General features: G+C 36.9%; 5 protein-coding genes across 8 annotated transcripts; 2 read left to right on the forward strand and 3 right to left on the reverse strand.

Annotated features, from left to right (window-relative positions):
- The first annotated feature begins 4517 nt into the window (after positions 1–4517).
- LOC104099840 (DNA-directed RNA polymerases II and IV subunit 5A-like) lies at positions 4518–10269 on the forward strand. 2 transcript variants are annotated; one of them, XM_009606964.4, is made up of 5 exons: positions 4518–4658; positions 5512–5722; positions 7240–7419; positions 9139–9252; positions 9951–10269. In XM_009606964.4, exons 2-5 carry the CDS (start codon positions 5522–5524, stop codon positions 10074–10076), a joined length of 621 nt encoding a protein of 206 aa, XP_009605259.1. In that variant the 5' UTR covers positions 4518–4658; positions 5512–5521; the 3' UTR covers positions 10077–10269. The 2 variants fall into 2 exon arrangements, with proteins under 2 accessions (XP_009605259.1, XP_009605258.1); XM_009606963.4 differs by having other exon boundaries at positions 4521–4658; positions 5515–5722.
- A 3186-nt stretch (positions 10270–13455) lies between these two features.
- On the reverse strand, positions 13456–32133 carry LOC104099839 (uncharacterized). Of its 2 annotated transcripts, XM_033657024.2 has the most exons (11): positions 32005–32133; positions 31772–31875; positions 28884–29206; positions 28699–28752; positions 27961–28044; positions 16865–16990; positions 15240–15307; positions 14627–14696; positions 14455–14520; positions 14304–14381; positions 13456–14164 (listed from the first exon to the last, which is right to left on the reverse strand). In XM_033657024.2, exons 3-11 carry the CDS (start codon positions 29157–29159, stop codon positions 14123–14125), a joined length of 864 nt encoding a protein of 287 aa, XP_033512915.1. In that variant the 5' UTR covers positions 29160–29206; positions 31772–31875; positions 32005–32133; the 3' UTR covers positions 13456–14122. The 2 variants fall into 2 exon arrangements, with proteins under 2 accessions (XP_033512915.1, XP_009605256.1); XM_009606961.4 differs by lacking the exons at positions 31772–31875; positions 32005–32133 and adding an exon at positions 29483–30082.
- On the forward strand, positions 32076–48244 carry LOC104099837 (uncharacterized). Of its 2 annotated transcripts, XR_011412554.1 has the most exons (6): positions 32076–32937; positions 34042–34124; positions 35386–35497; positions 40674–40726; positions 41033–41250; positions 48052–48244. XR_011412554.1 is itself a non-coding variant. In XM_009606958.4 (5 exons), exons 1-5 carry the CDS (start codon positions 32076–32078, stop codon positions 41174–41176), a joined length of 1254 nt encoding a protein of 417 aa, XP_009605253.1. In that variant the 3' UTR covers positions 41177–41444. The 2 variants fall into 2 exon arrangements, 1 of the variants encoding a protein (XP_009605253.1); XM_009606958.4 differs by lacking the exon at positions 48052–48244 and having other exon boundaries at positions 41033–41444.
- On the reverse strand, positions 41370–45721 carry LOC104099838 (patatin-2-Kuras 1-like). The gene is made up of 7 exons (XM_009606959.4): positions 45405–45721; positions 44867–45048; positions 44532–44694; positions 44243–44404; positions 42772–43074; positions 41661–41803; positions 41370–41552 (listed from the first exon to the last, which is right to left on the reverse strand). Exons 1-7 carry the CDS (start codon positions 45570–45572, stop codon positions 41495–41497), a joined length of 1179 nt encoding a protein of 392 aa, XP_009605254.1. The 5' UTR covers positions 45573–45721; the 3' UTR covers positions 41370–41494.
- A 21645-nt stretch (positions 48245–69889) lies between the features above and the next one.
- Positions 69890–70306, reverse strand: LOC138902363 (zinc finger BED domain-containing protein RICESLEEPER 3-like). The gene has a single exon (XM_070190220.1). The coding sequence runs from the start codon at positions 70304–70306 to the stop codon at positions 69890–69892; it is 417 nt and encodes a 138-aa protein (XP_070046321.1).
- Positions 70307–72089: the final 1783 nt, after the last annotated feature.

A 72089-nucleotide genomic window follows, 5' to 3' on the forward strand; every position in this document is an offset into this window, starting at 1 on the left:
TCCACATGCTCAGCCAGCAAGAGGTAGAGGTCGGGCGGGTAGAGGTCGCCCTAGAGGGGGAGGCCATGCCTGATGTTATGCTCTTCCGACTAAGACGAAGACGGTTGCATCCAACTCAGTTATCACAGGTATTGTTCCGGGTTGTCATAGAGATGCATCAGTCTTATTTGATCCAGGCTCCACTTATTCCTATGTATCATCTTACTTTGCTCTGTATTTGGGTATATCCCATAATTCTTTGAGTTCTCCTATCTATGTGTCTATGCCTGTAGGAGATTTTATTGTTGTTGATCGTATGTATCGTTCGTGTTTAGTTGTTCTTGGTGGTTTTGAGACCAGAGCTGATCTATTATTGCTCAATATGGTAGATTTTGACGTTATTTTGAGCATGGACTGGTTATCGCCCTATCATGCTATTCTTGATTGTCACGCCAAGACTATGATGTTGGCTATACCAGGTTTGCCACAGTTGGAGTGGTAGGGTACTTTAAATTATGTTCCTACCAGGGTGGTGTCTTTCCCTAAGGCACAACAGATGGTTGGGAAGGGGTGGACTAAAACGCGGGAAGCTATTTCGGGAAAAATAATTTTTAAAACTAAATGCAAGGCTCCCACGGTGATATAAGGAAAGATTGTGAATTATTTTGTGATTTGAGACTACGAGGCGATACCTCGGTAGTGACTCTTGTTGATACTTCTCTATTACTTCACTTGTGTTTGGTTGTTTCGTTTCCTGGGCATAACATTCCTTGTTTTCTTCCATGATGCATTATTTGCCTTAGTTCAGTGTAATTAATCTTGGTATATTTCTTACTGGTTTCATTTCCATTGTTATTATTATTACACTGTTAATTACTCATTTTGTTTCTTGTTTGTTCCAGTAGGGCCTTGACCTGACCTCGTCTCTACTCTACCGAGGTTAGGCTTGACACTTACTGGGTACCGTTGTGGTATACTCATGCTACGCTTCTGCACATCTTTTTGTGCAGATCTAGGTACCTCCTACCAGTCTAGGCACTAGTGAGACGAGTTCAACTTTGGAGACTTCAAGGTATACCTGTCGGCGTCCGCAGGCCTCGGAGTCCCCCTCTATCTAGTTTATTTCATTTCTTTCCTTTTGTAGACACATCATTGTATAGGGATGATCAGTACTTATTCGTAGAGCTTGTGACTTGTTATCACTGGGTTTTGAGAAGTTGTATATGCTGAGTTGCGGAGTTTATTTTATACTAGTTGTTGAGTTATTGAGACATTAATTATTATTTCCGTTATATTCTGAATGGATGTTAGACTTACCTAATCTTAGAAACTAGGACCCATCACGACATTCTACGGAGGAAAATTGGGATCGTGACAAGATGAAGTAAATAATTCATTTGAGCATTCTTTGTTCTAGCTCTCATAGGAATGTGAGTGGGAGATGTTTGGTGATAAAAGTATTCTACCTTGTCACAAGAAATTATAAACAAAAAATATGGCATTTTTCTAATCTATAACTTTGGTGATAAACAAACATTTTCTCCCTTTAATCAAATTTAAAAAATGCTTATTTTATCCTAAATGATAACCCTCGACTTTCTATTTTTTTTTTTTTAATATAATGATACTTTTTTCTTTTCTTATATAGGTTGTCACTCACTGTATAATAAATCATAGTACTTAATTTATTTCTTAGAGTGAAAAAATAAATAACTAAAACAATCAAATATATGTAGTTAATACTTTAAATAATAAAAAACTTCGAGTACAAAACATAATTTTAATATATAAATAAAGTTGCTCATATTAGTAATCTATATATTATTAAAAAGAGTGAGAAAATACATATACGTTATATTAAAAGGAGAGTGGTGAAGCTGATAAAATATCATATTAGCAATGAAGTAATACTGAATAGTGGATCATGTAATAATGAAAAACAAGAAACAAAATAGTTAATCGATAACTATACTATTCGTTTTCTTTAGTTTCAATTTTGTTATTGAGTTCATTGCACCGGGACACAAGATGGAACTTTGTTAAAGCAATATGTATGATCTAATATGTTTAAAAAACCAGATCATAATTTGACGTGACTTATATTGTTTTACTCTGTTGCCGCAGTTGCTAGCACCAGACTTGCCCTCAAATGGATCCTCGTTAAGGAATTTAGACTGTACTCATTCCAATTATCGGGCCCTATATTTATATTCTTTTAAAGAAATAATATTTTTTATATATTGAAAATTACTTATTCTAAAACGTATTCTATTTTAGATTGGGAAGTTACCAACACATAATATAACTCCACGCGAGTATTTGCCGCAAAAACTATCAAACCTAATATATAGTTATTTTCTCATTTATATTTGGTCATTGGTTACAAAGTTATAATGTATATCTATATTATATTAAAAAGAGAGTATTTAAATATTATTAAAAATAAAATTTATTTGTTGGATTCTATTTGCTTAAATTTTAAAATATACTATTAATTGATATTTTTGTATCTAATTTATGGTCAAGAATACTATTTTAAAAGGTAAGATATAATAATATATTATAGAATTCTCAGAAAAAACTTTAGAACCGTGTTGAGAAAAAGTCACTTGGAACATTTAGGATAAAATCTAAAAATATTTTTAATAAATTCAATTTATATATCTATAACTATGTCTATAGATAGATCCATTCATAAATTTTCTTTTATATTCACTAGAAAAATGGATGCGTCATATAAAATAAAAGTTAAATATAAAAAAATAAAAATTGAATAAAGAAGAATGAGATAACTTATAACTATTTATACTTTATACTTGAGGTAAGTTAAAATAAAAAATAAAGTAAATTAATGTAGCTAATATATTAAAGATTTGATAACTTTGAAAATTTTAAAAAATACAAGCAGCAAAATAAGATCTTAAATAAAATATCTAGATTATAGATGTAACGTGAGAGTATTTTACTAATACTCAAAAATATTATTGACAAATTAAAATAACCCCTGAATATTTTTAGCAATAATTTAAAGTGAATAAATTAAATTTTCAGGAGTAGAAAAAATTTATATTATACTTTTTTATTTTAAGCAAGGATATTTTGTCAAATGGTAAACTACTAAAACGTTACATGAAAATGCAAAAATACTAAATAGTGAATAATGCAATAATGATAAGTAACAGTATTAAACAAAAAGAGAAAAAGAAATTAGTAGGATGAGACTTATTTAAATTTGAGATGAGAAATTATCTTTCTAATTATGACGAGAAAAGTCATACAACACTAAATATCACATAAGTGAAATCTTAACAAAATCAAAACTAAAAGATATTGAAAACTGAAAGAATTTCTAGTAACAAGTAAATAAGCTTACTCACACGAAAAAAAGAATTTATTATAAAACTATAGAGCTAAGATTTCTTTGAATTTAAGATGAGAAGGTTTCTTTTGAATTATGATGAGTAAATTCATGCAATGAGTTATATAACATAATTAAAATTATAATAGATAAAGTCAAATTCTTCTTCTCCAACAATAATTTTATAGAGACATCTCTATCAAATTTATTTATTTTTTAATTTAATTCTTTTGAACGCGGTTGCTAAATTTAGTATGCAATATACATTTATTTTTATCAATTATTTCCGCTCTTTTTTATATTAAAACGATCCCCGCACCGCGCGTGAGTATGTGTACTAGTTATGTGAATAATGGGGTGTGGGGTTCGAGAATTGGTCTAACTGGGTAGATATGACACTAGATAGCCACTCTAAAAGGCTACTATTTAAAAATTAGCCAATGCGTCTTGGATTTCAGTTTTTCAGTTCAAATTTTCTGAAAAAATGTCCTGAATTATCTTAAAGTTAAAATATTTAGTTAAAAATTTCAGGACAAAATAAGTATTGACTAATCTCTGAATCATCTTGAGAATCGCTATCTGTGCACTTGCTCCATTAAGCTCTAACTAATTTATATTTTTACCCTTGACTATATAAAGCTAGCATTTTGCCATAGATTCCCAAATTTGTTCTGAAAAATCTGATTTGGGTGAAGTTTGGTTTGAAGATGAAAATGTGTTTGGACATCAGTTTTCAAAACATATTTTTTAAATTTATTTTGGAAAAATATGAATTATACCCACAAATTCTAAAAACTATCACAAATACCCAACAGTACAATTATCAATAACATTCATTATATTATCGCAAACTATAGTCCTGAACATAAATAAGTTTGATACAAAATTATCATTTTTATAATGAACTACATCATACATTATCAGGTGACCGAGAAGACGAAGCAACGTTGTTACAAAATAATAAATGGTGAGTTCTTTTATAAAATATAAAAGTTTGGAGTAATTTTTAAAAAATATAATAATAATCTTTTGGCCCAAAACAAGATATATTGAGCTGATTTTGAGATTTGGGATTTTGCCAAAATGAAAGCAAAATCTATGGCAAAACATGTGTTTGCAAAATAAAATCCACATATATTTTGGCAAAATCCAAATATAAAACCCAAATATATAAATCATCTTTAGGGCTTTAAAAACCCTGCTAGAATTCGCTAGTTTGCTCCATTCAATAGCTAGTGGAGCTCCAAAACTACTCCATTTTCGAGCTTCTTCCCTTCTTTCTTGGAATTTTAGAACATCTCCTGGTTTTTCATATCTTGAGGCAAGTACTCTGTCACAGCTTCCACTTTCTTTATTCTATTCAAATTTTTGGAATTACGTTGTCTTTTATAATCTTAGGTGTTGACCTTTGAATGACGACTGGTATTAATTAGTGCCCATTGCATCACTAGTCTGTTGTGCAATTTAAAATTGGAAAAAAATCTGATTTTGATCTTATATATCCTGTAATACTGGGTATGTTGTTGTTGTTGTTGTTGTTGTTGTTGTTGTTGTTGTTGTTGTTGTTGTTGTTGTTGTTGTTGTATATCCTGTAATTTCAATCTTGATTTGGTGAAAACTGGAACCTTCTATCTGAATGTATTCTGGAAAATTTGACTAGATACACAGCTTATGAAATTTTGGACAGATAATACATTAAAATATATAATTTTTTCTGTTAAGTTGATTGCTTAAAGAACAGCTTTTGTAAGATCTAATAATGTAAATGATCATCATTCACTGGACTTCATGCGATACTAGGCTGCCAAAAAAGTGAGAATTTGTTAAACTGTCTAATACATTTGATCTTTGTTTTGCGATGATCTTTGCCCAAACCGATAACTGACCGATAATCGCTAAAATCGATAACCAATCCGCCGCTATCTTATCGGCTTAGGGTTTAGGGTTATTTAGTGTCTTGGTATATTAAAAAACCGATTAACCGAACCAATAATTACTAAAACCGACCGACTGATAAGCAGCCCAATTGCTGGAGGATAGGACCTTTAGCTAAGGAAGTCGAAGAAAGGGGAGGATGGGATCTTGTCTGATGTGTTCTCAATGTATTAGCTCTAACTAGGAGTTTTACCCTATTCTTTACTTATAAATGCATTCTTTCTAATTTTTGAATTTAGTAGGGAAAAGATGACTCTATCAGAAGAGGAGCTCTCAAGACTTTTCAGAGTTCGTAAGACACTGATGGAAATGTTGGCCGATAGGGGCTACCTTGTCGGAGAGTTTGAGATAAATATGTCAAAACACCAGTTCCTTCAGAAGTATGGTGACAACATGAAGAGAGAAGACCTTGTAATTCAGAAAGCCAAGCGCAACAACAGCTCCGAGCAGGTGTGTGCTTTTCAATTTCCCTTCTTGTCCAATTTTAACTAAGGCATTTGCATAATAGTGGCATGAGATTATTTTAATGGAGTAACGTGGTCAGTGAGGATTCTTACAATGCTAACTAGTTTGGGATTGAAGCTTAGTTGTTGCCTAATTTAACTAAGGTTACTTTCAGTTTATTTCAGTCCTTGTCTAAGGATTTTAGTCTTTCCTTAAGTTGATGAACTTTCTGGGACTTTATTTTTCAGGTTAAGTCACTCCTTTTCTACTAGTATGTCAGTATACTCTGTCACTTCCTTGTATTACTGAGGCTAAGAGTATCTTGTCATTGTTGTAATAGATGTTCTCAACATTGTCGCGTCAACATAACTTAGTTATATTTAGCACAAACATTATGCATTAAGGCTGTCTATATCATCGTAGATTTCTTTTAAAAAAATAAAATATACAGATTCTGTAAATGAAAAACTGTTGCAGCAAACAGATGGCAATATTTAATGTAGTAGCATGTTTTCTATGCATAAGTAATTGCGTATCTTAATTTCTCTTTTGATGCACTAGTCAAAATCAAAGTGATCAGTAAGAGGTCCCATCAAAATTTTATTTTCTTATTGTTTTAGTAATCGGCGAAGTGTATTTTTTGAAGGATACAACAACAACAACTATGCCCCAATCTCAAGCTAGATGGGGTTGGTAGTATGAATCCTCACTATCCATGTCACTCTATTTGGATGTATTTTTTTTATGGATATAACAACGAATTCAATGTTGGACTTGTTCACAACAAAAAGGAAAAATATCGTTGGATTTAATTTTGTTCTGTTGACATCTGAATAATACAGGCTGGATGATATTTTTGCTCTCTGATTCCAAGTGACTCGACAATAAAGTGATTTGGAGAAAATGTATGATGAAATGGGCAAAGGTTAATTAGTAAAAAAATCCAAATATCTGTACGAACACCCTCCACCCCCACCCCTTAATATCAAGAAAAAAGGAACTAGAAAGGGGGAAAGAATGTCTATATTTTTTGAAATGGAAAGGAATATCTTATCAGTTTGTAGTTCAATAATGGAAAATGATATGCATGTAGTTCAGAAAGCAGGAACACTAAAGTAGGGAATTGGAGTTGTAGTTGTGTTTGCAACTCTACCGTGCATCATTAAGTGTAAGGTTACAATCTCGTTGGAGGCTCTTTCCGCATCTTCCTTTACCTCCACCCCACTTTTCACTGGCATCCCACACCAAAAGTTTCTAAATTGTTCAACATGAAAGCAACAAATTTTTACTTGTAAAAATGTTTTGTAATAAATATAGTAACTAAGGAAACAGTTGTTGGGTAATGTGATATGACCATTTGTCCTTTGAATCTGTTTTGGTGTGTTTAGTTTAACAATTATCAGATATTTCTAGCTACTTCAGTATTTGAGTTTCTTGTGTTTCACTAAGGAATTATTTGCTCATAATGTGTAAAAAGTTAATGCAAAATTCTCACAGAAATTATTTGCTACCATGTGACTCAGATATATGTGTTCTTTCCAGAGGAGGCAAAGGTTGGTGTTAAGACAATGAAAACTTATACAGAACGCATGAAAAAAGAAGATGTCTTCCAATCAATCCTGGTTGTACAACAAAATTTGACTCCCTTTGCTCGTACTTGCATAAGTGAAATATCTACAAAATTTCACTTGGAGGTTTTCCAGGTGATTACTCTACTATTTCTGCTTAAAGTTTCTCCTTACTACTTGAATGGGGGATTGAAATTGTTATGAAATAGCTGAGGAGCTTAGTTCACTCCTAGTGTTTAATCATTTTATTTTTTGTACCTTCGATATTTGGTTTCTTCGATTTTTGACCAACTATTATTTACTTGAGCACCTGACACTACTCAAGTAGTAGGACCACCAAAACCAGAGGTACAATATGTTACTATGATTTGCAACCATTTACGTTTTGATAAGGGGATTATCTAGTATGAAATTTATCAGTTCGTCCTCTTTCTTTTGCTTGTCGGTTGTTTTCAACATTGTAAATACTTCTTGTTTTAATTAAGAGGGAGAGAGAGAGGGAGGGAGCCTTTAAAAATACTTGTTTGTGTTCTAATAAAGATGGTCAATATTGCATCAAAATGACATTGATCATGATTAGAATGATGCTGCCACTTCACGTTGCCCTAGATATGTCTTGTGAACGAGAAGTTTGTTCTCTGGCATTTCTCACAATTAGTGTCGCTCTTATTCTCCCCACTTGTGGGATTACACTGGGTTGTTGTTGTTAGTACCAATTTTTTTCTTTGGGGTGAGGGGGACACTACAGTTATTCGTTTCACTGCGGAAGTTTTTGAAATTCATTAGGCTTCCAATTTGTTGTTATCTTGCATGACTATTGCAATTGGATTGCATGACTAGAGCAATCCAATTGGTCTGCTATACTAAGAGTGGTGGCAGCTCATTGTGAAAAAGTTATCATTGAGACTGAATTGAAATTGCACTAGGTTGAATTTTTTTGAGATTTAGGAATCTGATTATGTTATGTAAGTTGCAAATGGTTGATGCACCCTGGAAAGGATGTTTTCGATGTGTGTCCTAGCTTTTGAAAAATTTATGTCTAAAATATCCTCATCCAAACATCAGATTGATATCCAGAATCATCAAATCAAATTCTATGTTAAACAAGAGTCGTTTGACTACTTCTTAATAGAATTCGTCTAATCACTTTCAAGATATTGCTTAGAACCAATGGATCAAACAAGGGTAACTTTTACAAAGTTTGGAGGGAGGTATTGGTGTCTATACCACCGAGCGTTGAAGCTAAAAGAAGCATATTTCTATAAAAAGATTACATGATCTTAGTCTCCAAATTTCACCAGACCTTGAATCTGATTAGGACAAGACCTTTCCATTTGATGACATTTTCAAACTTCAGAAGGATAGATGTTCAATTTCTCTCTAGAATTTGAATAAAAGTGCAAAAATTAAATGTCAAGTTTAAGAAATCTAATTTCTATGAACAGTACAGGAATGTGCGAGAAATTTGGGACTGACCTTCAACAGTTTTGAAGCCACCTACTGCGTGCAAGTATATCCAATATGCCTAGTAGTCATAATGTTCAGAATGACTTTGCATATATTTTTTCAAAAAAATCTGTTCAGACTGATGTGCCTCTTCATGTCATTCAAGGCTGGTTGGGTTTGACAGAGAGTGATTCTATTGGCATTTTCATTCATATAAAGGGTTATTTGATATTCCTCTTTTTCATTTTTGTGTGGGAGGGGTGACATTTCTGTTATTTGTTTGACTTGGTAATCGGGGAGCTTGCATTCTAATATGCTCATTTAGTTGCTTTATCTGATTGATAACTATCTATTTAGATAGTAAAGATTGGTGCTTAAAATCATCGTGATGTGTGTTTAATGTTTCAGGAAGCAGAGTTGTTGGTAAACATAAAAAATCATGTTCTAGTTCCTGAGCACCAGCCACTTACTCCTGAAGAAAAGAAAACCTTGTTGGAACGATACACTGTGAAAGAAACACAGGTTAGCATTGATAACATTATTTGCACTGCTAAACTTTTGACCTCATATAATACAATAAAGACCAGGAGAAACGCGATGCCTGCAGATTTTTTAAGGCATATTCTTTAGCGCTAGTGGTGGTAGTGAAAGAATTAACGCAACGGCATTTGGAGATATAGAAAAGAAGAGCAAAACAGCATGCTTCATTATAGTGTTGAAGCTGAAAGTATCTTTTTCTCCCTTAGTAGTCTAGAAAAATTTAGCCAATTTTCTTCTTTGCGTCTTCTTTTGTGTGAAAGATCATTTGAAGCCTTGTATCGAATAGATACAACATTTCTACAACTGAGCTTCTATTATGAATTGGAGTTTGGCTGAGGGTAAATTTTATAAGGAACTAGGGTCCAGCTGCGCGGTTTTGCCAAACATATGTACGGCTTGAATAGTTTCTGTGTTGAGTTAGGTTCAGTTGACGGGGGCTTTGATGGACCTAATGTTGTTAATTGAGTAGCTTTGATGAAAAGACTAACTGCATGGATTGATTATCACCGTCAGGATGGCCTTGTTATCTTCTGCTTCTTGCTTTTGGCTGATTGTTTTATTCCTATTATCTTGATTAACCCTGCCACTGTGATTTATGCTATTAAGACAGGTGTGGTTGATTATTATTGTCAGTATTTTTGATGTAATTAAGTGCCTAATAATTTCTTCTGTTAAAACAGCTTCCTCGAATTCAGATCACTGATCCTATTGCTAGATATTATGGGCTGAAACGTGGCCAAGTCGTGAAGATTATCAGACCAAGTGAGACTGCAGGCCGTTACATTACTTACCGATATGTGGTTTGAATTAGTTTTGATGTTTTCACCAGTTGAAATGTAAAGCAGTGACCAGAAAAGTCAAGTGATGTAGTTGTTTCTTTTTCTTTTGGAGTTTTATTTTTGGTCTTTTATTCCTATCCATTTTCTTTCTGTCTATTGCTATTTTTCTTTTCATATGAAAACTACACTATTAATCAATTATCATACTCATCATCTGTTAGTTGTTGCTTCTGCTATACCTAGGAAGCTAGCTAATAAAATAGACAGCAAACGAACACATTCTATTGTCTCCTAAAGCAAGGCTGGTTCTGCTGCTGGGGTTAGGCTAGTAACTCCATGTAAGATCAAATGTATCCTTGTAATAATGAATTCTCGTTTCTTGTCAATACGAGAGCATATTTGAAAATAAGAATGTATTTGTAGATGCAGTCTTCACTCTTGTCAATTTACAAGATGATTTTGATGTCACTGCAACATCAGTAATGTTACACACTATGTAAGCCATCTTTCTATCATCGAAAGTGAGAATGATGAGCAAATAAAGAGTTAATTTCAGCTTGTAGCATCAAAGGCATCCTTAGAACCAAGACCATCAACCAGCCAAAATGAAGAGGTTTTGTTCCCTACTAAATTCTACTCCCGACTTCTATATCTTTCCTCTTAATTTTTTTTAACCATATAATAAAAGGAATCCATTAACCTTACTAAGATCTAGATTCGTGTCATGTAAGACTTATTAAGGAGAAGCGGTCTCTACTGTGAATTTCTCCACTTTTATGACTCCTGAAACTTCTACTTACGATGGAGGTCCAGTCTCATGACTCCTAAAACAGTAAAACTTCTAGTAAAGGTGGATGGATCCCAGAACCCTTTTGAATTGTGACTGCCTGTTTTTGTATAAAAGCTGTTTTGATTCCAGCAAAGTGGACCATTTGCCTAGAGTACATCCCCTACTGATAATCGAAAAGGTTCACAGCAAGTTCAATCTATAGTGACAAAAAAAACGTTTCCATCACATCCATCTCACCACATCCCTTCGTAGTCCCTCCCAGTCTATAAGTCTAGCAAGAGTAGATGAAGTTTAAAATAATTGAGAAATAATGTTATAATTTCTTCTAGGATAAATGCTGAGGGAGGGACAAAACATTATTGGTACTCATGGACCTCATTATGTTGGGAGAAGAAGAAGAATGAAGGTGGTGCAGGCTTAAGGTTTATCCATGAGATCAATAAAGCCTTTGATGCAAAAGCCTTTGCTAATTGGAGCTTACAAAAGAAAACATCTACTTTCTTCACGGAGGCTGACATCTTGCCTGAAAAGGCACGAGATTTTTGCATAGATACCGGTCAAAAACTACAATTTACATACAATTTATATACAATTATGTTAGTTGTATATATTTTTTGTCGTTTCTACGCCCGACATACAAAATATATACAATTTGCTTATATCTTCTTTTTCGAATTTCAATCTGAAATTCCAATCAAAACCACCTCAAATTCTCTCAAAATTGAGATATAAATTCCAAAGGATATTCCTAATCATTTGCAACAACATCCAATCCACACAAATAACTATTATGATTAATGATTTGATTTTGCTTTCCCAGGCCATCAAAGAATATGGTGACGTTGATGTTTATACAACAAATTTTAGGCCCTTAAAGGCTTGCTATTTCTGGTCTTCCAGATCGGTTTTCATGAAACTTATAGTATGTGCAAAGACAAGCAAATTTCCAGACTTGCACATGTATGGAGATGATGCACCAGAATATGAGTTATGACTTATGAGGACGTTTGATTGTTTGAATTTGGGAGAGGAAGAAGAAGAGAAGATTAGATTCTAATACATTATTTTGTATATAATTGATAAATTCTATATCAACTTGTAATTAAGTTAAAATTTGATTAGTAAGAATAAATAAGTTTGATAAATAGTATAGATAGGTAAAAATCTCTTTTATAAAGGATGTGTACAGTCACGTGTCCTACTACTACTAGATTTTGCCCACTGTTTTTAATACACAACGTTATGCTCTTTAATAAAAAAAATATTCAAATAAATATAGAGATTCCATCTCAGCTCGTTGAGTTTTTAAGACTGTTTCTACATAATTCTTGTATTTCAAGATGGAGATTTTCCAAATACAAATGCAAAATATGACGTTTCACAGCTTAAGATGCAACATTGAGAAATTTCAGCATCCAGATGCTTCAATTATATATATCAATCAGCCATCTCCAATCGGAGACAACAGTTTAGTTTCCTACTAATTGAGAACTTCTCTATATGCCCAATTATGTAAATCAATTTTCACGTACATACATAGTGTCCTGCACAAAACTTTTCATGTTTTAACCTTCATCATGAGATGCAGAATATAACAACTCTATAAGGGATATGAATTTATGGTGTACGAGAAATTAACTTATTACAAAAAATAAAATAAAAAAAATTAACTAGTTCTGATTTTTGATAATGGAGAAATTTCCTGTGGGTTTCTGGCCGACCCCAAATGGCCCACAAGTTCAAAACTCCAAGGATTATGGACCGCCCTCTTTCTTCCTCCCAACTCAAATACTTTGTTCGAGGTAGGGCTTTAACTCATTACGTGCATCTAATGTGACGTACGTGTCCTTATCACTCAACCAAAAGCCAGAAGCAGATTTAGAATACATCATGTAGGTGCACGGGAATGCAATACCTTTTACACATACCATATATATATAAATTCATTAAATATGAATAAATATTTGATTGTGAACCCAGTTATTATTGTATGTTAAATTGAAGAGGGAAAAATGCACAGTTAGCCAGTAATAAGACATGTATTTACTTTTAAGCCATTGTTTAAAATATTTTTAGTCTTTAGCCACTGCTTTAATAAACTTTTACCCGCCCGAACGGAAATACCCTTCTGCTATAATTCGCTGAAACCTACGCGGATTGTAGAAAGCTTCGCTCAAATTAAGGACCAAGTGTCCTTAATTTTTGAACTTCCAACTCTAAGTTCAAGACCAAGTGTTCTTTAACTTATGAGCTTGTTACTGTAAGTTCAGGACTAACTGTCCTTAATTTATGAGCTTGTAACTCTAAGTTCAGGACTACATATCCTTATTTTTTGAACTTGAAACTCTAAGTTCAGAACTACTTGTGAATTCAGTATAAATATTTAATATTTTTTGTATGTTTACAGAGTTGAATTTATTTTGTAGGATTTGTTGAACATGTTCTTCAGAGATGTATACAAGCCAATTCCAAACAAGTACAACTTGGTATTAGCTATGTTGTGATGTCACCCAGAGAATGTGGAACTTGAGAAGGTGAAAGTTGTTCACTACTGTGCAGCAGGGTCAAAGCCATGGAGGTACACTGGCAAGGAAGAGAACATGGACAAAAAAGAGATAGAAGAAAGGGTAACACCGTCTTTTTATATTAATTTTAATAGACTAGTGGCTATTTTTGCTCAGCATTAAAAATGCTGGATAAAAAGTAAATACTACTTTTCCCACGCAATTTCTAGTTAAATTGAGGCTGTTGTAGAAACCCATAAACTTCAAATTCTTGATTTGAGTATGCCAAAAGTCTTTGGAACCACAAGGCCAATCTATTAAGGTTTATGGTGTATGAGAAAAAATAATCTACATCTTGTTCTTTTAGTTGTCATCCAGTCCATTTACTTCCGGATCTTAAACACATACAGCATGAAGGGAAAAGATCAGAGTATACACAAACACCAAGTGAGAAGTTAGATAAGCTTCTTTCTTTTACAAATGAAAAAGTGAAACATTTTACACACCGGAAGCTTACTTCAAGGGCAGCCCGGTGGACAAGGCATCCCGCGTTTACGCAGGGTCTGGGGAAGGGCTGCACCCTAAGGGGTGTAATGTAGACAGCTTACCCTAATGCAAGCATTGGTGACTGGTTCTACGGCTTGAACCCGTGACCTATAGGTCACACTGAAACAACTTTACTGTTGTTGCAAGGCTCGAAGCTTACTCCAAAGACTAAACAAACAACCATGAAATGGATGGATGAAGCAGTTCAACATCCAATCTCTTTGTATTAGGATTTATCTTTTTCGGCAGATCGTCATACCATCACCAATAGGCACCTTAGCAAGGCCAAGGAAATGATGTCAGAATTTCATCCTATATTTCATAATTACTTGGTCTAAGAAAATCCATAGAAAAATAAAAAGAAAAAAAAAATCCCCCAAAAGAAAAAAGGAACAAGAAAGTCCTCGTGCTTACCATACTGATGTCAACGCGTTTATCCTCCATCAAGTTTTGATTAAAATTTCTGATGCTAAGAGTCTTGGAATCATTCACCTAACAATAGAAAGGTTAGAGCTGAATAGCTTTTTGGAATTGGGAAACATGTGAAAAATGAAAATGTTCTTACCAGTGGATCGGCAACTCTTCCATGCCATAGGACATTATCCACTACAATAAGACCCCCAATTCTCACCTGCGGAAGGGGACAGAATTTACAATTTCAAAATTGCGAGGCATTCTAAACTATGCAGCAATTTTAGATGTGAATGAAGATGGTTTGAGATCATGTAACTCCTCACCAGTTGTAGCAGCAACTCAAAGTACTCTTGATACATTCTCTTTTCTGCATCAACAAAAGCAAAATCATATCTGCATAGAATTGGGAGCTATATAGTGAATGACCTTCCTCTTTTATCGATGTCGGTGAAGGTACAGTGAACGGTTTTCCTCTACATATAAATACTTGAGACATCTGACTTTGTTTTTCACTCTTGAGACATCAGTCTCGTTGAGGGTTCAGTTCTTTAAAGGGTAATGGCTGGCAAGAGTCTTGAAGTAATCCAAGTTTATTGACAGCAAAGAAAGTTTCTCACACAAGGTTTATCAAATGAAAGTAACTTAACTGAGGGAAAAAGTTTCTAGCATAGAAGTATTGTCACATTGCACATTAGAAGTATCTTAATCCAACCATAAGATAGTAGCTTTTTCAAAACTATGTACCCATCGAAAAAATCATTTCGTTTATACCTCGTCATTGTGCTAAGAATAGCTATAAGCAGTAGCTAAAAAGAAAGTAAATAAATTCCATAAGAATTACCCCTCAAAAGTAAGGAGTTTTTTAAGCGTTCGTTAATAACACAGAAAACTCAGAGTAAAAAACCAAACAAAAACAGGCCTTCGGTCAATATGTACCTGCAACTTTCCCCATTTTGAATCAAAGACTTCAAAGTATCTGCTGCTAGACCATGTCTCACGTCCACCTAATGACACATGCAGTCACCCATCAGTGATAGAATATCAAGACATGTTAGCACAGTTTACCGTGCTACCATGAACAAACATTGAAGAACGATAATAAGTCATTTCTAAATGAGAAATACAGTTTACGTTCAGTAATTTATGTTAGGCTGCCATAAAAAAAGACCTTAATGAGTTTAAAATACTCTTAAGCATAAGGATTTTAGCATATATAGAATTAAGACAAAATATATGCACGTTTAGACTTTAGCCTTCATAAAGAGAACAAAGGTGAAATGAGATTGAACGGAACTTTAGTGCATAGATGCAGACAATTCAGATAAGTAAGCTCAATCTTCCAGGAGAACGGTACGAGAGATGAAGATTTAAGACATAGAATTAAAAAGGATGTCGATGCTACAAGAGTGCTATGCGACAAAAGGTACCTAGTAAAGTGAAAAAAACAAGTTATATATGATAGTTCCATGACTAGCATGTTATGCGGGAGCGAACTTGAGGCCTCTAAGTAGGCGTTTGGCCATAAGTTTTGGAAGTTTTTTTCAATTTTTTTTTCTTCAAATATGTGTTTGTTTATAGAATTAATCTACTTTTTGGAGAGTTTGAAAACCAAAACTTCAAATCCCAAATATAGCTTAAGACCTCTTTTTGGGCCAAATCATGACCATTTGGGACTTTTTAGCTGAAACAAGGATGTTTTAACCTATGTTGCACGGACTTTACAAAATGAAGCTGCACCCGTGTCGGATCCTCCAAAAATACACTATTTTTGAAGGATCCGACATGCACCCGGCAACATTTTTTGGAGAGTGCGAGCAATATGGGTTTTAACATGTCAAAACTTGCCCTAAAGTTCATGTCCAAACACATTTTCAATTTTACATCAAGCTTCACCAAAATCAGCTTTTTCAAAAAATATTGGGGAATCTATGTCCAAACAGGTAAGACCCATCAAGTCAACAGAATATGTGTTGCAAAAATGCAGATATGTGGGAACATACAAGATTCGATAAGATTAGATATAATTACACCATACATTGGGTGCAAGTAGCACATATACAAGAATAAAATGAAGGAATGATGCCTGAGATGGTTTAATCATGTCTTAAGTAGACTTCCGAAAGCACCGGCCCATTGATGCAACAAAATGGTGATTGGAGGTACTAAATGAGACCCATAGACCTAAAATCACATGGAAAAAGTTGTCTAGAAAGCTTTGAATTTCTATCGATCAATGAGAGGTACCTATGAGCATAACAGAATGTAAACAAAGGATCCATCAATGCGATATGAACTAGTTGAATTAACATTTAGTTGATGTTACTCTTAAATCAGGTCCAGGTAGGATAAGTGTGAGATATAGACAACCTCTAGTTTAAAAGAGCTCCCGATTTCCCTTAGAGGAATTTTCTTTAACCATTATTGGAATGTGCCCCAAGTCCCAACACTGAAACAAATATAAGAAACCCAAATTTGGAATTAAGGCATAATAAAAAGGTCGACAACTACTACATCTCTAGTAGATTACATCTTATGAATCACAAAGGAGACACCACAATCACCTTATGTGACACACCAGCTCGATCATAATATCTTTTTGCAACTTCGATTGATTTGTCATCTCTTTCACAAGCAACTAAATGACCCTCTTCTGGAAGGACCAAGGCAACAGCCAAGGATGAATACCCCTGTGACAAGATCGACTCATATTAATGATCGATAGTGCATCCGATAGCAGATAAAACAACAACACTCAATATACTAATAGAGAATGTAAATAAATATCATTGCTGAAAGAAAATCAAAATTGATCGTATACTTGGTCAGTGCATTAGACTTGTCAAACACAGACAAAGTGATCCATGTAAGCTTTTTTGCTTTCCCACATGTTAGTTAGTTAGCTGTTGTGTAAATAAGCATAGTCTTACATGGAATAAGAGTAGTATAGGTATTGTGTATTGTTATAAATAGAGGTACTTGTATTATAGTTAACATATCAATAATATATTTTCTCCCGTGCTTTCTCACATGGTATCAGAGCCGTGGTGGTGAGACACATCCGGGAACTAGAATACAGAGCCAGAAGTCACCGTGCCTCAATTTTCCGGCGACTTTTCAAGGTTGTCTTGCGTCATCCCGCTCTCCGTCAGTGTTGTGCAAAATCCAACACTACCACAAGATACGTCATCGTCCGGCGACCAAACCCCAGTAAACATCTCCGGCAGCAGCCTCCTCACGCGCCTTCACGCGCCGTCAGAAGCTAGGGTTCCGGCGAGCGTGTGAGCTCACGCGCCGGCGAGTACGACCACTTCCGGCCATTTTTTGAAAATGTTTCTTCAGAACAATTGGGTCGTCTACTAATTCCGACCCCACCTTACTGTTTTCATTTTATTCCCACCACTTTGAGTTTTTTCTGGCAACTACACTGATTTTTCCGGCAGCTACAACCAATTTCCGGCGACTACAGTGTTTCCTTCGTCTGTTTCAGTGGATTACAATTGATTCTTTCTCTTATTTGGTAATAATCTGCTAGACCTCTCTTCAATCCAACGATGTCTTTAGGATTTGATGTTTTTGGGTTTAAAAACACGGGTTCTGGAAGTTCTAGTGTTATGATTACCTCGGAACCTTTAATGGAAGTTCAAACTACTTAGCTTGGGCTTCGTCTGTCGAGTTGTGGTATAAAGGTCAAGATGTTCAAGATCATCTAATCAAAAAGTCTAGAAGGAGATGAAAAGGCCATAGCACTTTGGGTGAAGATCAATGCTCAGTTATGTAGTATTCTGTAGCGATCTATTGATTCCAAGTCGATGCTCTTGTTTCGTCCATTCCAGACATGTTATTTGGTTTGGGAAAAAGCTAGCACTTTATACACTAATGACATATCTCGTTTCTATGGTGTGATATCGCGGATGAAAAATTTAAAGAAACATGAATTAGATATGTTTACTTACTTGGGACAAGTACAGACAATCATGGAGGAATTTGAGAAATTGATGCCAGTTTCTGCTAATGTTGAAAAGCAACAAGAGCAGCGACAAAAGATGTTTCTAATTCTTACCCTCGCTGGACTTTCTAATGATCTTGATTCGGTTCTAGACTGACTGTCCCTACTGTTGATGAATAATTCTCTCGATTACTCCGCCTTGCTGCAGCACCAAGTCACCCAGTGATCTCATCACAGACACTTGACTCCTCTGTTCTCGCATCCCAGATAGTGGACAATCGGGCATATCAAACTATGGAGAATAGATGAGGAAGAGGTCGTTTTGGAAGATCTAGAGCCAAGTGTTCTTACTGTCACAAACTTGGACACACTCATGAAGTGTGCTATTCCTTATATGGTCGTCCATCCAAAAATGCTTATGTTGCCCAGACCGAGACTACAGGTAACCGGGGATTTTCTCTATCTGAATGGGAATATAATGAGTTCCTTCAATATCGAGCAACTAAGCAGACATCTTCACAAGTAGCCTCGGTTGCACAGACTGATACTTCTATTGCTGCTAATTTTTTTGCTTGTGTTTCCTAGTCTAGTACTCTTGGACCATAGGTCATGGACTCGCGCCTTAATCATATCTGTGGTAATAAATCACTTTTGTCAAATATTGTATATTCAGTCTCTTCCCACTGTTACTTTAGCCAATGGGTGTCAAACTAAAGCAAAAGGAGTTGGACAAGCTAATCCCCTATCTTCTGTCACTCTAGATTCTGTTCTTTATGTCCTTGGCTGTCCTTTTAGTCTTGCATCTATTAGTCGTTTGACTCGTGCCCTCCATTGTGATATATATTTTATTGATGATTCTTTTATTATGCAGTACCACAGTACGGGACAAACGATTGGCACAGGGCGTGAATCAGAAGGCCTTTACTACCTTAACTCACTCAATCCTTCCACAGCATGTCTAATTACAGATCCTCCGGACCTAATTCACAGACGTTTAGGACAATCGAGTTTATCCAAGCTTCAGAAGATGGTGCCTAGTTTATCTAGTTTGTCTACATTAGATTGTGAGTCGTGTCAGCTTGAGAAACATACCCGGGCCTCCTTTCCGCGTAATGTTAAGAGTCATGTAGAGTCTGTTTTCTCTTTAGTTCATTCTGATATATAAGGTCCTAATAGAGTCAGTTCAACCATGAGATTTCGTTATTTTGTTAGTTTTATTGATGATTATTCAAGATGTACTTGGCTTTTCTTAATGAAAGATCGTTCTGAGTTATTTTCTATATTCCAGAATTTTTGTGCTGAAATCAAAAATCAATTTGGTGTTCATATTCTCCCTTTTCGTAGTGATAATGCCTTAGAATATTTATCCTCTCAGTTTCAGTAGTTTATGACTTCTCAAGGAATTATTCATCAGACATCTTGTCCTTATACCCCTCAGCAAAATGGGGTTGCAGAGAGAAAGAATAGGCACATTATTGGGACTGCTTGCACACTTCTCATTTAATCTCGTGTCTTGTTGTGTTTTTGGGGTGATGTAGTTCTCACAACTTGTTATTTGATTAATCAGATGCCTTCGTCTCCCATCCAGGATCAAATTCCGTATTCGGTATTGTTTCCTAGTCACCCTTATACTCTCTTCCCTCTCGTGTTTTTAGGAGCACATGTTTCGTTCATAGCTTATCCCTGGGAAAGATAAGTTAGCTCCTCGTGTTCACAAGTGTTCTTCCTTGGTTATTCTCGTGTTCAGAAGAGATATTATTGTTATTCACCCGATCTTCGTAGCTACCTTATGTCAGCTGACGTCATATTTTTAAGTCTAAACCTTTCTTTACCTCCTCTGACCAACATAATATATCTGAGGTCTTATCTATACCGATATTTGATAAGTTTACTATAGCTCCTCCTCCACCTTCAGCCACGGAAGTCTTACCTATACCAACCGTTGAGGACTCTAGTGTTGCTCCTCCTAGATCCCAGTCACAGGAACACCACTCTTGACTTATCATCGTCGTCCGCGCCCAGCATCAGGCCCAACTGATTCTTGTCCTGCACCTGACCTTGCTCCTACTGCGGACTTGTCTCTTCCTAGTACACCCGATTGCACTTCGGAAAGGTACACAGACCACACTTAATCCTAATCCCCATTATGTTGGTTTAAATTATCATCGTCTATCATCCCCCAATATGCTTTTATATCTTCTTTGTCCTTTGTTTCTATCCCTAAGTCTACAGGTGAAGCGTTGTCTCATCCAGGATGGCGACATGTTATGATTGACGAGATGTTTGCTTTACATACTAGTGGTACTTGGGAGCTTGTTCCTCTTATTTCAGGTAAATCTACTGTTGGTTGTCGTTGGATTTATGTAGTCAAAGTTGGTTCAAATGGCCAGGTTGATCGACTTAAGGCCCGTCTAGTTGCCAAATGATATATTCAAATATTTGGGCTCGATTACAGTGATACTTTCTCTCCCGTGGCTAAAATAGCATCAGTCCACCTTTTTCTATCCATGACTGTTGTTCGTTATTGGCCTCTCTATCAGCTGGACATTAAGAATATTTTTCTTCACGGTGACCTTGAGGATAAAGTTTATATGGAGCAACCACCTGGTCTTGTTGCTCAGAGGGAGTTTTGTGGCCTTGTATGTCGCTTGCGACGGTCACTTTATGCAGAGGCAGAGCTAGGATTTGAAGTATATGAGTTCTAAATTTAAGATAGAACCGTGACCTAAAACTAATATACAATAACAAGCAAACTAAAGAACCAGTACCGAAATTTAATATATATTTAAAACGTACCAATTACTTTATTTCAATTGCACTCGACCAATTACTTTATTTTAAAAAATAACAGAAGAGGTCAACAATCGATCAAACACAAAAGTTTAATCTGAAAACTTCTAAAGTCACTAATTTTATTAAGGATATTGGTCTCACTAAGAAAGTAAGAAACTAATAACAAGAAAGTAGGACCACACACCTTGTCGGGAACTCGACTTTTGAAATTTTGGGAAGCACAAAAGTACAAATTGACAAAGAGAATAAAGGTCAAAATATGGGACAACCCTAAAATCAAAGATTAAAAATCAAATTTTGTATAAATTGTTAACACAAATATGAAATATAAGAGGGAAACAATGACAAAAAAGAACAAAAAAGAAGGAGAAAGAAAGGAGAAATAATATATACAGAGGTCACCACTCACCAGAAGGAAGAAGAAGGGAGCAGAGTTGGACGGACAGTTTCTTTGGATTTTTGATTTGGCAGAACCCTAGCGTGATAGTCTTTTTTAATTTAGAGGAGCAATTTTTTTTTGTTCAATTTGATTTATGTTTTAATTTCTTATAAATAAAACAAGGTACAAAGTCCTAATGCGCTTCTTTGTTACTAAGTCATGATGGGCTTCTTCGTTTTGGACTTTGAAGCCTTGTATGTCTTAATTAAGTTTGTGATTTTTCTTTTTTAAAAAGGATAAGTTGTAAAATAGTTAAAGTTGCTTTCAAGGAGAATCGAACCTGCGTCCTTTGGCTCCGAACCCAGAACCCTGACCGCTGAACCCAGAGCCATTTTGTTAATGGGTTCGGCATATTATATTTATATAGGAACACTAAATTTTTCAACACAAATACAGGGTTCAGGAAAAAGTCACTGGGTTCGCCCGAACCAACACTCACTACTGTAGCTCCGCCCTTGACTTTATGGTCTAAAGCAGTCTCCTCGAGTCTGGTTTGGTAAGTTCAGTACAGTTATCCAGGAGTTTGGCATGACTCGTAGTGAAGCTGATCACTATGTGTGTTATCGGCATTCTCCTTCAAGTCTCTGTATTTATATGGTGGTTTATGTTGACGATATTGTTATTACCAATCTGAAGCATCTCTTCCAGCACTTCCAAACTAAGGATCTAGGCAGATTGAAGTACTTTCTAGGTATTGGGATTGCTTAGTCTAGCTCAGGTATTGTTATTTCACAAAAAAAAAATACTTTAGACATTCTTGAGGAGACAGGAATGATGGGTTGCAGACCTATTTACACTCCGATGGATCCGAATTCTAAACTTTTACTAGGACAGGGGGAGCCGCTTAGCGATCCTGCAAAATATAGGCAGCTGGTTGGTAAATTAAATTATCTCACAGTGACTAGACCCGACATTTTTTTTCCTGTGAGTGTTGTAAGTCAGTTTATGGATTCTCCCTGTGATAGTCATTGGATGCAGTTATCCGCATTCTTTGGTATATAAAATCGGCTCCAGGCAAAGGGTTATTGTTTGAGGATCGAGGTCATGAGCAGATCGTTGGATACTCAGATGCTGATTAGGCAGGATCACCTTCTGATAGACGTTCTACAACTGGATATTGTGTTTTTGTAGGAGGCAATTTGGTGTCTTGGAAGAGCAAGAAACAGAATGTAGTTGCTCGATCTAATGCAAAAGTAGAATATCGAGCAATGGCTATGCCAACACGCGAGCTAGTCTGGATCAAACAATTGCTTAGGGAGTTAAAATTTGGTAAAATCAGCCAGATGGAACTTGTGTGCGATAATCAAGCTGCCCTTCATATTGCATCAAATCCGGTGTTCCATGAGAGAACTAAACACATTGAGATTGACTGTCATTTTGTTAGAGAAAAGATACTCTCAGGAGAGATTGCTACAAAGTTTGCGAAATCAAATGATCAGCTTGCAGATATTCTCATCAAGTCCCTCACTGGTCCTCGTATTGGTTATATATGTAACAAGCTCGGTACATATGATTTTGTATGTACCGGCTTGAGGGGGAATGTTAGTTAGTTAGCTGTTGTGTAAATAGGCATAGTCCTACATGGAATAGGAGTAGTGTAGGTATTATGTATTGTTATAAATAGGGGTACCTGTATTATTGTTAACATATCAATAATATATTTTCTCCCGTGCTTTCTCACACCACCTTTCAGCCTTCTATCTTATACAATTTCAAGCTGTAAGAAAAAACTAAAAACATATTCCAATATTTGCCGTTTGGCATTTAGGATAATAATCTGGATAAAATCTTTACCAAATTATCCCTCATTTGGTAGCACAACAAATAGGTTCTCTCCAGATTATCTATCCATCTTTGAGGGATTACTGTATCATGGAGAAGGGGTAGGGGCCAGATTGTAATACCAGGAAAATAAACCCTCTAGGTAAGAACTTCAAATAGGAAAAACTCACAAGCAGAGATTCTTATTCTGTCTCCTTTTTCCTCTTCTTTCCTATACCCTTCCTCCACGGATGACTTTCTTCCCGCCCTCTATTGTAACGACCCGACTTGTCGTTTTAAGAATTTACGCCCCGTTCGGTGACTTAAGGTCTCGATCAACTTCGTAATATGTATTATGACCCGCGGGTGTGGTCGAGTTTGATTTACTGAAGATTCGGAATTTAATTAAAAGAGCAATTCTTATTTAGAAGCTTAAATGGAAAGAGTTGACCGGAGAGTTGACCGGAGAGTTGACTTTTGAGCAAACGACCCCGAAATAGAATTTCGAGGATGGCAATAGCTTCGTATGATGATTTCGGACTTAGGCGTATGTTCGGATTTGGATTTGGAAGTCCGTAGGACAATTCGATGCATTTTGGCGAAAGCTGAAAAATAGAAGATTTTTGGAAAAATCCTACCGAAGGATGAATTTTTGATAACGAGGTCGGATTTCGATTCCGGAAATGGGAATAGCTCCCTTACGCCAATTATGACTTGTGTACAAAATTTGAAGTCATTCCGGATTGATTTGATACGTTTCGGTGCAAAACATAGAAGTTGAGAGATTTGTAAGTTAAGAAATTTAGGAGTTTGGCCATGGTCAATATCGGGTCAAGACGACCTCTTTTCAGTGTTTTAAGTGCGCGAACAGGTCTGTAGCGTGTTTTATGATTGAAATTCATATATGGTTTGTGTTCGGGAGGTTCCGGATGAGTTTTGGGATGAGTTTTGAGCGAGTCCGGACATTTCGGCACTCTAATATTTTTCTGGCACTTTCGGGGATGCGGACCGCGCATTTTTGGGCGCTGAGGCGAAGGAGGGACGCGGACAGCAGCAAAATTTCGCGGCCGCGCTCAAATTTTCGCGGACCGCGCAATTCTGTCCGCGGCCGCGCTCCAGGAAGTTCTGCAGTCCGTTGGTCCGAATTCGGAAGCCTATATCTTTTGATCTACAAGAAATTTTGAGATGATTCAAAAACGAAAGTTGTAGTCCTTCGTGTCTAGTTTCCAGAAAGTTAAAGAAGTCATAATTTGGACATATGTAGAGAAAGTTATGGCCAAAACACTAAAGCTTTGCAGTGCAACCACCAAACTTTCGCGGCCGCGGTGGGAATTCCGCGGACCGCGGTGAGGCGTTCGCGGGGGCAGTGGAAATGCGCGGCCAGCGTATTGAGAATCTGAGAGGTGCACTATATATCCGAGGTTTAGGTTATTATTTCATTTTTGGACTTTGGGAGCTCGGTTGGAGACGATTTTTCGTGGGTTTTTCAAGAAATTCATCGGGGTAAGTGATTTTAACTCAAATTTGGTTAATATACATGAATATATCACTGATTTCATCATTTAGTTAGTACTTTGAGATGGAAATTTGGGGGGAAATTGTAGAAACTTCATAAACCACAAATTTAAGATTTGAAGGTCCATTTGACATCGGAATTTGATAATTTTCGTATGGTTGAACTCGTATCGGAATGGGTGATCAGATTTCGTAAAAATTATGTCGGGTTCCGAGAGGCGGGCCCCGCATTGATTTTTGTTGATTTTTTGCAATAAATTTTGAAGTTGACGTATTATTATCCGAAATTGTTTCCGATGAATTTTAATGAAGTTATACAATTAATTTGGATAGATTTGAGCGGTCCAGAGGTCAATTGAAGCAAGAAGGCGATTTTGGAATATCGGCCTAACTTCAAAAAGGTAAGTGTCTTGCTTAACCTCGAGTGGGGGAATTACCCTTAGGCATTGAGTCTTATGTGCCATTTGTGAAAGGTGAAAAGCCGTGTACGCGAGGTGACGAGTACGTACTCGGGATTATACATGCAAAAATTTATTGAATCAAAGTCTTAGGCATTATTGTGTAGTAAATTGGGAAATTGTGGAAAATTATTAAATCATCTGTTTGCCATTCCTAAATCCTTATTGTTGAATTTGTTTTTATATGATAATTTGATGTGATTGTTACTTGAAATATTTATGAAATTTCGTGAGTATTGTTGGTTTAATATTTGTTGTGAAATTAATTGATTTTGTTATATCTTTGGAATTTGGTTGTGGCCATTGGGTAAATTGTGATATGAATTGATTTTATTATGTTGCCATGTTAATTTCCCGTGTAAATTGTTGTGTTGTGTGAGTTGTTATTTTGGGGAGATAAGGGTGGCATTTCACCGTTGATATTATGTGGGTATAAGAGTGGCATTTCACTGTTGTTGTGTTTGTTGGAATATTGTCTGGGCGGAGCGATAAGGGTGGCTATAGGAGCGATAAGGGTGGCGATAGGAGCGATAAGGGTGGCTATTGATATTGTTTGGGCGGAGCGATAAGGGCGGCTATAGGAGTGATAAGGGTGGCAATAGGAGCGATAAGGGTGGCTATTGTCCGGGACGATATGTGATGATGTGGGGTTGTGGTGTTGATAATGTTCATGTGATGTTGTGATTTCCCTTGTGTTTATTTTTATACCTTGTGCAATTTGTCTTGTTGTTGGTAAATTGATAACAATCTGATTTATGTTGAAATTGAGAGCCTGTGACCATTGCCAGGCGGATTATAAAATGAAATGTGGGCACGAGGTGCCGTGAGTAAATAATGAGGATATTTGGCACGTGAATTGTCCGTGCAGTTGTGATATGAAATGTGGGCATGAGATGCTGTGATGAAATGATAATGATAATTGGCACGTGAATTGTCCGTGCAGTTGTGATATGAAATGAGGGCACGAGGTGCCGGGGAAATATGATGATTTAATTATGGGCACGAGGTGCCGTGGAAATATGAAAATGGGCTGAGACCCGTGTTTACGAAAAATATAAAAATGGGTTGAGACCCGTATTTTTATGATTATGAAATGAGGTGTCACATGGTGACTTCTTAATTGAAAGAATTATATTCAAAACATTTATTTGGAAGGATTTTTATTCAAAAAGAATTATATGAAAGAATTGTATTTGAAAGATATTTATTTGAAGAAATTATATTTGAAAAGATTTATTGAAAGAATTATATTTGAAAAATAATTATTTGAGAAAAACTACATTTGAAAGAGAGTTATTTGGAAGAATTATATGTGAAGGATATTTATTTGAAAAGCTTGAATTAATTGGGCGTACATGTATTTATTAATTGTTGAGTGATATTTATAGTATTCTTGTTGTCTCGCTGCGCATACCACTGGTTGTTTTATCCTGCCCTTATTGTTATCTGTTTCCTAATATTTTGTATATTATATTGCACAGGTTATTAGACTAGTGAGTGTCTTGACTGTACCTCGTCTCTACTCCATTGAGTCTTGATACTTACTGGGTACCGACCGTGGTGTACTCATACTACACTTCTGCACATTTTTGTGCAGAGCCAGGTATTGGAGATATCGGACTTGAGCAGAGTTAAAGTGCGATCGTAAGGATTCAAGGTAGAGTTGCTTGGCCGTCGCAGTCCCTTGGAGTCTTTTCATTTCATTGTACTGTTAATTTGTAATCAAACAATATTGTATATTCAGTACTCGTAATCATTCCATGTATTCAGTTAGAGTTTGTGACTCAGTACTACCAGTCTTGGGAGGTTGTATATTGTAATTATTTCCGCTGTTAGTTTCAAAAAAAAAAAAAAATGGCTTCAAAAAGTAATTGAAATTGGCTTACCTAGTCTTAGAGACTAGGTGCCATCACGATGTCTGTGGTGGGATTTTGGGTCGTGACATCTATCCTGTGTGAACAACCCCCGACCCCTGGTTCACAAGTCCCCTCCATGAAGACCCCTGTCGAGCACCTCTTCTATAATGACACCCTCACGCCTTCTCTTCTACAAAACCCCACTAAACGTGAGCCTTACCCATCAGAGTACCAGTAATGAGCCCCCTCCCCCCGGTCGCGAGCCTTCTGCTCTCCCCTCTGCCCCTCCCACCTTCTCCTTTTTATGGCAGAAAACGTACCCAGCAGTCAATATGCTATTATATTCTTAGGCCAGCTATCCTTTAGGCCCTTCACCTCTATAAGGGCCATCCTATCTCTATACTCTTCAATATAAATAGTCGTATGATGACTACAAGGAAATATCTGTCCCTTCAAATACATCCGATAAAATTGGAATGATACAAAGATGATATACGGGAGGATCAAGTTCCATTCCTCTCCCCCCTCTTCACTAGATTCTTTGTTACCTTTGGCACCATAAAGAACCTACATAAAGGATAAGAGAGGTGAAATCTCCAATCTTGTGCCATACGAGAGTATGACAGGAGAAGGTGTACATACTCAAACACAGCCAGTGCCACACAGACACTCAAATTCCAAATCCGATTATTCAATTAATTGTCATCAACAAGTATTCGTGGTTTCAACCTCAGGTTTCCAGCTTTTGGCATTTTAAATTTGCTACTTGAAGAGCTTTTGCAGCATAAATTGTCAGCAGCGCACCAGATATTTAACAAAGAGAAAGTATATGAGGTAAGAAAAGTATAAGGAAAAAATATAAACCAAGAAGAGGAGTTCATATACATACAGTATATGTGCCCACTTCAATGCACCTTTTTGCCCCAAGAATCTGGATGAGCATAGCAAGTAGTTGTGCTTGATCCGGTGACACCTATTACTAATAACAACAGTTAGTCAACATTTTAGTCCAAATATATCATTTTGTCAATCTCGTCATGAGAAAAAGCATCATCACTAATCACAGTCCTATCTTATAAAGCAAAGTTCTAAAACAATAAAAAGAACAAGGGAAATTTAAGTTCCAGTTGACCTTCAGTCTTTCAGAAAAAGATTCCCAATAACCGCATCTCATCCACTTCATCATAAGATGAGTGACTCAGATTGTATTTCATTTAAAGTTCAAATTTTCTTCAATTAAACATAAAGAGTCAGTTTTCATATATTTATTCGAGTGAATTTCCAAAGAATAAATTTATGTATACAACCACTGAGATCTTTTTTTCAAGTCAGACTCAGTCAGTAGTTGTTGTGTGTGACTTGGAGCCACACATCCAATAAATTTCCGAGGACCAAGGGTCATATAACATCCATAAATAACCCTTTTTTGAAAAGATCCATAGTTTTTTTTATGAACGAAGAGACTCTCGATATTTAAATACAGAAACTTAACAGGTTACTGAAGTCTTAGACTAGAAAGGTATCACGTGCATGTTTCAAAACTATGAACAGCAGAACAGCGGTAATGTGTAACTTACTTAGGAGGTAAAGGAAACAACAGTTAGCAAAGCCTAGGCTGACGAATTACCTGCATCTGACTGCCTCGCATTGTTGCTGTCTCCTCCCTAAGTTCACGCAAAATCTGAATGCAACCAAAAAAAAATAAAAGATAAGGAAATGAAGTCCAGATAGAGTACCTCCTTTCTTTTCTTTCTTTTCCCAATGTTTGCTTCTCTTCTCAAATTAAAATGGGTTTGCAACCAGAGCATTCACCTTTGGTTCTCTAACGTTTGACAATATGTAGTCATAAAGTGGCGAATCGACAGTTATAATTTGTTTACCACCATATCTAACATCACTTGCAACAGTAACTTGACTATCATGAAGTTTTGATGCCTGAAGCTGACAAAAGGAGAGAGCAGTTGCGGGCACATGCCTCGTCAAGGCTGAAGCATTTATGTGGTATATCAACGGAAAGAAACACCCATTAAATTTAGGTTGAGATAATGCAAATGAGTTGGTGCAGCGAAGCACCATGCGGCTGGACATAGGAGAAGTAATCAGCAGCCAATAGAGTTCAAGGAAAGTTGAACTCCCTGCAAGAAAACAAGTATAAAACGAAGCAGTTAGGAGAGTTGAAAAATAGGACACTAAAATTCAAATTAGCCAAGTGTTCTGACAGTCTCCCAGTACCTCTTGAGTGCTATGCTTTTTTATATTAAATTACAGGCAATAGAAGGAGCTAATATGAAAGAAAACAAACTTCTTTCTTTTTGGGATTTATCAACTCATTTTATATAACAAAGATAATGAGGATATACTAGTGGTGGGTAATGTGTTATATGGTTATCCATCTAGCTTAGGCTTCTTACCATCTCCAAAGTGGACTCCATTCGGTTCCCATGGCAAAGAACGAGTTAGCTTCAGCAAAATAAACTCTTTATATCTTATCATCTGGCAAGTGCAATTCACGTAATGGCATATTGAATCACAAATTTACATGGTTTATATTGGTAATGGTGTTACTTTGAACTAAATTTGTACATTTATATGTTAAAATTTTTTAGAATAAAAGAAAAGTAGGTAAAACTTTATTGTTTGAATCTCGAAATAAGTCAATAAAACAATAACTGTTAGAAATGAGTTAATCCAATCAACATGGGTAAAGAGGAAGTAATAATATGAGAATGTAGTGCAACAGTGAGAGTAATCATATAACATGTTTCTTACTACTACTTGATGGCCCCAAAAAGTGCAGAGACCGAGATATGGTTCACTATGAGGAGGCAAATTGAATGTCCATCCTGTTAAAGAGCGACTGGGGAGTGGATTTTGTAGTTTTGATTCCGCTTTTTCCCAACATTGAGTCAGTTAACAAGGGGCTGACAGTTCATTTTTGGAGCGAGGAAGCAATCAGAAATTCTCTGTAAACTAATTCTATAAGGTACTATGATTAGTTAGAACACAGCTGACCCCCCCCCCCCCCAACACCCACAGTACATTCTGGAAAACTTTATTCAGCAAGGAGGCAACTGTTCGCTAAGAAAGCTGCATCGAAGCACCTAGAAAGAGGCAAAGAATATGTTGACTCCTGCATCTTTTGTTTAAAAGTAAACATATTTTAATCCATTGTCTATGGACTTGGAACTACTGGGGATTTATTTTTCCTCTTGGAGACATGGATAGGTAAAGCCCCAGTCAGTTAAGATGTGCTCTTGACTTGGAACAGTTTGGGTGTTGGAAAAAACCAGGACAATATGGAGGGTTTCCAAAATGCTTATTTTGGAATATCTGGTTGGAAAGAAAGAAGGATATTTCTAGGGGAAGATTTGTCAACATCACGTTTCAATCACCCACTATACTTGTAATGTATGCGATACATATCCGAAATCCCAGATTGACATTTATGGTTTTCTGGAAAAATTAAGCTTGTACAATTGACTACTTGATGTATTTTGTGTAATCTTCATACAGTAGTCTAACTTTGTATAATTTTAAGAAATCCAATAGTGCCATATTAATCAAATTTCAATTACTTATGATGCCAGCACTCTAGGTTATTCAGACAGCTATACTTTATGCCCTCGTAACTGCTATCACTAATGCCAGGAAATGAAGGCCAGGCACCATGTTTTCCAGACATGTAAGGCCTATGGTATTTATGATTAACAGGTGAATTTTGACAGATTTTGTAGTATGCATTATACAAGCTACAATTTCGAATAAAACATCAAAGAAAAGAAAACTCATAGATTGGCACAAATAGTAGGATTGGCGTGATCTAGCTTCCCAACTTGAATCATGTATAATCTTACTCCGATGGTACGAATTTTATATTATAAATTGACATCTGGATCAATTTGGAAGGTAGGATTGTAGCATCGTATAATCCAGATCACCACAGAGGTAGATCTTCTAGGCTTTTAACAAATTTGTATGCCACAAAGACTTCCTCTTTAGTGTTGATTCAATTGTCTTAGGCAGATCTAGAGGAAATGAGGAATCAGATATGGTCCACAGGTTCAAAACTCGAAGAGTATGCCCGGAGGGATCTACCCTGCTCCCATTGAAAAACTAGACTTCAGTCAACAGTAGTTTTCAAGCTCGTAACATGCACCCTACTCACATATCCTACATTACATCGCTACCACTGAACCAAAGCCTTGGGTGCCAACCAATTATCTGTCTTGTGAAATGTTTCTTCTCCTGCTTTTGCGGTTACCTCATATAAGTTCCTACTCATTGCTCTTGCCAGTCAACACCAGTGGCGAAGCCAGAAATTTTACTAAGGGGTGTCAAAATATAGTATGTATACTTGGTGGACCTTCCAAAGTTCTATAGCCTTTCACCATTTCGGGAGTTCACAACCCTCAGAGCATCATTCACCATAATATCATCTTACTCAGCTATTTCTAATTTTCCACTGTTAAAACATCCCTTCTAACCAATATGATATATTTCATAGTGGACCTTGGTTTTCTTATTTTCAGTTCTTTGCATTAACCAGTCCTAAATTAAGTGTAACTATATCACAAGCTCATGTAACAACTAAGAAGCGAGAAAAATAACACTTTATTCAACGAAAATAAAATGGAATAAGCCACATGGGAAAAATTACCCAGAAAAAGAAAACGAAAAATAAATAGAGAGAATTGACGAACCTCAAAGAAATCTCTGGTGAACTGTTGGGAAAATTAGCCGAGTCTCTGGTTCTTCAGTTTGCTTTGTTTGTTTTCCCTTTAATTCCACCAACAAAGATAAAGCTCTACGAAATGTCAATTTTAGACATCATTATGTAAATTGTATGACAACTGTAAGGGTATAACAGTCATTTCAATTACAATATTTTTTATTCGTATTCAATAATTTTAAAAAAGAAACGAAAAATATTTACCTTCCATCTTCACTAACCAATGACTCAAAAACAAAACAAAACCTAAAACCCCTAAACCTCATCACTCAACAATGGCAGCTACAACAAAGTTTCTCCAACTCCGGCCAAAACTCAAACCTTTCCCTGAACCCAACCCCATTTTCCCCCATTTCTTCTCTTCGAACTCTAATTCCGATCACCCCCAAATCCCTAATAATACACCACCCCCTCCCTCAGAACCACCCCACCAACCCCCCACACCTAAACCCTTCTCTTTTTCCTCTATCGCCAATAATCCCAGAAACCAAAACCCTTCTTCTAAAACCCCATCTTTAGAAGAAATTAGAAAAAACCTCGCTGAGTTCCGCCGCCGTTCTGATTCTATTCCTCCACCGCCGTCATTTCAAGAAATCTACAAAAGAAATGTCAATAATGCCCCCAGACCGGGCCCCACTGGAAAGCTTGACCTTAGCGCCATTCGCGCTAACCTCCGTAACTTTAACAACAACAATAACAACAACAACCAGAATAATGAGAATAGAGGGAAGTTTTTTGACTCGTTATCCCTCTCGCGATATAAAGATAGTTTAAAGTTGAGACCCAATATGGATAAAGTGATTGGTGGGAGTGAGAATTTGCCTGTGTCAATTTTTGGTAAGGAAATGATGAGGGATATAGATGGTGGTGATAAGGAAGGTACGAGGCCTGAGTTTGTTAGGATGTACAGTCATGGTGAATTAGGTGAGAAGTTGAAAATGTTGAGGCCCGCGAAAAAGAAAGAGGGTGAGAAGGGTTGGTTTTTGTTGAAAGAGTTGAAGGATAGATTGGCGAAGCTGAGGGAGACTGAGGAGAAAGAGAGCAAGTTGAGGATGGCTGGCGACATGTTTAGGGACATAAAAGCTTCTCTTGTTAAGTTGAGTACTGATGATGAGGAGAAGGCTAAGAGGACAATGAGTGAGTTTGCCTTCTCCCCCCCCCCCCCCCCCCCAATCATATTTGTGTGCAGTTTCGGTGTTTGCTTATGTATTTGTTTATTTGGATAACTTGTGCAGAACCATGTATAATAAATGTGATGCTGTGAATTGTTTAGTTATATTTATATATGCAAGTGTGATCAAATGCTAAAAGCTTAGAGAAGCACCTATGGCTACCAGAACTTTAAGCATAAAGCTCATGCTTTAGTGACTAAAGGGGTGAGGTAGAAAATACATGGGACATATATTTATAAGCAGAAACAATTATATATATATACAAAGGAATTGAAAACTACAATTAAGTGGTGTTGGGAGGTTAAGTTTTGGTTTATTATTGCAAAGAAATATAAGTGTAGCTGCATCTAATGGTGTGGTCTAACGTTCAATTGGGATGAAAATCATGGGGGATCAGAGTTCAAATCCTAGTCGAGGATAACAATTGCTAGGTTATTTCTTCCCATATGTCTAAGAATTGGAGGTTGAGTTACTCGATACCTGTTCTGGTAGGATTTAGCAGGTATCAGGTAGAATAGTTAAGGTGCGCAAAAGTTCGCCGGACGACCTCCATTATATATATAAAAAGACATGTAAGTGTAGCTATTGTGGTAATATAAAGTATTTGGAATTAATTGAGGTCATACAAAGGGGCTAGTGATTGAGTCATTGGTCTGATTCATCTCTTATGAATATAATATTTTTCCCATGAATCTTCTCTAGGAACCCAGTTCCATAAGAGCTGCTCTTGAAAATACCATTTATAGAAGAGTTTCTAGCAAAACTATACTCATAAAATGTACATATTGTGGAAAATGTGCAAAGCCTTCACAATGATGTCAAAAGATTGTTTCTGTGTTTGCAATCTTTTTATATTCAATTAGTGGGCCTTAGGCCAATTTGCTAGTAATTATTCATTAGTCAACACAGTGTGCATCGAGGGCTAATATCAATTCTTGTTTTCTTTAATATAAGCTACAACTAGATTTAGGTCTGGCGCTTCCTTCCTTGCAAGCAGCAACACTTGTATGTCACTTGAAGATGGTTTGAACATCTTATATGATACATTGATTACAATTACTTTTTACAGTTCAGAGACTTGATGTCTTGGGGCAGCTGGGTGGTACCCCAAGCTTTATGTTGCATCCACCAAAAGAAGAATTGGTTGAAAAGGTAATAAGTGTTTTGTTCTCAGTTATCTTTCTGTCAATGATGCTGCTATTTCTAATTTGATTACTCATGATAAACCTTTTTGATGTCCAACCTGCACTCAATAGTTTTTAAGTATTTGGTTTTTCTGAATATGAGTCACCTATGAAGCATTCATTTCAGGGATCTGAATGGTATTTTGCCTTCAGTGATGATCTGAGCAGCAAGCATAGTCTCTTCTTTCTTTAGTAGAAAATCTAGGAGTGGATGCATTTGGCTTTAAAATCTAAAAGCAACATTTGAGACACGAGAGATTAAACCAGACCTTAACACTAAACATGACACTTTTTGCTGATTTTTGGTAATTTTAATAATTAAGATGTTATACATAATCGTGAACTGCATTAGAGCAAAAGGTTAATGCAATTATGCGAGTTACATTTTTGCTTTACCATATGTATAAAAAATAATAACTTGAGGTGGCTTTCTTATAGTTTGGATATGCTATTTTGGGGTCAATCTATTAAGAATAGGGTTGCATAGTTATGGTTCTTTCCCATCAAAATTTAATTTTATTCAAGACAAGTTATTACAAATACAAGAGCGGGCGGTGATTGTATGAACCAGTGTACGGACCGTGTGAATCAAATATGGTATTGATGATTCACATGGTTTTCTACCATATGTAGTTCATTTTTATTGTTCATACTTAAGAGTTAAGAAGAAAAAAGGTCTTTTTTTCATTTTCCAAGAATGTTATTAAAACAACAACAACAACAGTGTAATCCCATAAGTGGGGTATGGGGAGGGTTGAAAGTACGCAGCCTTACCCCTACCTTGTGAAGGTAGAGAGGCTGTTTCCGGTACACCCTCGGCTTAAAGCAATCATGCATAATCACAACAGTATAAAGAACAAACATAGGCTTTTATTTATTTTAGTCATCCAAATAATCTATAAAAAAGATTAAGATGTATATTTGGTCCGACTAAATTGCTCTTTGTCATATTGCATTTCAGTTTGATCTATTTGTCCAGTTTTTGTTTAATTAAGCAAAACAAGAAAAAGAAAACATAAAAGAAAGGAAAAGTGGAGGCATGGTTGATGGTTGTCTTGATTCGCAGCCATAATTTACAGAGCTCATCCATGATTTTGTACTCTCTTATTGTTCTTTCTGTTCTTTACTTCGTTTAGCTCAGCAAGTAGCATCAGTTGTCTGATTTCTATTGTCCATGTGGCTGTCATTCATTTAAGTGAATGTAATAACTTGTGGACAATTTTGAACAGTATTTCCACCCAGATAACATGTCATCTGAGGAAAAAATGAAACTGGAGCTACAAAAAGTGAGAGATGAGTTTAAAATGTCAGAGTCGGATTGTGGCTCATCACGTGTTCAAGGTCAGTGGTCTAGTTTTATGGTGTCTTGTTGTTTTAGGTTGCTATTTAATATCTTTATTTCTTCGGTTGTTTCCTTTTTTCCCCCCTATACTTGATATTCTTGGTGCTCTTTATGCTACTTTTGAGGTTCCGTTGAGTAGTTTGTATCTGGCTTTAATATGGAAGTTGGTCTAGATACTTTCCACTTGAGCAGATTCTATGTTCTTTTCTGTTTCTAGAGTAGATCTTTTTCCTAGAAAGAATTTCCTAGAAAGAGCTTTTTGTCTACACTGATACACAGACCTATCCATATATCAAACAGAACCCACAGTCACTCATTCTTCATTGGACATTATCCTCTGCCCCTCTCCTTACATAACACCACTTTCCAGCATTTAAATTCAAGCTGATTCCCCTGCTCTTCCGCAAGGCTAATTTAAATTCTTCCTCTGATTTTTGGTAGTTAATTGCAGTGCCAGGGAATAATCTATATCCTGTAGAAAGCAGTATTAATTTGCTTGGAATCGCTTTTCTTCTGATTGTCTACAATGTGGAGACCAAGAAAGGGTAATGACTTCCAAGTTCCAAGTTAAGCTAGCGAGCTGAGTGTAGTCAGTCAAACATTTAGGTTCGCAGAGATCTTGACCCAAGATTTTAGGATAACTAAAAGACCAATAACATTAGGTTATGAGACTTGGAAGACAAACGGTTTAACCAAGTTTGGGTGTTAAAAATTGGAGTCCATTTTCCATCATTTCCAAAGGTGCAATTACTGCTCACAAAGAAAAGGTGCAATTGACTGCATCGAGTTTGTTCAACATGATTTGACTGATAGTTCCCTTGTGATGATTTACTTAGGAAATACAGTAAAAAATTTTAATGCATTTGAAAAGGAGGAATCTATGTTTCTTTGATCAATGAATTCTGATTAATAAAGGTTCATCTAAATCTGTTCTGTCAACATCGTATTTGATTGACACTCAGTCGCTTTGAGAAAATAGTTTCTCTGCCAATAGTTATGGAGCAATATGGGTCTAAAATATGATTTTGGCTGAGGAAAAGAAAGAGAGGAAATTCAGCATCTATTTCAAATGAAACTGTAGATGAGAATTTTGAGTAATTGAAGGTTCTATTAGAAGGCATTTTTGTTCAATAGGTCCCATGTAGCAGTTCTGGATTAATGCAGCAAGAAGTTCTTTTACTGAAATATTCCAAGGATTAATGCCGCAAGAAGTCCTTTTATTGGGGCAGAATAGGTGTGCAAAAGCTGTCTTTTTGGGATTCAAATGTTTGAGGGAAAGAGCGAGTGATTAGTTGAAAGCTTTAAATGAGAGAGTGTACAGCAGTCTCTTATGAGATAACCTTGCAACTAGGATGAAAGACAAACCGAAGAGCTACTACATAAAGTTGTGACCCTTTGAAATCACTTGGTGCAAAAATCCCCCATGGCTTAGTTGAAATTGCAAAGGTTTAGGGACACTTGACTTAGGTCACAGGTTTGAGTCCTGAGGCATGCTAGTGGAAAAGGGTAGGGAAGGGTAGGGTGCTGGACCCATTATCCCCGAGTTTTGAAGGCTGCGGTTGGTCCCAAGGGTTGGCCCCAGATGGATTTATCGGTCTTAATTTTTTTTTTACATAATTGACCAACCCGAAGAAATATAAATGATTCTATCTTAGCGATAATTGTTTTTTTGTTAATGGCATGGGAGCTGATAAACCCTGGTTGTAGTTTTTGTTCCACCTCTTGCATCTTGTGGTAATAACGTTTCACCTGAAAATTCCACTTCCCATGTCTTTCCTCCAAGTGTCCTTTTCCGGTTGTGATTCGTTTAGTTTGTAGATACTTCCGTCGAATTTTAAAGATCAATTAATTTCAGCTTCTTTACGTTTGGTTTAAAGAGAGAATACTTTGGGTAGGCTTTGTTGAAAACCTAAATATATAAATCAATAAAATTTCACTCTCTAATAGCTTAACCTTTTAGATGAGCGATTTACTTAAATCAATAGCATTCCAGTATAGGTAGAGGTCCTGGATGCAAGTTTTGCCATCAGCTGTTGATAAAAAGTGTCCGTTGAACTTGAGGAAGAAGAGCATTTGGAAGTAAGTCTACAGAAGCAACTGCTGACCTTTTTTTTCTGGTGGGGGGAAGTCTGATCCAGTATGCCGACATTGCTAGTTCCTTCATGGTCTGAAGCAATCTAGTATGCTGGCATTGCTACTTCCTTCATGGTCTGAAGCAATCTCTACAAGGTTTGTTTGGCTGGTTTAGTCATCTAGTTTAGCAATTTGTAGATGCACAGTGAGTCAGATCACTCGGTGATGATAAGTAACACGGCATTGAAACAAACAGTTTAAGAATTTAGGCCAGCTCAAGTATTTCTTGGGCATGGAAGTGGCTTGAGCTATTTCAGGTATGATTATCTTGTAAAAATAAAAATGTCCTTGATATCTCAGAGATGACTAAAATAACACTATCGACCAAATACACACATCAAGAGTGGTACATCCTTCGTGAAGGGTGCTCCAGGTTAGAGATTCATATATGAGAATCAAGGAGGCGCTAAGGTTAATGTTTATGTTTGGAATCTCCTTTTGATAGAGATCCTCCTAAAGATATCGTGTCACAGTTAGAGGAAATCCCCTAAAAATAAAATAGCATGGGGAACTGATGAATGCTGTTAAAGCAGTGTTTTAAGGAGTTGAAGTTTGAAAGACAACGTAGATGAAGTTGTCATAATCGAGCAGCGATGTGTATTACTTATAATTGCTCTTCTATGAATGAACCAGACATCGAGATTGGTACATCATTCACGAGAAAATATAATTCGGGGTGCAACTCTATTTAGTTTTATTAGTTCAAAGCCGAGCTTATTAATATGTTCATCGAAGCATCCCAAGGGCCGAGGGTTAAATGTATATGTAGCAAGTTTGAAGATATGATTTGTATCCTCTATGGTGAGGGAGAGTGTATGATTGTCCCAAATTTATTTTACATTAATAAGTATATTGTAAATGGTATAATTTGGAAATGCAATAATTGGCATCCTTCTTTTGCCCCCTCTATGGTCTTTCAAAGGCTAAAAGAATAAAAGAGCACCAAAGTAGGCTTTAAACCAAAGCACGAAGAAAGCATGCTTAAGCGAAAGAAGGTGCAAAATAAAACTAAAAAATGTGTAATTTCATAAAAAATAACTAGACACGGACAACAGTTATATATCAAAGTGAAAAACTACAATAAATGAAGTGTATATAACATCAACTAAAAACATTGTATCTTTGCATCTAATTCAAAAATTTTATTGGGATTCGGAAATAAACTCAACCATTAAGGGGTCGTATGTTTGGCTGTATTAGTATAATTAATCTCAGCGTAAAATCCCGCATTAAATAATATAGCATTTGGTTGGTTGCCAAAGAAAAAAAGCTTAATAGGCAAATAGACAATCGTACTTGCACGGAGTTCTGTTCCCGCTCCTTAACTCCATAAATTTTCATCTAGATTCCAGACACATGAACTTATCCGAGGCCTCCGTTTTAAACACTTATGTCTCTACATGTCTCTCAATTGAGCTGATGGAGATAAATGTCAGATAAATATCAGGTCACGTCATCATATATTTTCACTTTTAAGCAAATCCCAAATCCATCCCAACTCTTTTTCCTCCATTTGTTCCACCCATCACCATCGGAGTTTTGTGAGGTGGATAGTTTTTCCCAGCGAGGTTGGGAGAAAAGGCTCATGGGGTATAGTTCTAGGGTTGCTAAAACTCAAACAAAAGGAACAAGGGATTGCCGGAGAAAGATGGATCCTGCCGGTGTTTGATTTTCCAGCATAGATTCCGGCCAAGAAAAGTTTTCCGGCCATCTCCATAAAAAATTCCTCCAGTAATCTTCTATCCCATAAGAATCTAACTAACAATAGAACTTTTCTTTAATAGAATTGAATCATACCAAAACTTATGGCTCCATCATTTTTCAACACTGGTTTAGCTCAAAACACCCACCATAGCTCCGTCTTGAATCTTTACCAATTCCTTTCTCTTCATCAAGAACGCACGCCACCTTCACCACAAACAACCCTCTTTCATTCCCTTAAGGCTTAAAATCAATCTACCTGAACACCTTCATCCACAGGCTACAGATAATCATTAGAAACACTCGTGCTCATCCACAAAAGAGTCTGATCTCAAAAGCCATCCCCCATCGTCCCGTTCAAGAAAACAATTGCGTCTCTATTTCCTCCACTTATTCACGTCTCCTTATACATGTGCATACCACGTTTTTTATCCAGCTCAGTTAAATTAATCCCGCGTAAGCACAGTCAACATTGTGTTTAAAATGCTGGTTTTGAACATGTTCCGGTGTCATGATGAAAACCGTAGAGGTTGGGAGGTAGGGAACCTATGTTGCATGGGCTCTCCGAAAATGTTACTGGGTGCATGTTGAATCCTTCAAAGTAGTGTATATTTGGAGGATGCGACATAAGTACAACACCATTTTGGAGAGTTTGCGCAACATAGCTTGGAACATAATTCCGTGCAAGTACAGTGTCTATTTGCCAATAAGTTTGGAAAAAATAATTGCCATACTAACAAATGTTGTGTTTGGTTGACTGCATATTGAAGATGGCGGTATTAAATAATATCTGCATTAAGTTATGCGATATGTATTATTTTATACACGATAGAATGTGTAATCAGAATATGGGAATTAGTAATACAGAAAACTATTTAAAGATAACAATGCCCTTAAAGTAAGTAAACCTTGCATAAATGACAGACCTTTCATTATTAACCACCGCATAATAATTCCTTCATTTATTAATCATCGCATAACACAGTCCCTTCATTTAGCATCGCATAAACATGCATTATAATCCGAAATTACTAGCACATTAGCCAAATGACTCCTAATGGTATAATTTTGGGGACTGAGTGACATTATAAGCCAGATTGTTGCAATCTATTCCTTATTTTGGCAACAATCTGCAGAGAGGTTGTTTCTAATACCGTCTTTTGCTGTTGATAGATACTATTTCTCTTAAACTTATAACAAACATCTCTAAGAAGTTGCTTGAATTTGATTTTTGTTTAAAGGTAATACTCTAAAACACCATCGTGCCACAACATGTGCTACTCCAATGGTGTTCTTAGTTTCTTACATCTTAAATTGATGTTAGCCTTTTCTTGTTTTCAGTGGCTCAGCTTACAACAAAAATAAAACACCTATCGTCAGTTCTGCACAAAAAGGTGAGTTTTCTGCTGAATTGTGCCCAATTGAGCATCTTTTGTAAGAATAGAGGTCATGAAATCTCAATCCATAGCACATTGTTGTTCACTGTCATATGGTTGTTCTTGAAAATTCAAAATCAGATGAAAAGAAGAAAGAATGGACGATACATTTGCTGGCATGTTGACTAATTGCGAGAACTTTTATCATATAAGATGGTGCATTAAGTGTTTCAGATCTATTATATCATCATTATAGAGTTTTATTGCTTAGTTTAGAGCGAGCTGGTTATTTATAACTTGATGCTTAATAATAAAATGTTTTAGGATAAGCACTCTCGTAAGGGTCTACAAGCAATGGTGCAAAAGAGGAAGAAGTTGTTGAAGTATCTCCGAAGGACAGACTGGGACTCCTACTGCCTCGTTCTCTCTAAGCTCGGCCTTCGTGACAACCCAGATTACAAGTTCTAGACCAGCCTGTATGATGTCGGTTTTGCATTGTGGAAATGGAAGTTTTACTTTGGCAGATTGCTCCAAGTCCTTACGTTACCAACATCTTTCTTCTTGTGATGGACTTCCCCTACAACAGAATTACTATTTTTCCTTTCTTTTTATGTTGTTTTGGCTTAGAAGGATGATTTTATTTATTTAACACAACCAAAAGTCTACATAATCCTTAGCATATTTCAAATTTACATAGAGGGATATTTCTATTGAAATTTATCCCTTAACGTTACAAGCGCTTATTCTTTAGCATATTAAGTACCAGTAACAGTCAAGACCTTAGAATTATTGAGAGGCTTTGTTTGCTCGGAGTTTCTTCCTTTCTGAGAGCAATTTTGCAAACCTACGTACAAAAGAAACTATTATTAGTAGAAATAAAATAGATTTATAATTCGATCAAAAAGCAGTCTCTAAATAGATTTTTAAAAAAATGATGGTTAATATATTTTACCTCTTTAGAGCTTCCTCATTGGTTTCTGGATTCCCATTGGAAGCTGGTTTCTTCAACAAGTTTTCACCAACTTGTACCAATAAGTTCATATTAGCCTCTGTAGCATTATCCATTTGGGTAGTTGTGCCTGTTAATGCGTTTTCCTGGTATACACAAAAAAAATAATTAATTACTCTTTCTGTTCCAATTTCAATTTATGTGACAACATTTGTTTCTTAGTTTTTAATTTTTAAAATAATTTAACTTACAAATATCCATAAGATATTTTAAACCATAAATTTCAAATATCTTCTTTTCTTTTTTAAATTCAATAGTAATTCAAACTTTTCAACATAAATCGATACGGAGGAAGTATTTAAGGTTAATGTGCTTTAGTGCTTTCATAAATAAAAGGAGGGGAAGTAATGGTGAAGAAAAAAAAAATCACTCCTTGATTTGAGTAGAAAACAAGATAACAATGCAGAAATGTGGATGCATGAGACTATTTCACGATTGGTTGAGTTATAAGAATTGAGAAATTTGGTGATTTTCACTTTAATGTATGCGGTGTGAATTCAAACTCGAAATGATGCACCTATTTAAGCCACTTTTTAATCCCGTAAAAAAAAGTTTTTGAAAAAATAGCTTCGCATTAGAATTAAGCACGCTTATCTGAATTTTGACGCACCGGCAATTCTGATGATCACTAGAATTTTCAGCGCCATAATTTTGAAGGACCAGAAATTCTAGCAATTTTCACCCACAGCTGAAAAATTCTGGTGACATATCAGGATTTGTGGCAAAATCCTAATAATTAGCATAATGCTAAAATTCTGCGCAACGTGTTTTAAGATTCTTGTGATCGGGAAAAATCCTGCCCAACATATTTTAAAATTCTGATATAGGGCTATTTCTCAAAACTTCTTTTATTGTGGGTCAAAAAACCATTAGTGACACAAAAGTACCCTATTTTTCGTTATTCTCCCGAATTCGGTCAATGATACCCAAAAAAACAAAAAAGAGAGATAGTTATACTTGCACCAATCCCTTACTCTTAAATTAATCAACTTGAAATAATCATATAAGTAATATATTAGGAGTATGACGGTATTTTTGAGCGAGATTGTCTTACTTCAATTCTGAGGTAATTTATTTTAGCACCAAGAGCGCGATAGATAGTGGTGATGTAATAATCATTCATGATAGCACTTGCTGCAGATGTCATTTCATTAAGAGGATTCGAATTATTATGAAATAGCCAGGAAACAAGACCCCAATGAGCTGCCTCCTCTGCTGTGTATTTCCCAGCAAAATCTGCAGTAGTGCCAGTCCCTAATGAGAGCAGCAGAATGTTTTTGTCGTCCATTGGCTTGATAGAAGCAAATGATGGATCCGTTTCCGTACTGTTGATTACTGTGCTTAGGGCAATTAAGGCCTGTCAACCATATATATGTATGAGCTAATTAACAAGGGTCATTAGAAGTTAGCTAGTCATCTAAATGTCTACTTATAATTTATATTTTGGTGCAAAGAGGAACTATTTTATATATTAATATGCATCATTATAAAAGTGAGTACTATCATTTGCACTCTACTAATCAAACAAAAGAAGTTCCGGGTTTGTCTGCATATGCATAGTTGCATACAGAGGTATACACGGGAGGAATTATACATAATAGTATATTACTAAAGCATGTTGCATCCTAGTTAGTAGGGGTGTACATGGATCGGGTTGGTTCAGTTTTTATCAAAACCAAACCAAACCAACTATATCGGTTTGAATTGGTTCGGTTTTGTCGGATTTTTCAGGGTTTTGTTACTTAAATATTATTTCAATCTTACTTTGTTAATATTTTTACAAGTAAATATATGTTTAGTAAAAATATAAAAAATTGACAAACATATTATCTATTAAAATATTCTTATGAGATAATTTTCTTAGTAACACATAATACTTATTTTTTTAGTTGTCTGACAATAAGTTTTTGTTGATATACCTAAATAATAATAATCACTTCACATTAGAAAAAGATATAAGAATTTAATAGATTTTAACTTATGATATAAATATGGAAGAACAAAGAGATTGACGCATATGAGTAACACTTGATAAAAAAGCGATCATACAACCTATTATTTAAGGTTAATAAATATGGAGCACTTTATTTATTTTTTATTATTTTTTTCCGTACGAAAATTCTGAAATCTCTTCTTCTTTAATGTATTGTTTTCTTACTAAAACAAAGTAAGTGTGAATCACTGCCGCCATTTATGTTCGTTGTACATTGGTATTTGAAGTATTGCTACACCAATGTGGTTATCCGTTCTATCACGGAAGAAAATAATTCTAAACCTCGGGTAGGAGGGAATTAAGTTACTTAAGAAAAAACTGTGAAGTCAGTGGGCTCGGATATAATTTTGCTTTTACTACATTTTTGTTTTACGTCTATTTAAGTTTACAGAATCAAATTTCCAAATACAGAGTAATAACATTTATCAAACTACCCTAACTATGAAACCATGGGATATACCGTGTTAACTATACAGCTACAAGAGAAATTCAGAAATTAAGATAATCATTTGATTTATATGAGGGAATGTACCGGATTGCCAGCAACAACACCACCATCAATAAGATTAAACTCATACTTATTTCCTTTACCATCATCATTCTCAAAGTAATATGGAGGAAAATAAGTTGGAGCTGCCGAGGTACCAATGCATATGTCAGACAACTTAGCATCCAATTGAGGAGAGTTTGCTATCTGTATTTGTTTCATAATAAAGAATAATTACTACCCATATATCCATAAAATAGAAAAGTAAAAACTAGCTAATTGACGGCAATATTTGCAATTACATATCCAGATGATATTATTTATGGAAGACTACCTCCGACTTGGTGAATATTATTGGCTGAAGTTTCTTCATGTCAAAAGTTGGAATGACAACATTTGTTAAAGTCTGATTCAAACGAGTCTCTCCCAACTTCTCTTGCAGAACATTGTGAAGATATTTTCCATCATATTTGGGGGCAAAAAAGGGAGGCGAGGCCCTGCAAATGAAACCAAATCTATTTTATTAGACAATAAAATGGAAAAGGTTGAAAAGTAGTTTTAAAAAATATTTTTCTCTCCTTTAGGCAGGAAAAATATTTTACTCCAATTTTCGAAAAAATACATCCTTAGAATAGAAATGTTAAATATATAAAAACTATATATATGTACCCAGGTGGAAAAATGCAAGGGCCATGGTCGAAGTAAAAGGATACAATATCTTTGGCAGCAGAGAAGGGACGACCCTTTTCATTTGGAGCACTTATCATAGTAGTCAATATGCCACCTGTACTTGTTCCCGCAATCACATCAAAGTAATCTGCAAGTCTTGCATCTTCATCACAGTCTAATTCCTGACTCAAAAATAACCATATATTAATCAGATACATCTATACAAACTTTTTTATTTTGATAATTCCTTTTCAGCTTTAAATTCTTTTATAGTATCTCATATTCTTTTGTTTTCAAACTATGCATGAGATATTTGTTTTAATTCTTTTTATATACAGGACGGTTAACAACAACATCATATCAAGTATAATTTCACATAGTGAGGTCTGTGTACACGAACCTTATTTCTACTTGTGAAGATAGAGAAGCGGTTTTCAATAATAGACTCTCGACTCAGGAAAGTATAAGCACAAGTAATGAAAAGAAAAACGGCAAGGAAAAACAATAAGAAGCGGTAGAAAATATATTTACAGTATACCTGGAGTTCGCTTTCCAGAAATGAAAGAACAATAGCAGGAATGATGCCTTTAATGCCACCTCCATCAATGCTAAGAACAGTAACCATTTCTCCCACCACAGAAGATGTTGATCCAGTAGTTGTCAGTACCAAAAGAAATAAAATAAAAAAAGATCCAGTAATTGCCATTTCAGATAATTAGAGTATCTTTTTTGGACTACAAAAGTTGCAAATAACAATTAATAGCTCAAGTATTAGGATTTTCTTGGTGCTTTGAGCATCAAATAAGAAGGGTTTATATAACCATGTAAACAGTGTAACGTCTCGTGGATCCAATTTTCCCACGAGGTTAGCGATTAGTTTAATGTCTTTTGGCTTTTACTACGATGACAAACATGAAGAATGATAAATTAAGGTTGGTGAGACATATCTAATCAAATTATTGCCAAAAGTCTGATAACTGCCTTTTTGATTAAAAATTGTCTCCTATGTACCAATTACTACTTTTATAGCTTAGTACCAATTTCTTGATAATCCATTTACTAGTATAAAATTTGTTTTGGACCTGCTGATAAGATTCATAGTACTTATATAACTTACCTCGTTTTAAATTAGCGTATTGACGATACACTTAACAATATATTATATGAAATATCTAATAAAAAGTTTGGCAAGAAGCTCCATGGCTAAATACTGCTAATGTTTATTTAATAATGACGATTAGTGGCTCGTTTAAAAAACTGGCAAGGAAAGACACGAACCAAAGATAGATTGAGGTACGAATTCGAATAAATTTACTTAGTGTTATCAGGATTAGGAGCCGGCCAGTCTTTATAGTATATTATTATTATTTTGGTGATCATTATCATCAATAACTAACATAGAGATATGACTCAACACTTATATACAGTACATTTTTTGTCAATACGTGTTGGCCAAAGTAAATTTTGTTTTGATGATTGACAAAAGAACATATGCATGAACCAGGTCCATACATAGTATATACAGGGCACAGACATATTCAATCACAAGGTATACACGTGAAAGGGATAAACATAAGTGGTTATATCTGATATTCACTAAACGAAAATATTGCATAATTGATAAGGACTAGGACTCCTTACTTGAAGAGAATTCTACCCTAGATAAGGGAAGAGTTAGAGATTGAAGTTAACTAAATCTCTTCCACCAAGGAAGAGTATAGCATCAGAACTCTAGTTAATCCTAATCCTACTAACTCTATATATTTCATGATGTTTTCTTTTACAGGTGACGTACAAACACTGAAGTTAAGCAAGAATTGAGGGCAAAATAGTAAGGTATTTTGCAAGCAATTTCTGTGTGTTTTAAGTATATGAACTTGAAGCTACATGAACAAGATAGAAGAACTAGTTCCAAGTGTCTGTCTTTTATTATAGTTCAATTATAGTAGGGCTTTTGAGTTGTACCTTTCAACTTTCTTTAGAAGCATTTGTACTAGGTACTTTGAGTTATATTGTTCAAGTTATAATTAACTTGAAGCTGTCGCAACAGCTTGTGGCTGGTTGTTACAAGGGTTAGAGGTAATCCTTAGGTTTACAAGAGTTTTGTAAACGTTGTTGTTTGGCTTAGTGATTTGGTGAAGTGTTGGAATAAATCCTAATGAGAAGCAGGTCGTAATTTTTTCACCTTTTGAGCCGGGTATTTTTCACATAAAATACTTGTGTTCTTTACTTTCTGCATTTATTATTCTGCAACTGTAGTGTAAGGAACTCGTAGAAGAACCAGGTCCTCCTATAATATGTGCACGCAAAAAATTGAACACCATACAAATCACCCCCATCTTATGTGGCATTGAAGTATCTAACACCTTAGGAGAAGATCAATATGAGCGCACCACCTGAAAATTGGGAAGGACAATCCACTTCTAGGCCACCACTCTTTAATGGCCAGTACTACTCTTGGTGGAAGACTAGGATGAGATCACGTACAGGCTGAGGACTACGAGCTATAAGACATAATTACTGATGGTCCACTGTCCACCTTGAAGAAAAATACTGAAGGAGTAGATGTGCCAAAAACAAGAGCTGATTGCAATGCTGACGATTTAAGGAAGTGGAAAAAGAATTCCAAAACTAAGAAATGACTTGTTTGTGGACTTGGTCTAGATGAGTACAACAGAATCCAAGGCTGTTTCACTACCAAGCAAATTTGGAACACACTACAAGTGGCCCATGAAGGAACAACTCAGGTGAAAATATCAAGAGGAACTTTACTGTACTCACAGTATGAGAACTTTGCCATGAAACTTTACTGTCTCTCGCCTCCATTATCAACAATCCCAAAAATCACCGATATCATACCTGCTTCACCGGACACCATCTCTTTACCACCTCCAAAAGAAAATTTTGACTTCCACCATTTTTATTTTCACATATCATCGCGTCAGCCGTCTCCATTTTTTTCCCCACAACCATAGAACTTTATTACATTAATACAAACATAATTCCAACAATGTCGATCAATTAGAGTACAACATAAAAGAAAGGCAAATCTTTAATCTTCGAGAACTTCTCAGAGGTTAGTACAAAAAAAAAAGTCAGAATTGATGTCGTTGCAGGAGACAAAACCATCGCCGGCGGTTTGATATTCTCAAGTTCTGGAGTTCTGACAAAACCTGGAGTTGTAGGGGGTGATGGACTTCCCCTACAACAGAATTACTATTTTTCCTTTCTTTTTATGTTGTTTTGGCTTAGAAGGATGATTTTATTTATTTAACACAACCAAAAGTCTACGTAATCCTTAGCATATTTCAAATTTACATAGAGGGATATTTCTATTGAAATTTATCCCTTAACGTTACAAGCGCTTATTCTTTAGCATATTTAGTACCAATAACAGTCAAGACCTTAAGAATTATTGAGAGGCTTTGTTTGCTCGGAGTTTCTTCCTTTCTGAGAGCAATTTTGCAAACCTACGTACAAAGAAACTATTATAAGTAGAAATAAAATAGATTTATAATTCGATCAAAAAGCAGTCTCTAAATAGATAAAAAAAAATGATGGTTAATATATACTAGTATATGTTTTACCTCTTTAGAGCTTCCTCATTGGTTTCAGGATTCCTATTGGAAGCTGGTTTCTTCAACAAGTTTTCACCAACTTGTACCAGTAACTTCATATTATCCTCTGAAGCATCATCTGATTGGGTAGTTGTGCCTGTTATTGCGTTTTCCTGGTACACGTAAAAAATAATTAATTACTCTTTTTGTTTCAATTTATGCGACTGTTTACCCGAAAAACGGATAAAATTGAATTTATACGTAGTTCTAAAGATACGTGGTATAACTTGGCACAAATCGGAAAGTAAGTAGAAATATATTGAGTATTGACTGTATAAAAAATGAAATACAAACCAAACTAAGTCGAAAATAATTTATGAACAAGCAAGACGAATCAATATACAAAACCCAAAAAAGGATAATTTCTCTATGAATATCAGTTTGTTTTTCTCAATGAATAATATGAAAGTGTAAGAATGCCTTAATGTTCGATCCATTACAGAAATAGTAGTTATGCGTCTTATAGTGGAGGAATCTTACTTTAGATATAATTAAAAATAGTGGAGATCCCATGATAGATTAGTTTTTCCCTAATTCCCACCGAGATTCTCTCCCTTAGTGCAGCTGTAACGGCTCTTGTCTCTTGGCTCGATCTTGGTCGGATTCGGTATTGGTCAATCTCCAGATTCCGAGCTCGATATTGACTCGGGCTCGGAATTGGTTGGTCTCTGGTTCTTGAGCTCGATAACACTTCTTTATATCATAGCTCGATATTGACTTCGATCTTATCTCGATATCATGAAGAGGACCTTCGGACCACTACGTTCCAATCTTGACTAATTATACGAAGGTGAAAATCGGTTTTGACCGTATACAGCGACAACATTTATTTCTTAGTCTGTTCTGAAAAATGATTTTTTTTAAAAAAATTTAAAATAATTTAACTTACAAATATCCATAAGATATTTTAAACCACAAATTTCAAAAATCTTCTTTTATTTTTTAAATTCAATAGCAATTCAAACTTTTCTAACATAAACCGATACGGAGGAAGTATTTAAGGTTAATGTGCATTAGTGCTTTCATAAATAAAAGGAGGGGAATTAATGTGTCACGACCCAATTTCACATATAGGTCATGATGGCGCCCAACACTATAACTAGGCAAGCCAACTAATAAATTAAATATATATCGACGAAATTTAAATCCAAGAAAATAATAAGACACCAAATTCTACCAATGTGTGTGCCAAGACCTGCTATCATAAGTGTATGGGCATCTAGTAGATTATACAAAACTCCAAATACTGTCTGAAGTGAAAATAGACAGAATAAAAAAAATAATACAAGAAGAGGCACTGGTAGCTGCAGAACGACTCAGAAAGGCAGCTCACCACTATGCCCCGGGATAACGAGGATGTGCGATGATAGGTCCTCCACTAGTATCTGTCTCAAATCCTGCACAAAAAGTGCAGCAAGTGTAGCATGAGTACATAAACAACGTGTACCCAGTAAGTATCAAGCCTAATCTCGAAGTGGTAGAGACAAAATCTCATTTTCAGAACTTACACTCTCTGCCTAGTGATTTCTTCTACGCGATCGCGAACTTCCTCACGCAATCGCGTAGAACAAATATTTTTGCCCAGAAAATAACCCTACGCGATCGCATAAAGTCCCACGCGATCGCGATGCACAAGGTTTCGACTCTACGCGATCGCATCCCTCTTCACGCGATCGCGTAGTACAAACGCGTGGCCCTGTTTTCTCTCCAGTTTCCCCTTCGCGATCGTAAACAACGACACGCGATCGCGATGCGCAAGCTCGCCTAAACTACGTGATCGCGGACGTGTCCACGCGATTGCAGAGAACAAAATTTCAGCTGCCCAAATTAGGCCTAAGCGATCGCAACCCCATTCACACGATCGCATAGAACAAATCCACCTCAGCCCAAATTACTCTATGCGATCGTAGACCAACTTACGCGATCGCGTATAAGAAAATCAGAAAAAAAATTCCAGCAGCTATCAGCAGTCTTCCAAAGGCCAAAAGTGGTCCGTTAGTCGTCTGAAACTCAACCGAGCCCCTCGGGACCTCAACCAAATATACCAACAAGTCCCAATACATCATACGAACTTAGGCGAACCTTCAAATCACACCAAACAACGCTAAAAACGTGAATCACGCATAGATTCAAGCCTAATGAACTTTGAAACTTTCAATTTCTACAAACGACGCCAGAACCTATCAATTCAAGTCCGATTGACCTCAAATTTTGCACACAAGTCATAAACGACATAATGGAGCTATGAAAATTTTCGGAACTGGATTCTGACCCAGATATCAAAAAGTCAACTCCCCGGTCAAACTTCCAAACTTAAATTCATATTTTAGCCATTTCATGCCTAATTTAACTACGGACATCCAAATAAAATTTCGAACATGTTCCTAAGTCCACAATCACCATACAGAGCTGTTGGAATCGTCAAAATTTTATACCGGGGTCATTTTCTCGAAATATTGACCGAAGTCAAACTTGGCCTTTTAAAGCCAACTTAAGAAACCAAGTGTTCCAATTTAAATCCAAACACTCACAAATCCTTAACCAACCATCTTCGCAAGTCATAAATCATTAAAAGCACATACAGGAAGTTTTATTTTAGGGAACGGGGTTCTAAAAGTTAATATGACCGGTTGGGTCATTACATTCTCCACCTCTTAAATAAGCGTTCGTCCTCGAATGTGTTTAGAATTGTACCTGGAGTGCTGAATAAGTGTGGATATCTTCTCCGCATGTTTTCCTCGGCCTCCCAAGTCTCTTACTCGACTGGTTGTCCCCTCCACTGGACTATCACTTCAAAAATCTTCTTGGATCTCAAATGGCGAACCTGTTTATCAACAATGGCAACTGGTTCTTCTTCATAGCCCAAACTATTATCCAGTTGAACTGTGCTGAAATCTAGCACATTTGATAGGTATGCATGATACTTCCGGAGCATAGATACATGGAAAATCGGATGAACTCCCGATAGACTGGGAGGCAATGCAAGCTCATAAGCAACCTCCCCAACTCGTCTCAACACCTCAAATGGGCCTATAAACCTTGGGCTCAACTTGCCATTCTTCCCAAATCTCATGATTCCCTTCATCGGTGAAACCTTCAAGAGTACTTTTTCACCCATCATAAAGGATAAATCACGTACTTTCTTATCTGCGTAACTCTTCTGTCTGGACTGCGCTGTACGAAGTCGCTCCTGAATCAACTTTACCTTTTCCAAGGCATCCTTCACCAAATCAGTACCATATAACTTAGCCTCACCGGGACTCAAACCACTCGATGGGTGAACGACAACGCCGACCATATAAAGCCTTAAATGGAGCCATCTCGATGCTAGATTGGTAACTGTTATTATAAGCAAACTCGGCCAAAGGCAAGAAACGATCTCACTGACCTCCAAAGTCAATCACACGTGCCATGAACATATCCTCCAAAATCTGAACTGTCCGCTCTGACTGCCCGTCGGTCTGCGGATGAAAGGTTGTACTGAGCTCTACACAGGTCCCCAACTCACTCTGTACTGCTCTCTAGAAATGTGAAGTAAACTGAGGACCTCTATCTGATATAATGGAAATTGGCAGGCCGTGCAACCGAACTATCTCATGAATATATATTTGGGCCAACCTCTCTGAAGTATACGTAGTCACAACATGATTAAAATGTGCCGACTTGGTCAACCTGTCAACAATGACCCAAACTGCATCAAACTTCCACAAGGTCCACAGCAACCCAACTACAAAGTCCATAGTGATACGTTCCTATTTCCATTCTGGTATAGTCATCTGCTGAAGTAGGCCATCTGGCCTCTGGTGCTCACATTTAACCTGCTGGAAATTCAGACACCTAGCTACATACTCAACTATATCCTTTTTCATTCGCCGCCACCAATAATGCTTCCTCAAGTCACGATACATCTTCGTATCACTTGGATGAATAGAATACCGAGAACTGTGTGCTTCCTCTAGGATCTTTTTCCTCAGTTCATCCACATTAGGAACACATAGACAATCCTGGAGTCACAGAACACCATCCGCTCTAATAGTAACTTCCTTGGCACCACCCCGTAGTACCGTTTCTCGAAGAACCATTAAGTTGGATCATCATACTGGCAAGCCTTGATCTATTCAAATAGTGAAGATTGAGCCACAACACATCCAAGTACTCGGCTGGGCTCTGAAATATCCAGCCTCACAAGTCTATTAGCCAAGGACTGAATATTCGAAACTAATAGCCTTTACTCTACTAAAATGAAAGCCAAACTACCCAAACTCTCCGCCTTCCTACTCAAGGCGTCTGCAACCACGTTTGCTTTGCCCGGATGATACAAGATAGTAATATCATAATCTTTTAGTAACTCAAGCCATCTGCGTTGTCTCAAATTTAGGTCCCTCTGCTTGAACAAATGTTGTAAAACTGTGATGATCAGTGTAAACTTCACAAGACACCCCATAAAGATAATTCCTCCAAATCATAAGAGCGTGAACAATCGCAACTAACTCCAAATCATGTACCGGGTAATTCTTCTCGTGGGGCTTCAGCTGACGTGAAGTATATACAATAACTCGCCCTTCCTGCATTAATACACAACCCAAACCAACGCGTGAAGCATCATAATATACTGTGTACATCCCCGAACCGAAAGGCAATACTAACACTGGTGTTGTAGTCAATGCTGTCTTGAGATTCTGAAAGCTCACCTCACAATCATCGCACCATCGGAACGGAGCACCCTTCTGGGTTAATTTGGTCAAAGGTGTTGCAACAGATGAAAAACCTTCCACGAATCGACGATAATAACCTGCTAAACCCAGAAAACTCCTGATCTCAATCGCCGAAATGGTACGATGCCAATTCTGAACTGCCTCAATCTTTTTAGGATCAACTTTAATACCCTCGCCCGATACAATATTACCCAAAAATGCTACAGACTCTAGCCAAAACTCACATTTAGAGAACTTAGCATATAACTTTTATTCCCGCAATGTCTGAAGCACCACTCTTATATGTTGCTCGTGCTCCTCCTTACTGCGCGAGTAGATCAAAATGTCATCAATGAAGACAATGACAAATGAATCAATATATGGCCTGAATACCCTGTTCATCAGATCCATAAACGTTGCCGGGGCGTTAGTCAAACCGAAGGACATCACCAGAAACCCATAATGACCATATCTAGTCCGGAAAGTAGTCTTCAGAACATTTAGATCCCGAATCTTCAGCTGATGGTACCCCGACCTCAAGTCGATCTTAGAGAACAACCTAGCACCCTGCAACTGGTCAAATAGGTCATCAATACGCGACAACGGGTACTTGTTCTTAATAGTGACTTTGTTCAATTGGCGATAATCAATACACATTTGCATTGTGCCATCCTTCTTTTTCACAAATAATACCGGTGCATCCCAAGGTGATACACTCGGTCTGATGAACCCTTTGGCTAGTAACTCTTCAAGCTGTTCTTTCTATTATTTCGGAGCCATGCGATATGGTGGGATAGATATAGGTTGGGTATCTGGAGCCAAGTCAATACATAAATCAATATCACGATCAGGTGGCATACCTGGAAGATCCGAAGAAAATACATCGGAGAACTCCCGAACTACAGGCACTGAATCAATAGCCGGAGTCTCTGCGGTAGTATCCCGAACATAGGCTAGATAAGCCAAACAACCCTTCTCAACCATGTGTTGAGCCTTTATAAAAGAAATAACTCGATTAAATGAACTAACAAATGAACCCTTCCACTCCAGCCTAGGTAATGCTGGAATAGCCAAAGTAACAGTCTTGACATGACAATCTAGAATAACACGATATGGAGATAACCAATCCATGCCCAGAATAATTTTAAAATCGGTCATCTCGAGAAATAGAAGATCTGCTCTAGTTTCATAACTACAGAATGTAGTAATACAGGACCGGTAGATCCGGTTCACAATAATAGAATCGCCCACAGGAGTGGACACATAAATAGGAGTACTCAAGGACTCACGAGAAACACCCAGGAATGGAGAAAATAGAGATGACATATATGAATACGTAGTTCCTGGATTAAATAATACTGAGGCATCTTTGCCACAAAGAGAAATAATACCTGTAATCACGACAGGCCTCTACATCTGGTCTGGCCGGAAAAGCATAGAACCGAGCTGGAGCGCCAACTGGCTGGCCTCCACCTGGCTGACCTCCACCTCTAGGACGGCCACTACCCACCTGTCCTCTACCTCTTGGTGGTTGGACGACTGGTGGAGCAACTAGTGCGGTAATCATAGGCTGCTGACCCTGCTGCACTAGTCTACCCCATAACTTGGGACAGAATCACCGTATGTGACTAGGGTCCCTGCACTCGTAACAACTCTTTGGTGCGATTGGCTGCTGACTAAGAGTCTGGCCCTGGGGAACTGAATACCAACTGGGAGGACCTTGAGTAGCTAGTGGGCGATAAGAACTCTCCGGTATAACACTAAGAAATGGTCACACTGGAGTACCTCGAGGAGGCGGTGGTGCTGGATATGAGGTCCTACTGGACTGACCTCTGCCCCCATACGGAGCATCTCTGAACTCTCCAGAATACCTAAACCGCTTATCTCTAGTAGCCTGCTCTCGGCTATGCTGATGTACACCCTCAATCCTCTAGGCTATCTCCACGGTTAGCTCATAAGAAGTACCCATCTCAACCTCTCGAGCCATAATGGCCTGAATGCCAATATGTAAACCAGCTACAAACCTTCGTACTCTCTCCGCCTCAGTAGGGAGTATCATAAGTGCATGGCGAGATAATTCAGAGAACCTCGCCTCATAATCGGTCACTGACATCTGACCCTGCTGGAGCTTCTCAAACTGAAACCTCAATCCTTCCCTTCGGGAGGGTGGAATATACCTGTCCAGGAAGATACGGATGAACCTGTCCTAAGTCATGAGAGGAGAATCTGCTGGTCTGCCAAGAACATAAGACTTCCACCATCTACGGGCTCTGCCCTCTAGCTGAAAAGTAGCAAAGTTTACCCCATGAGACTCCAATATCCTCATGTTGTACAGTCAATCCTTGCACCGATCAATGAAATCCCGAGGATCCTCGTGTCGCTCACCCCCCAAAGACAGGAGGATATAGTCTAGTCCATATGTCCAATAGTTTCTGCGGATCAGCGGCTGCAGCTGGCTTGGGCTCAGGTGTAGCTGCTGCCACTGGCTGGGCTCCACCCAAAGGTAGTGCACCCTGGGTCTGATATACAGCAGCTGCCTTTCCATGAGCCTGTGCGGTAGGGGTCTGTGCTCCCCCGCCCGCTTGGGATGTCACTGGGTCTGTCGGAAATAAACCGGCCTAAGTCATATTGTCCATGAAACACAGCATACGACCCATAACATCCTGGAATCCCGGTGCCGATGTGAAATCCACCAGAGCTGGCTCTACCACAGGCACTTCACCCTGCTCCTCAATAATGGGATCCTCTGGTGGACCCACTGGTGGTATAATGGGAACAGTCCTGGGACGTCCTCGCCCTCTACCACAGGCTGGAGCCCTCCCTCGGCCTCTACCTCTGCCTTTAGCAACTGGGGGAGTAGCTCTTTCCTGGTATGGAACCTCATTAGAGCGTGTTCTCACCATCTGTGAGAGAATAAGAGAAGGATATTTAGTACAATATCAATTGCATGATGGAATATGAAGAAAGGTAGTTTTCTGACACCCTATAGCCTCTCGAAGATAAGTACACATGTCTCCGTACCGATCCGCAAGACTCTATTAGGTCTGCTCATAACTTGTGTGACCTACGTGAACCTAGTGCTCTGATACCATGTTGTCCCGACCCAATTTCACCTATAGGTCGTGATGGCGCCCAACACTATAACTAGGCAGGCCAACTAATAAATAAAACATATATCGATGAAATTTAAATCCAAGAAAATAATAAGACACCAAATTCTACCAATGCGTGTGCCAAGACCCGGTGTCACAAGTGTATGAGCACCTAGTAGATTATACAAAACTCCAAATACTGTCTGAAGTGAAAATAGACAGAATAAAAAAAATAATACAAGAAGGGGCACTGGTAGCTGCAGGACGGCTCAAAAAGGCAGCTCACCACTACGCCTCGGGATAACGAGGATGTGCGATGATAGGTCCTCCACTAGTATCTGTCTCAGATCCTGCACAAAAAGTATAGCAAGTGTAGCATAAGTACGCAAACAACGTGTGCCCAGTAGGTATCAAGTCTAATCTCGAAGTGGTAGAGACGAGATGACCGACTTTGACACTCACTATGGGGCAAAGATAATAATTGAAATAGAACTAATATATCCAAATCAGCATGATTCACAGAATATATCAATAATTTATTTAACCAGTAGAAATAATTAAATTCTTTCAATTTGCAACAATTCTCAATATATATTAAATTCCTTCTATTCCAATAAATTTCCAATTTATCAATTAGCCTCATTTACATGAATAACAATAGTTCCTTAACAAGCAGGGATAATAATTCTTAAAATTTCAAAGATTTTCAATTTATCAATTAGCTTCACAAGCTGCAATAAACTATCAAAGTATCGTGTAATTATTAATATTAAGCACGATTTCTGCCGAGGTCATACGACCTGATCCAGAGTTTCGTGTACACTACCGAGGGACATGCGGCACGATCCATAGATGCATCTATCCTACCGAGGCATTCGGCCCGCTCACAAGAAAGGAGGACATTTTTCTTATGTACCTCCGAAAAAAGAATATATTTATTATAAGATAAATTCGGGAGGAAGAATAATTTCTCTTAACAATTAATTAATTTAAACAGAAAATTAAGCATATGAGATTTTCATCCTTTAATATTTTTATCTAACAATTCACATATATATATATATATATATATATATATATATATATATATATATATATATATATATATATATATATATATATATATATATATATATATATATCAAATAATATTAATTAAACAAAGAATTTACACAAGTAATTCATGCTTTGAGTCCTAAACTACCCGGACTTTAGCATTAATAGTAGCTACGCACGGACTCTCGTCACCTCGTGCGTACGTAGCCCCCGCAATTAGCAATAATTATTCAATTTAATCCCTATGTGGTAATTTTCCTCTCACAAGATTAGACAAGAGACTTACCTCACTTTGCTCCAATTTAATCCAATGGAAGGCTTTTTTCACGATTATCCAACTCTGTATGGCTCGAATCTAGCCAAGAATAATTCGATACAATCACTAAAAATTATAGGAATAAATTTCATAATAAATTACTACATTTTCAATAAAAATCTCGAAATTAATTAAAATTTCGTCTGTGGGGCCCACGTTTCGGAATCCGGCGAAAGTTACGAAATATGAACGCCCACTCAATCACGAGTCTACCCATACCAAGCTCACTAAATTTCGATAACAATTCGGCCCTCAAATTCTCAAATCTATCCTAGAGGGTTTTCAAACTTTTTCCAACTTAATTCACAAATTAAATGATAAAAACAATGATGGATTCGGGTAATTTAACCAATATTGAGTTAAGAACACTTATCCCGTTGTTTTCTCTGAAAATCTCCCAAAACTCGTCCAAATCTGAGCTCCAAATCGTTGAAAAACGGGACGAAATCCCATTTTTAAAACTTAAACTCTCTACCCAGTGATTTCTTCTACGCGATCGCGAACTTCCTGACGCAATCGCGTAGCACAAATTTTTCTGCCCAGAATATAACCTTACGCGATCGCATAAAGTCCCACACGATCGCGATACACAAGGTTCCGATTCTACGCGATCGCATCCCCCTTCACGCGGTCGCATAGCACAAACGCGTGGCCCAATTTCCTTTCCAGTTTCCCCTACGCGATCGCGAAATACGACAGGCGATCGCGATACACAAGCTGGCCCAACCTAAGCGATCGCGGTTGTGTCCACGCGATCGTAGAGAACAAAATTCCAGCTGCCCAAATTAAGCCTATGCGATCGCAACCCCATTCACGCGATCGCATAGAAAAAATCCACCTCAACCCAAATTACTCAACGCGATCGCAGACCAACTTACGCGATCACGTGTAAGAAAATCAAAAGAAAATTTCCAGTAGCTATCAGCAGTCTTCCAAAGGCCAAAAGTGGTCCGTTAGTCGTCTGAAACTCAACCGAGCCCCTCGGGACCTCAACCAAATATACCAACAAGTCCCAATACATCATACGAACTTAGGCGAACTTTCAAATCACACCAAACAACGCAAAAAATGCGAATCACGCATAAATTCAAGCCTAATGAACTTTGAAATTTTCAATTTCTACAAACGACGCCGGAAACTATTAATTCAAGTCCGATTGACCTCAAATTTTGCATACAAGTCATAAATGACATAACTGAGCTATGAAAATTTTCGAAATTGGATTCCGACCCCGATATCAAAAAGTCAACTCCCCGGTCAAACTTCCAAACATAAATTCTTATTTTAGCCATTTCAAGCCTAATTTAACTACGGATTTCCAAATAAAATTCCGAACACGTTCCTAAGTCCACAATCACCATACAGAGTTGTTGGAATCATCAAAATTCTATACCGGGGTCATTTTTTTGAAATGTTGACCGAAGTCAAACTTGGCCTTTTAAAGCCAACTTAAGAAACCAAGTGCTCCGATTTCAATCCAAACACTCACAAATCACGAACCAACCATCTCTGCAAGTCATAAATCATTAAAAGCACATATGAGAAGTTTTATTTTAGGGAATGGGACTCTAAAAGTTAAAATGATCGGTTGGGTCATTACATAATGGGGAAGAAAAACATTTCACTCCTTGATTTGAGTAGAAAACAAGATAACAATGCAGAAATACGGATGCATGATATTATTTCACACTTGGTTCGAGTTCTACGAATTGAGAAATTTGGTGATTTTCACTTTAATGTATGCTGTGTGAATTCAAACTCGAATTGATGCACCTTTTAAAACCACTTTTAATCCCGTTAAAAAGAGTTTTGGAAAAATAGCTTCGCGTTAGAGTTATAACGCTCATCAGAGTTTTGAAGCACCGACAATTCTGACGATCACTAGAATTTTCTGCGCCAGAATTTGAAGCACCAGAAATTCTAGCGATTTTCACCGAGAATGCTAAAAAATTCTGATGACATGTCAGGATTTGTGGCAAAACCCTAATAATCAACATAATGCTGAAATTCAGCGCAGTGTTTTAAAATTCCGGTGATCGGAAATATCCCGCCCAACATATTTTAAAATTCTGATATGGTGTTATTTCTCAAAACTTCTTTTATTGGGGGTCAAAAAACCAATAGTGGCACAAAATATCCTATTTTTCGTTATTCTCCCGAATTCGGTCAATGAGTACCCAAAAAAAGAAAAAGAGAGATAGTTATACTAGCAATGATCCCTTACTCTTAAATTAATCAACTTGAAATAATTATATAAGTAATATATTAGGAGTGTGATAGTGTTTTTGAGCAAGAATGCCTTACTTCCATTCTAAGGTAATTCGTTTCAGCACCAAGAGCGCGATAGATAGTGGCGATGTAATAATCATTCATGATAGTACTTGCTGCAAATGACATTTCACGCAGAGGATTCGAATTATTATTAAATAGCCAGGAAACAAGACCCCAATTAGCTGCCTCCTCTGCTATGTATTTCCCAGCAAAATCTGCAGTAGTGCCAGTCCCTAATGAGAGCAGCAGAATGTTTTTGACGTCCATTGGCTTGATAGAAGCAAATTATACATAATAATATATTACTAAAGCATGTTGCATCCTAGCTAGACATATATAAATAGAGAAGATTCAGAAATTAAGATAACCATTGTACTATTTGTCCAGTTTTTGTTTAATTAAGCAAAACAAGAAAAAGAAAACATAAAAGAAAGAAAAAGTGGAGGCATGGTTGATGGTTGTCTTGATTTGCAGCCATAATTTACAGAGCTCATCCATGATTTTGTACTCTCTTATTGTTCTTTCTGTTCTTTACTTCGTTTAGCTCAGCAAGTAGCATCAGTTATCTGATTTCTATTGTCCATATGGCTGTCATTCATTTAAGTGAATGTAATAACTTGTGGATAATTTTGAACAGTATTTTCACCCGGATAACATGTCATCCGAGGAAAAAATGAAACTGGAGTTACAAAAAGTGAGATAAAATGTCAGAGTTGGATTGTGGCTCATCACGTGTTCAAGCTCAGTGGTCTAGTTTTATGGTGTCTTGTTGTTTAAGGTTGATATTTAATATCTTTATTTCTTTAGTTGTTTCCTTCCCCCCCCCCCCCCCATACTTTATATTCTTGGTTCTCTTTTGTAACGATCCGATCGGTCGTTTTGAGTATTATAACTCCGTTCTCTCATTTACTACTCAATTTATATTTTACAGTTATTTTATGACTTACCAGGTCAGTTGGTTCGGGTCCGTAAGGATTTCAGAATGAAATGAGACACTTAGTCTCATAATTAAAATTTTAAGTTAGAAAAGTTGACCGGATGTGGACTTATGTGTAAACGACCTCAGATTTGAATTCTGATGATTCCAATAGCCCCGTATGGTGATTTTGGAATTAGGAGCGTGTTTGAAAAATTATTTGAAGGCCCGTAGTGAAATTAGGCTTGAAATGACGAAAGTTGAATTTCTGCGAAGTTTGGCCGGGGGGTTGACTCTTTGATATCGAAGTTGGAATCCGATTCTGGAAATTTGAATAGGCCTGTTATGTCATTTATGACTTGTGTGCAAAATTTGAGGTCAATCAGAATTTGATAGGTTCCGGCATCGTTAGTAGAAATTGGATGTTTCAAAGTTTATTAGGCTTGAATTGGGGTATGATTCGTGATTTTAGCGTTGTTTGATGTGATTTGAAGGCTCTACTAAGTTCGTATGACGTTTTAGGACTTGTTGGAAAATTTAGTGGAAGTCCTGAGGGTCTGGGGTGAGTTTCAGATGGTTAACATATCAATTTTTGAATTTGGAAGACTGCTGAAGCTGAAGCCTTCTGGTGCAATCACACCTGCGGAATAATGGTCGCACGCGCGAGGAATTTCGCAGAAGCGAGGGGAAATCCGCAGAAGCAGTTAAAAATTCCGCAGGTGCGGAACCTCTGGACAGTGTACAAAAATAGTAGGGTCCTCGATTTTCTCATTTTTGGACATTCCAAACACGGGCTGAGGCGATATTTGAGCGATAAATCACGGGAAATGTTGAGGTAAGTCACTTGTGATCATTTCTACTCTATAATATTGAATTATCATCGAATAATCTACTAGATTGCATGTTTTTGAGGTGTAAATCGGGAATTTGAACCTAGGGAAATGAAAATAAGATTTGAGGATTTGGAGGTCGAGTTGAGGTCAGATTTTAGTAAAATTGGTATGGTTGGACTCGTGGTTGAATGGCTTTCGGATTTTGTAACTTTTATCGGGGTCCGAGACGTGGGCCCCAATGGCAAATTTTGAGTTAAATTTCGGATTTTATTGAAAAATTAGTATTTTCTTATGGAATTAATTTCAATGATTTGTATTGACTGAACCAAATTAATTGTCGCTAGATACGAGGTTTTCAGAGACCAATTCACGAGGCAAGGGCATAGCGGAGTAAGAAATTACGTAGTTTGAGCCAAGTAACACTTCTAAACTTGGTTCTGAGGGTATGAATCCCTGAATTGGTGTTATATAAATTGTTTGGAGGTGACACACATGATAGTTGACGAGCGTGTGAGGCGTGCACCATTGAAATTGTGACTTGTATAAATTCTGGGAAGTTGTAAAAATTAAAGAATCATGTTATTATCTTAATATTTCCCACGTGTTAGAGAAATAGAGATGTGTCTCTTATTAAAAATCATGATTAGGTTACGTGTCGATATTTTTGGGATCTACGGGGTCGTGTTGATGTTAAATGAATTGTTTTAAAAAAAACGTACATTTCACACTCAATCATATTCATCCATTGTGAGAATATTTATGGGATCGAGATGCGCGCTGCAGCAGGCCATATTGGCTTTATATATATTATTATATGGATCGGGGCTGCCCACCAGCAACATGCCTTATAGGCTTTATTATTATTATGGGATCGGACTGTACGCCAGAGTAGGCGATATCGGCTTTATATAGCACTTGGGTTGAAGGAGCCCCTCCGGAGTTTGTACACACCCCTAGTGAGCTTAGATGATTATATATTCGGGTTGGACTTCCCAGGGCATGGACTTGCCTTACTTATTTATATTGTGATAATTTTTTTCCGGACATGGATCTTGTCTGTATCATTTATATTTGGGGATAAATTACCCCAGGGCTGGATTGGCCTTATACGACACTGAGTGACTGACTGTCAGACGATGTGTATATATATATACGGGATGGAATATCCCTGGGTTGGATTGACCATAAACAGTACCGAGTGACCGAATAATTTGTGACCAATATTTACATGAGGTCTTTCTACTGAGATGTCATATTTCTCATAACATGCGGTGTTGATCTATTTCACTTGTAGTGAGTTTAACTGTTGAACTTGAAAGTATGCCTACATTTTTGTACCATTATTTATACTGGGCTGTACCTGCGGAGCTCATCACTACTTTCAGTCCAGAGGTTAGTCTTGTTATTTATTGAGTTGGTTGTACTCATACTACACTCTGCACCTCGTGTGCAGATCCAGGTGCTCCCGGATACTGCGGCTGCTAGATTTTAGAGTTATTTCTGTTGGAGACTATCAAGATACCTTCTTTGCGTCCGCAGACTTTGACCCCTCCCTATTTGGTTATTGTATTGTTCTATATTTTCAGACAGTAATTTTATCAGTCAGACTTTGTATTCATTTATATGCTCATGTACTCAGTGACATCGGGTTTTGGGAGTGATTATATCTGTATTGTGAGATTTCTTCCGTTGAATTTAAATATTATGTTTGCAAACTTAAAAGATATGGTGGTTTAATGAGATTGTTGGTTTGCCCAGTAATGAAATAGGCGCCATCATAACATGTGAGTTTTTGGGTCGTGACATCTTTATGTTACTTTTGAGGTTCCGTTGGGTAGTTTGTATCTGGCGTTAATATGGAAGTTGTTCTAGATGCTTTCCACTTGAGAAAATTCTATGTTCTTTTCTGTTTCTAGAGTAGATCTTTTTCCTAGAAAGAGCTTTTTGTCTACACTGATACACAGACCTATCCATATATCAAACATAACCCACAGTCACTCTTCCTTCATTGGACATTATCCTCTGCCCCTCTCCTTACATAACACCACTTTCCAGCATTTAAATCCAAGCTGATTCCCCTGCTCTTCCGCAAGGCTAATTTAAATTCTTCCTCTGATTTTTGGTAGTTAATTGCAGTGCGAGGGAATAATCTATATCATGTAGAAACCAGTATTAATTTGCTTGGAATATGCTTTTGATTGTCTTATAGGTGACAAATGGGTTGGCCGGGCATGTCAGAGTCGAGAAAAATAGTGACCGACCGGTCACTAATCCGGGCCGGGTTCCGTATTTTACAAACCGGGCATAACGGGTCCGGCCCCATCCAGTAAAAAATTGAACCGGAACGGTACCGGGCCTAAGCGGCCGGGCCGGGTTTATGTTTTTTTTTTTTTTGTATTTTGTATAACTATCGTAATTTATATTAATATAAAGTTAAAATATGAAACAAAAAAAAATTATAAAAAAAGTGTTTGAATAAAGGAAGCAAAGACTTTAAAATTCTTATATTTGAATATTGCATTAAGAATTTAAGATAATAGAATACAATGAAGATGGAAAAAAAACGCACTTATAATTTGCAAGTTCTTTTTTTATTTCAAACTTGTAAATTAAAGTTTACATTTAACAACTAAATTAACGAAAAAATAGTAAATTCAAAGTCTAATTATTAAATATAAATCTAGAACTTCAAAGGTTTTTGTCACGACCCGAAATTGTCACCTTCGGACCGTGATGGCGCCTAATATTTTACTTGCTAGGCAAGCCAACGTTAGAATAACATTATCCATTTTTAAAATAATTTTAAGTTTATTAATAACAAGGAAGCAAATGCGGAAGCAATTTTGAAATAATCCATAATAATAACGATGTCTAAATACCATCCTAGAATTGGTGTCACAAGTGCACGAGCTTCTAGAATAAATACAAATAAAGGTCTGAATAATATAAAGATGTCTGAAAATAAACACACAGCTAAAGTACAATAGACGGGGACTTCAGAACTGCGGACGCCTTGCAGTTATACCTCAAGTCTCTTCCGAGTAGCTGAAATCCGAGCAAAACTATGGTATGCCGCTGGGACCAACTCCAAAATCTGCACAAAAAGTGAAGAGTGTAGTATCAGTACAACCGACTCCATGTACTGGTAAGTGCTGAGCCTAACCTCGACGAAGTAGTGACGAGGCTAAGGCGGTTCACTAACATTAACCTGTACGCAATATTAATAACAATAACAAATAATAGAAATAAATCAGGTAACTCATTTATAATAATTGAAGCCAACTCAGCAGTCCTAATCCATTATTATTTTATCCAAATCTGTTGCAACGTTCAACCCGCTCTCACAATATATTCAAATTCAATTCTGTTGCAGCGTACAACCCGCTCTCCCAATATATTCCTTTTAATCAAGTCTGTCATATATTTATTTCAATCAAGTATATATATAGACTTTTAAATAAGTCTGTTGCGGCGTGCAATCTGATCCCCCAATATTGACTTTTAAATAAGTCTATTGCGGCGTGCAATCCGATCCCCCAATATTGACTTTTAAATAAGTCTATTGCGGCATGCAATCCGATCCCCCAATATTGACTTTTAAATAAGTCTATTGCTGCGTGCAATCCGATCCTCCAATATATTCATTTACCAATCAATTCTTATAGAAGAAATTCCCCAATAAACACAATAATTAATCTAAAAATCATAAGACAACAAGCACACAATAAATATGATTTAATTATGAAGCAACCAATGACAAATAACAATTATTATGAAAATCAGAGAGCAAATAGGCAGTTTAATATTTAATATGCTAAATGTCAAATAACAATTAAGACATATAATTCAAATAACATGTAACAATTAATGCAGTAATTCAAGAATTAATATTTGACAAAGAATGAGAGAGAAACAATTATTATAATAATTAATTTATGATTAAAAATAATTTATGATTTTTCAAGTAAGCAGGAAAACAATTTATTTGACAACGTATAGACACTCGTCACCTCGCCTATACATCGTTTACGTGCAATTCACATAACAAACAATTTAAGGGTTCTATTCCCTCAAGTCAAGGTTAACCCCGACACTTACCTCGCTTTGCAAATTCCAATCAATTATTCAACCACAACTTTTCCTTTTAAATTTGGCTCTGAAAGCTTCAAATTTATTCACAAACAATTCAATATATTCAATACTAATCATAGGAATTAATTCCATATGAATTTATAATTTTTCTGGATAAAAATCTGAAATTCATTAAAATATTCAGCAATGGGAGCCACATCTCAAATCCGGAAAAAACTCGTGAAATCCGAACACCCGTTCCGATACAAGTTCAACCATACCAAATTTGTCCAATTCCGATATCAAATGGACCTTCAAATCTAAATTTTTCGTTTTTGAAAAGTTTTACAAAAATTCCAATTTCTTCCATCTAAATCCGAAATAAATGATGAATATAGACATGGATTTGTGAAATACAATCACTATATGATAAAGAACACTTACCCAGTTCAAAGTCGTAAAAATCCCCCTTGAAATCGCCCAAATTCGAGACTCAAAACTCAAAAATGAGTAAAAATGGCTTAGACCCGATTTTATGTATTCTGTCCAGCATTTTCGCATCTGCGGTGCCTGGGCTCGCACTTGCGAGCTCACATGTGCGAGAAAAATCTCGCATCTGCGAAAAGGGGCTGCCAGGCGAGGTTCCGCATCTGCGGACAAAATGTCGCACCTGCGGCGTCCGCTTCTGCGCAAAAGGGCCGCACCTGCGAAGGCCGCATCTGCGATGGATGTCTCGCTTCTGCGAGCTCGCACCTGCGGTCAAAATTCCACAGGTGCGATTATACCAGAACCCAAATTACAGATTTTTGCTTAAGTCCAATTCTTGTTCCGATTTCAATCCGTTTCACTCACGGGGTACTCGGGACCCCGCTCGAATATACCAACAAGTCCCGTAGCATAATACGGACTGACTCGGGGTTTAAAATCATATCAAACAACACTGAAATTATAATTCACACCCCGATTCAAACTTTGAGTTTTAAACTTTTAATTTTCAAATCTCGTGCCAAAACATATTAAATGAATCCGGAATGACTTCAAATTTGGCACACAAGTCATAAATAACATAACAGAGCTGTTCAAATTTCCAGAATTGGATTCCGGCTCCGATATCAAAAAGTCAACCCCGTGGTCAAACTTGGAATATTTAGCCTTTAAATTACTAGTTCCGTTAAATGGTCATAACTTGAGTTAGGGACCTCCAAATTAAATTTCGGGCATACGTCCAAGTCCCAAATCACGATACGGAGCTACCAGAATTTTCAAAATACTGATCCGGATCCGTTTGCTCAAAATGTTGACCAAAGTCAACTCACTTGAGTTTTAAAGCTCTATTTCCCATTTTAATCCATTTTTCACATGAAAACTTTCTGAAAAATTTTACGGACTGCGCACGCAAGTCGAAGAAGGATAAATGGTGCTTTTTGAGGTCTTAGAACACGGAATTACTTATTAAATTTAAAGATGACATTATGGGTCATCACATTCTCCACCTCTAAAACAAACGTTCGTCCTCGAACGGAGTTAGAAAAAGTACCTGAGCTGGAGAAAAGGTGTGGATATTTACTCTGCATATCCGAATCGGACTCCCTGGTAGATGCCTCTACCGTCTGACCTCTCCATTGCACCCGAACTGAAGGATAACTCTTTGACCTCAACTGTCGGACCTGCCGGGCTAGAATAGCCACCAGCTCCTCCTCGTAAGTCAAATCTTTGTCCAATTGGACTGAGTTGAAATCTAACACATGGGATGGATCACCATGATATTTTCGGAGCATAGATACATGGAACACCAGATGAACCGCTGATAAACTAGGTGGTAATGCAAGCCTGTAGGCTACTTCACCCACCCTTTCAAGAATTTCAAAGGGTCCTATATACCTAGGGCTCAACTTGCCCTTCTTTCCGAACCTCATTACACCTTTCATAGGTGAAACCCGAAGCAATATTCGTTCTCCAACTATGAATGCAATATCATGAACTTTACGGTCGGCATAACTCTTTTGCCTAGACTGAGCTGCGCGAAGTCGATCCTGAATAATCTTGACCTTATCCAAGGCATCCTGTACCAAATCGGTACCCAACAACCGAGCCTCTCCCGGTTCAAACCAACCAACTGGTGATCGGCATCGCCTTTCATATAATACCTCATATGGAGCCATCTGAATGCTCGACTGGTAGCTATTATTATAAGCAAACTCCGCAAGTGGCAAGAAATGATCCCAAGAACCTCCAAAGTCTATAACACAAGCGCGAAGCATATTTTCCAATATCTGAATAGTGCGCTCTGACTGTCCATTTATCTGTGGATGAAATGTTGTACTCAACTACACCCGCATGCCTAACTCACGCTGTACAGCCCTCCAGAAATGTGAGGTAAACTACGTACCTCGATCTGAAATAATAGACACGAGCACACCGTGAAGATGGACAATCTCACGAATGTAAATTTCTGCTAACCTCTCTGAAGAATAGGTAACTTCCACTGGAATGAAATGGGCTAACTTGGTCAACCTGTCCACAATGACCCAAACTGCGTCAAAGTTTCTCTGAGTCCATGGGAGCCCAACAACAAAATCCAGAGTGATACGCTCGCACTTCCACTCAGGAATTTCTAACTTCTGATGCAAACCACCAAGTCTGTGATGCTCGTACTTGACTTGCTGACAATTCAGACATTGAGCTACATGTGCAACTATATCCTTTTTCATTCTCCTCCACCAATAATGTTGCCGCAAATCTTGATATATTTTAGCAGTACCTGGATGAATAGAATACCTGGAACTATGTGCCTCTTCGAGAATTAATTCACGAAGCCCATCCACATTAGGCACACAAATACGGCCCTGCATTCGCAAAACTCCATCTTCCCCTACAGCAATCTGTTTGGCATCACTGTGCCGCACCATGTCCTTAAGGACAAGTAAATGAGGATCATCATACTGCCTCTCTCTCTGATGCGCTCATATAGAGAAGACCGAGCGACTGTGCAAGCTAGAACCCGACTGGGTTCTAAAACATCTAACCTCACGAACTGGTTAGCCAAAGTCTGAACATCTGCGGTGCCTGGGCTCGCACATGCGAGAAAAATCTCGCATCTGCGAAAAGGGGCTGCCAGGCGAGGTTCCGCTTCTGCGGACAAAATATCGCACCTGCGACGTCCGCTTCTGCGCAAAAAGGCCTCACCTGTGAAGGCCGCATCTGCAATAGATGTCTCGCTTCTGCGGTCAAAATTTCGCAGGTGCGATTATACCAGAACCCAAATTTTAGATTTTTGCTTAAGTCCAATTCTTGTTCCGATTTCAATCCGTTTCACTTTCGGGGTACTCGGGACCCCGCTCGAATATACCAATAAGTTCTGTAACATAATACGGACTGACTCGGGGTCTAAAATTACATCAAACAATACTGAAATTACAATTCACACACCGATTCAAACTTTGAGTTTTAAACTTTTAATTTGCAAATCTCGTGCCAAAATATATTAAATAAATCTGGAATGACTTCAAATTTGGCACACAAGTCATAAATATGATAACGAAGCTGTTCCAATTTCCAGAATCGGATTCCGGCTCCGATATCAAAAAGTCAACCCCGTGGTCAAACTTGGAATATTTAACCTTTAAATTGCTAGTTCCGTTAAATGGTTATAACTTGAGCTAGGGACCTCCAAATTAAATTTCGGGCATACGCCCAAGTCCCAAATCATGATACGGAGCTACCAGAATTTTCAAAACATTGATCTAGATCCGTTTGCTCAAAATATTGACCAAAGTCAACTCACTTGAGTTTTAAAGCTCTATTTCCCATTTTAATCCATTTTTTACATGAAAACTTTCTGAAAAATTTTACGGACTGCGCACGTAAGTCGAGGAAGGATAAATGGTACTTTTCGAGATCTTAGAACACATAATTACTTATTAAATTTAAAGATGACATTATGGGTCCTCACAGTTTTGCATTGCCTTAGTAAGTTCTTGGTAATCAATATGAACTTCTTGACCATCTTCTGAAGTGTTAAATTTAGATGGGTGACCATGTGTTAATATATTTCCAAGTTTCTCATCTTCTGGTTTATCAACATCTTCACGTCCCTGATTTCTTCGTTCCGATCTAATCTAATATCTTAAACATACTAAAACTTCCAAAGCATTGCTTCACAATGAGTGATGGGTGTCTCCTAGTTGTTGTCTTGCTTGACTAAATGTACTATCTGATGCAACAGTTGAAATTGGCACATTCAGCATGTCCCGAGCCATAGCAGACAGAATAGAAAATTGCTTTTCATTCTCATGCCACCATTCCAACGGTGAAAATTCCTTATTACGAGGCTCTGATTGCTTTTGCAAGTAGAATTGAAGTTCATCAATGTTCCTGCTACCGGTTTGAGTGGAAGGAAATGCAGCCCAAATATTATAACCACCAAGTCCTTCATTTTCATCCATATTAGGAGATGCAGTAGAAGTAGTATAATGCATAGTAGGATTAACATTTCCTACATTAATAGCATCATCATCAAATATACTTGCATAATAATTATATAAATATTGTAAATAATCATTTAGCTTGTTCATAAAGCAATATATATATATATATATATATATATATATATATATATATATATATATATATATATATATATATATATAGGGTTTCAGTTGGTCCAATCTCCATATAACTATATAAAGCATTGATTAATTGGTGACAATTAGACATCTTTATATAAGGATTTAAAACAACACCAATTAAGTAAATCGGAAGAATGGGAAAGAAATATTTTTTGAATTTTGCTTGTATTTTCTCAACAGCATCCTTATATTTTTATTTCTTCTTAAATTCAGAGAGTAGAAAAGAAATTTCAGCTATATGTACTAAAGTCATAGTAACACTAGGGTAATATGCTCCAGAAAACTCAACAGTAGCTGTATAAAATTTATGTAAAAATTGAACAATATCATTAATGGCCTTCCAAGTATTAGTTATTAACATATGGTTTGGATCAATACAATGCGCATTAGCAACTTCAGTTATCGGCAATCAATATTTGTAGCAACATTTTAAAAATAAGTATGTATAATTCCATGTAGTAACAATTTCATCTGGCAAAAATTTGGGGTTAAGGTTATGCTCCGTACACTTAGTCTTAAATTCCCTAATTCTAGATTGTCTATTATTTCCTTGAATAACACCCACTGCTCTTCTAACCTGATTTATCTCAATCGAAAATAAATCAAGGCCATTTTTAACGATTAAATTATAAACATGACATGCACACCTAACATGAAAAATTTCATCTAGTGGTGGTTTCAAATGTAGTCTTAATGTTGAAATAACGACATTATTGTTAGAAGCATTATCAAAAGACATATACAATACTTTTTTATTAAGATTATAAAATGTAACGACCCAACTTGTCATTTTAAGAATTAACACCCCGTTCAGTGACTTAAGATCTTGAGCAGCTTTGTAATATGTATTATGACCCGCGTGTGTGGTCGAGTTTCGTTTTCGAAAGATTCGGAATTTAAATAAAAGAACAAGTCTCATTTTGAAGCTTAGAAATGAAAAAAGTTGACTAGAATTTGACTTTTAAACAAACGACTCCGTAATGAAATTTTGATGATGTCAATAGTTTTGTATGGTGATTTCAGACTTAGGCATGTGTCCGGATTTGGATTTTGAAGTCCGTAGGACAATTCGACGCATATTGGCAAAAGTTGAAAATATTAAGTGGAAAAAGTGTCTTACTTGCACAATACCTACCTTTGAACGGGTATAACTATCATAATGTGAAGAGACAATCCATGAATTTTTATCCCTAAAGAATAGCCCTTCGTGTCTGGTTTCAAACGCATCAAACCATTTGTCAATTGGATATTTCTACAAGAAATTATAATCAAATTACTAAAATAAGGCAGGTGGAACAAGGAAAGTTTTGCTAAGGGTTTAAGGCCTTAAATCGAGCCTCGGATCTCCACTTTTCGCTTGCGTGCCCCAGATGGCTATGAATGAGGGTAACATCGTGTAATCACGGCTTCATACTTAAATGAAAGTTTGGTAGTGAATTAGGGCCTACATCATAGCAAGGTATCGAAAGAGGGTAAGTTGGAAAATAAGAAATAAGGAAAGGATGCAATTGGGGAGCTCGCGTGAACTCGTGCATCGCGCGGGTTTGCGCGAGCCATGACCCCCGGCCATTTCAAAAAAATAGCGAAGTATTGCCTCAGCACGCAAACTTGAACGAGAGCTCGTGCATGTCCACGCGATGCACGAGGATGGACAAGCTAGGCCTGAAGCCTTTATAAAGAGCATTTCGGTAGCTCACTTCTCCCACTCCTCTTGGTCGATTCTTGGAGA

This window comes from Nicotiana tomentosiformis, chromosome 12 (genome assembly GCF_000390325.3).
Source record: "Nicotiana tomentosiformis chromosome 12, ASM39032v3, whole genome shotgun sequence".
Classification (NCBI taxonomy): Eukaryota; Viridiplantae; Streptophyta; class Magnoliopsida; order Solanales; family Solanaceae; genus Nicotiana; species Nicotiana tomentosiformis.

Excerpts from the sequence above, each read along its gene's own strand:
- LOC104099837 (XM_009606958.4), top strand. The coding sequence starts at position 32,076 with ATGGCAGCTACAACAAAGTTTCTCCAACTCCGGCCAAAACTCAAACCT. Across the intron at positions 32,938-34,041 it reads GAAGGCTAAGAGGACAATGA|TTCAGAGACTTGATGTCTTG; the intron begins GTGAGTTTGCCT and ends TACTTTTTACAG. Across the intron at positions 40,727-41,032 it reads CGTCAGTTCTGCACAAAAAG|GATAAGCACTCTCGTAAGGG; the intron begins GTGAGTTTTCTG and ends AAAATGTTTTAG.
- LOC104099840 (XM_009606964.4), top strand. The coding sequence starts at position 5,522 with ATGACTCTATCAGAAGAGGAGCTCTCAAGACTTTTCAGAGTTCGTAAG. Across the intron at positions 5,723-7,239 it reads GCAACAACAGCTCCGAGCAG|ATATATGTGTTCTTTCCAGA; the intron begins GTGTGTGCTTTT and ends CATGTGACTCAG. Across the intron at positions 9,253-9,950 it reads ACACTGTGAAAGAAACACAG|CTTCCTCGAATTCAGATCAC; the intron begins GTTAGCATTGAT and ends CTGTTAAAACAG.
- LOC104099839 (XM_009606961.4), bottom strand. The coding sequence starts at position 29,564 with ATGATAAGATATAAAGAGTTTATTTTGCTGAAGCTAACTCGTTCTTTG. Across the intron at positions 29,207-29,482 it reads TGGAGTCCACTTTGGAGATG|GGAGTTCAACTTTCCTTGAA; the intron begins GTAAGAAGCCTA and ends GTTTTCTTGCAG. Across the intron at positions 14,382-14,454 it reads GAAGAGTTGCCGATCCACTG|GTGAATGATTCCAAGACTCT; the intron begins GTAAGAACATTT and ends TTCTATTGTTAG.
- LOC138902363 (XM_070190220.1), bottom strand. The coding sequence starts at position 70,306 with ATGAACAAGCTAAATGATTATTTACAATATTTATATAATTATTATGCA.
- LOC104099838 (XM_009606959.4), bottom strand. The coding sequence starts at position 45,572 with ATGGCAATTACTGGATCTTTTTTTATTTTATTTCTTTTGGTACTGACA. Across the intron at positions 45,049-45,404 it reads TTCTGGAAAGCGAACTCCAG|GAATTAGACTGTGATGAAGA; the intron begins GTATACTGTAAA and ends TTTTTGAGTCAG. Across the intron at positions 44,405-44,531 it reads TAATATTCACCAAGTCGGAG|ATAGCAAACTCTCCTCAATT; the intron begins GTAGTCTTCCAT and ends AAACAAATACAG.